General features: G+C 44.7%; 6 protein-coding genes, 2 long non-coding RNA genes and 1 pseudogene across 8 annotated transcripts; 2 read left to right on the top strand and 7 right to left on the bottom strand.

The window, feature by feature from the left end:
- Positions 1-1,149: 1,149 nt before the first annotated feature.
- LOC123095808 (senescence-specific cysteine protease SAG39-like) lies at positions 1,150-2,223 on the bottom strand. The gene is made up of 2 exons (XM_044517376.1): positions 1,887-2,223; positions 1,150-1,601 (listed from the first exon to the last, which is right to left on the bottom strand). The coding sequence occupies exons 1-2, from the start codon at positions 2,221-2,223 to the stop codon at positions 1,150-1,152; spliced, it is 789 nt and encodes a 262-aa protein (XP_044373311.1).
- A 5,458-nt stretch (positions 2,224-7,681) lies between these two features.
- On the bottom strand, positions 7,682-8,780 carry LOC123099446 (senescence-specific cysteine protease SAG39-like; annotated as a pseudogene).
- A 2,651-nt stretch (positions 8,781-11,431) lies between these two features.
- On the bottom strand, positions 11,432-12,537 carry LOC123099445 (senescence-specific cysteine protease SAG39-like). Its single transcript, XM_044521601.1, has 2 exons — positions 12,105-12,537; positions 11,432-12,024 (listed from the first exon to the last, which is right to left on the bottom strand). Exons 1-2 carry the CDS (start codon positions 12,535-12,537, stop codon positions 11,432-11,434), a joined length of 1,026 nt encoding a protein of 341 aa, XP_044377536.1.
- Positions 12,538-15,944: 3,407 nt separating this feature from the next.
- Positions 15,945-17,050, bottom strand: LOC123099444 (senescence-specific cysteine protease SAG39-like). The gene is made up of 2 exons (XM_044521600.1): positions 16,618-17,050; positions 15,945-16,537 (listed from the first exon to the last, which is right to left on the bottom strand). Exons 1-2 carry the CDS (start codon positions 17,048-17,050, stop codon positions 15,945-15,947), a joined length of 1,026 nt encoding a protein of 341 aa, XP_044377535.1.
- Positions 17,051-20,092: 3,042 nt separating this feature from the next.
- On the top strand, positions 20,093-22,345 carry LOC123099443 (uncharacterized). Its single transcript, XR_006448164.1, has 7 exons — positions 20,093-20,168; positions 20,244-20,311; positions 20,556-20,678; positions 20,761-20,825; positions 21,279-21,412; positions 21,629-21,751; positions 22,187-22,345. It is a non-coding gene; the product is annotated as an uncharacterized lncRNA (long non-coding RNA).
- A 7,712-nt stretch (positions 22,346-30,057) lies between these two features.
- LOC123099442 (senescence-specific cysteine protease SAG39-like) lies at positions 30,058-34,117 on the bottom strand. Its single transcript, XM_044521599.1, has 2 exons — positions 33,681-34,117; positions 30,058-30,649 (listed from the first exon to the last, which is right to left on the bottom strand). Exons 1-2 carry the CDS (start codon positions 34,115-34,117, stop codon positions 30,058-30,060), a joined length of 1,029 nt encoding a protein of 342 aa, XP_044377534.1.
- A 2,755-nt stretch (positions 34,118-36,872) lies between these two features.
- LOC123099441 (senescence-specific cysteine protease SAG39-like) lies at positions 36,873-37,978 on the bottom strand. The gene is made up of 2 exons (XM_044521598.1): positions 37,546-37,978; positions 36,873-37,465 (listed from the first exon to the last, which is right to left on the bottom strand). Exons 1-2 carry the CDS (start codon positions 37,976-37,978, stop codon positions 36,873-36,875), a joined length of 1,026 nt encoding a protein of 341 aa, XP_044377533.1.
- A 2,990-nt stretch (positions 37,979-40,968) lies between these two features.
- On the bottom strand, positions 40,969-42,336 carry LOC123099440 (senescence-specific cysteine protease SAG39-like). Its single transcript, XM_044521597.1, has 2 exons — positions 41,904-42,336; positions 40,969-41,823 (listed from the first exon to the last, which is right to left on the bottom strand). Exons 1-2 carry the CDS (start codon positions 42,334-42,336, stop codon positions 41,231-41,233), a joined length of 1,026 nt encoding a protein of 341 aa, XP_044377532.1. The 3' UTR covers positions 40,969-41,230.
- A 4,202-nt stretch (positions 42,337-46,538) lies between these two features.
- Positions 46,539-47,607, top strand: LOC123099438 (uncharacterized). Its single transcript, XR_006448162.1, has 3 exons — positions 46,539-46,674; positions 46,891-47,013; positions 47,449-47,607. It is a non-coding gene; the product is annotated as an uncharacterized lncRNA (long non-coding RNA).
- Positions 47,608-52,863: the final 5,256 nt, after the last annotated feature.

Here is a 52,863-nt window from a genome sequence, read left to right as displayed (position 1 = left end):
AGAGCCGGACTAAACTTGTTGACGGTAGCCGGGAAGTTCACGTGCCCCTGAGGACCAGCGCCCCGGAACCACAGTCGTCACCGTTGAGTCCTTGAATCGATCTGAAGAACCTGACACTAAATATCGTCGTTTCGTATGCACGACGAGAAAACCTAACCTTGCCGCCCCATGGAGCCGGCAGGAATCTACGTCGGAGCTCCGTCTAATCCGTTCCAACAAACGAACTTGAGGAGAATCAAAGCCCAGAAGACTGACTCGAAGAAGCGCCGCCATCCACCCAAACGCCGCCCTTGCGAGGGCTAAAACCCTACCAATCTACTAGCCGGATCCGAGGCAACAGAAATCTCATCCCCGCCACCGGCAGCCGTAGTGGCAAGCAGAGGGGAGGCGAATCCACAAGCTCGCCGGTGGAGATCAAGGGAGGAAGGCTTTCCCTAGTCGCCTTGCCGGGTGGACTCAACTAGTGTAATTGTTTCCTAGAAAGTAAAATGCATTGGAAGCCCCAAAGATATTCTAGGTGTGTCATCTTGGTTCTGTAAGTATGGAAATGCATCAGTGCAACCCAGGTATGACCTACCCACGTGGCGTGTTGACTAATGCCACTTTGGCCATATTTTGAAGAAAAATACGCCCTCAAAATTTATATCTTCTAATTTCTTTTGGTTATCATATGTGCTTTATTGCAGCGTGTGAAAAGCGTAGAATATTGTAGACTTCGGGTGCAACCGCTTGAAGGTGGTAGTTCAAGCTTTATTTAGCCAATATGAGTGACGGCCTAGTAATAGTGTGCTGAATTGTACATTGTTTCTTATTCTTGCGCCTTTTATTCATGTGTAGCGGAACATATGTAATAAATTTCTTCAATACGATGGATGTGTGCATTGATCGATGCAAAGATCAGGGGCGTTCTCTTATTTCTGATTTTTTTTCTTTGTTCCAATCAATGATTTGATTCAAACAAGATGGGTTTCAGCGTAAACATCACCATACAGCATTAAGCTTGAAGTCATCTGCCTTCTTTATATATTGACGGAACACTCGCGATTTTACAAACAAGAAACAATGCAGTGTAATGGAAGGTGCGGACATATCGATAAAAATATGTGTATTTCTACAGTATTTGTAGATATACGTGGCAATGTATTTCCTCTACTCAGTGGGGTAGGAAGGTTGCATGGCCAAGCCACACATACCACTCTTGTCAGAAATATCCTTCTCCATTCTGAGGTACCCACTCTCGCCCCATGTCGTGCCCCATGAGTTCTTCAGCAGCCAATACTTAGTTCCGTCACTCGTCATCCCATATCCAATCGCTGCTATCCCATGGTCCAAATCAGTGCCGCAGGAGCCAGTCATTGCCCCGCCGGAGTAATGTTGAAATATGACATCCCCTCCGTCCACAGCTACTGACACAGGCTGGTTAGCCACGGCTTTCATAAGAGAAGATTCATCGTTGGCGGGCACATCCTCGTAGCCCTTGATTGTTGCAACATTGTTGCTTGCAATGCTGGTCTTGCATTGTCCATCTTGTGCCGTGTAGGGGTAGTTGGCCTCACTAGTGAGGCTGCCAATCTTGATGATGAACTTGAAGGCTTGTCCATCTCACCACCGTCACAACCCTGATCAACACCATGAATGTCATGCAACTAGCTCTTGTTCCGACAGAGAGACAAGCTTCCCGGTGCTCAACTTCACAATGCCTTCGGTTGCGGCTACAGCTGAAAAGGCCCAAGAACAGCCTGCAATGATAGTGTTATCCTTAGTGTGATTTCAGTTATCATGATAGAATGATATATATACTTTGGTCAAACTTTGGAAAGTTTGATTTAATACAAACCTAATATGCGAACCAAAAATAAACGAGGATACTACCAAAAATTTCTTACCACATTGGCCCTGGTCTTTGATAGGTGTGATGGCACCCTTGGTTCTCCAATCAACGGCGGTTGGAAGTGCATCGGTGCTGACATTGTTGTACTTGAACCTAGTTGGAGCCCGGTTACTGGTCCTCTTGAGGCCCTTGTTGGTCTTGGTTGCCTTGAACTCATCATTGGTGAGGTCGGTAAACTGGTTGACACCGAGCCAGAACTTGTGGTTTCTAGCGTTGAACGACTCGATGAAGGCAACGTTGGCCTTGAACACCTCGAACCACCGCACCTTCTCAGCGTTGTCCTTGTAAACACGGTTGAACTTCACCATCCACTGCTCATGCCTCTCCACCATGGCCGCGTCGGCGAGCTCGCAAGCTGGCATAACTGTACTACTGCATAAGCAGATGTAGCCTAGAATGGCAAGAAGAAAAGACTTGGGGATGGCCATGATGTGTTCGATTAGTGCTTAGTTGCTGGCGGTTTGGTCTGTCGAGAATGTGTGGAATGGAATGTGTTTATATAGCTGCAATCCTGCACATGTACTTAGAAGGCACGGTGATGCGGAGCATCCCACGGTCATCCCCATGGACCTACCGACGTCTCCTACAACAACACTTGGACCAATGACAAGAGCTCGAGCAAAGGCTATCGGAGATAAGGTGAACTCGCTCCTCTCTGAACTACCACTTTGTACATATGAGACATGGTTGCTACCTCAAGTGCAAACCCTATGTGTGATCAGGTACTTGGAGGAAGGCCATGGATCAGCTACGCCCAACGGACAAGACGGCGAGGTCACCAAGTACAAGGAACAAGAAGAAGAGCTGCCAGGAAGTCCCCAGCCACCGGACGACCGAGACTTGTCGGAGTCCGACGCCTGGAGCATCACCCAGCCCGATGATCCGCAGCCAGCGAACGCTACAGCGGTCGGACGTCCGACGCAGACCGGACGACCGATGCCCTCGAGCCACCGGACGACCGAGCTCCTCCGGACGTCCGACACCACCAGTCCAGAACCAAAACGTCGGAAGTATGGAGATCACCGGAGAACCGACACACCGGACGCCCGACCCCGACCGAAAGTCCGACGTCACCTAATTAGAGCGGAAACGTCTAAAATCCGACGCTTACGGAACGTCCGAGCGCCCGCGAGACACCGGACAACCGGTAACTGTCGGACGTCTGACGCCTGTGTGTTGACAGCGTGTGGGGCCGAGACCCACTTACCCTTTTGTGACACTAGACTATATATACTCCTCCTCCTCCTCCCACTTATTAGGGTGAGCATTGTGATAGCCCATTTGAGAGATAGAGCTTTGCTCATCCACCCGGATCTACTCCATCGAGAGAGACCGCGGCCTCTACGGAGAAGAACCATCTTGGATTCAAGACCCCTAACGGGAAGACCCTCAAGACCTCCTCATGGAGAATAACTTGCTGTATCGTCCTTTGTTGATCGTGGATCGTGTATATCTTTGTGTTTCGAGGATCTAGCACATGTGTAATCGAATCTTGTTGGTTTGAGTGATTCCTCTCGTGTTTTCCCCTCGTGTTCTTCGCGGGATCCGCTCCAATCGTGAAAGATCGGGCATCTAGGGTTCTACCCTACATCACACGGTGTGCTCTCGAATGATAGTGTGAAGATGAATAACAACGTAGCGGTGAAGTTAATTACCAGATGGAATAAATAATCTTGTGATTGTGGATACGAGTAGTACTTTTAACTTAATTCAGCTCTGGCCCCTGGAGTCAACGGTGGCGTCGAGTATTATAGTACTACCCCTAGTTCATGCCTGGTGAAAAAATAGAAGTGTGAAAAATAAACTTCCGGGCAGGGCAGGGCAGTATTGCAGCTACGAAAGTATATATTTTAGAATAGTCCAGATAGAGTGGAGGAGTTTGGCTGATCCGAAAGTCAATAAATTATTCTCTAGTACTCCCTTCGATCTATATTAATTATGATTTAGTAAAATGTTATACTAAATCAGGGAGTACTTAACTTAGTTTGACCTAAAGTCCATAAAATTATTCTCTAGTACTTAGTTCAAAGAGCGCCAAAGATCCCGAGGCCAACTTGCTCAAATAATTGGTAATAAATCAAAACAAAGATACCATACTCTTTCCTTACAACTTCAAGTGAGTGTTACTGTCTTGTGCATATTCGGGTTCCCTTATTACTTGAGCGAGGTTATAGTAATGTAATTGATGAGTTATGCATGCGTGCGCAGCTTCCACTATATTCTCCTGGAGATTAAGCTTGAGCAGGGAGTAGTAACCGTCTTAGACTCGAGACGGAAAAGATCCCGAGACCTATGCGGACATGACTAAAATTCTCAACAAGTAAGTTCAATCGATCATTATCGCACCATATCGGCAACTTTTTGTTCATTTCCTGATATCTCAAGTAATAATTATTTTCTTTGTCTTGCAGGGTTTGGAAAAAGTTCACCGCAGAAGCTCCGGGACTGCCGAAGGAGCTGCGATATAAATACCCGAAAGTAAGTACTACTAGCTAGCTAGTTCCGCGCATCTCCCGTTGATTCTAGCTACTTTCATCAATTCCATTTATAATGCTTCATTATCAGTTTGTTTGACCTCTATTTCTCGTAAAGTGCTTGTGGCAGGAACAAGGGAATGATTATTGTGGATATTACGTGTGCGAGTTCATCTACAATGCGACTTGCAAAAATAAGCGGGGCTACTCTAAAAGACAATATGAGGTGCGTAAGCAATAATATTCACAATTTCATTTTATTACACCATCATTTCTGTTGAGTTTCATTCATATATGTATTGACCCCCTTCTTCAAATTAGTTGTGGCAGATGCGGAATGCACTCCTAGAACAAGATCGCATGAAAGCAATTCAAGAGAAATTGGCGGGATTCTTTCTTGACCACGTCATCAATAAAGCCGGAGAATACCATGTTGAAGCTGACTTCATATTTAATTAGGGGAGATTATGTTGTAAGAGATCTTAATATTGTATATATGTAGCCAGTAGCGTCAGATAGATATACGAAACTTTGTTGTTCGCGCAATCTCTTGGAGAAGGAGAGGTCGATATCACTTCTCTCGGTATGCATGACGAACTTCTGTACTTAATGGTTTCCTTCATTTGCTTACTATATAGCTAGCGTGTCGAGGGCCACGTATAGTACGTAGCGTCGACCAAGCACGAAGATAAGAAAGGACACTTCTCTCTATTAATTAATTAGCTACCTAACACAATATATGAAACACCTTAATTAACCATACAAAACCCCCAACCCCCCCCCCCCCTTCAGAAAAAAACAAAAACCTAGCCCCTGAACAGCTGACGCGTGGATGCCTATTGGTCCCGGTTGGTGCCACCAACCGGGACCAAAGGCCCTCCTGCTTGGGCTCGCTGCACCGGCCACATGGAGGCCCATCTGTCCCGGTTCGTGTAAGAACCGGGACTAAAGGCCTGGGGCATTAGTAACGACCTTTTAGTCCCGGTTCCAAAACCGGGACAGAAGGCCCTTACGAACCGGGACAAATGGCCCTTTTTCTACTAGTGCAGCTGGAAAGGATTCAGAATGCCCGAAATGCTCGGAGGGGGAACGTGCCTGCTAACATACAGGAAATGGGCAAGGAGCTTGACACGCACATGGCGGAGGACGGCCCAAAGGCTCGGTGGATCCCCGACGGTGGCAACGATGAGGATGATGATGTGGACGTGGACGACATGGCCGCGGAAGATGACCTGATGGATGAAGTGCTCGGTGTTAACGAGGCGATCAACGAGGACCCAGGCAAGCCGTCTGAGGAGGCTACTGATGTTGCACCTGTACCCGAGGAGGCACAATAGGCAAGGTTATTTGTGAGGTAGGCACTTAGGCATTACGATTCTATATCGTTGTAGTTGCCCTCTTCTGTTGTGACTGTATTGTTGTTGGTTTTTTGTCTTTGGGAATGCTGTGAGCTGTGTTTGCTGTTGATGCCATATACGTACTTTTCATTATTGTTATTGTCATTACTACGTACTCGGCGTCAGCTCTTTTAAGATCAAGTGTCAACCCGCGAAAACAATCATCATGCGATCAACCTATTCTTCACCTGCGCCATCAGCGTACAGGGGTTGAGCTACTGTTGATAATGTTGATCACTGTACATTCAAGTTGTATGCCTGGTAAACCTCTTTTATTGTGCCAATGGTTCTATTCCTTCTAGATCTGTATTCCTTACTAATTCATTCGAAAATTCTAATGAGTGGCAATGACCGCTCGCCGATCTCTTCGATGGCATCCATGAGAAGGCATGATCCTTTTACTTTCCACTGCCGTGAGTTTGTGACCAAGTGAGGGCACAAGAATGGTAAAGGAAAACTTGAGAGCACAGAAAGAAGGGAGGCAGATGACCTCAAAGAATAAACTTAGTGTCGGTTTTGACTGAGTGTTGATATTCAGAGTGAACACTAATTGAATACAAACATGTGAACACATTAACAAATACCGAGTGAGCAATTTGGAAATATTTCACCTTTTGAATTTGGGATGATATTGAGAATTTATGTTAATGTTATCGCCCCTCTTAGGTTTCCATGCCATGCTTTCTTTCTGTTAATAACGGCACCCAAACAAGGTTTTAGAAGGTCACGTAATTGGAGGACTCGCCTCTTAGTGAATAATACTCACGTTGTAAACAAATTTAAGACGTTAGTGATCTAAAATGTCTTATATTTGTTTATAGAGGAATTATCATTTTCTTCATCAAATTGGCCAACCACAACACGCAACAATGGCAGATGGTTGTGACCATTGCACCGCTAAGTGTTAGCTTTAGGTGAGCTCTCATAGGACCAAAGTAGATATGGTGGACTCAGTCAGTGTAATGTTCGCCTATATGTACATCTAGACCAAGAACTAGATGTGTTTAGGTGGAGCCTCCACTTGTTTGGGTCTTCCTCCGCCAATTCATGTATGTCGATATGATAAATACAAACAGTCAATTGGCGTGAAACATATCTAAAAACTCAAAGGTGACATTTAAGATTAAGATCTTCATATGGTACCTATGATGGGGATAATCCTTACAAAAGAAAACCTTGCAAAGAGGGACTGGAAAATCAGCTAAAAGTGTTGCCATTACAACGAAGAAGAAATAATAAAGACCTTGTTTTCTTTCATGCCCTTTTGCCCCCTGTGTGGTGAGTAGTTCATGTGTATTTCGATCTTCCACCACCCCGTAGTATTTCTGATATGTTTGGGAAATAGCTTTAGGGGCTATAGACAACTTACGCCAATTTGTGCTTTACGTTGGGTTATATGGATATTGTTTTTAACAATGACTTTCCAATCGTTTTACCGGATACATACTTGGTGCTTACTGCAGCACATGCAAACGAACGTACTTTGGACTCTTGGTGCAGCCGATTGATGTTGGTAGCTAAAGCTTTGTTCAGCCCATATGGGTGACAGTCTAGTAATAGGATCTGTGATGCCTGAGTTGTAACAATCATTGTTTCTTTTCTGATACTATGTAATAAATTACTTTAATAAAGAACGTTTTGTGCATTGATCGATGAAAAGGCTAGAGGGACTCCCTCATTTTCAGGGAGAAATGTGTTCCATTGAAGAAGTGGATTAAAACAAGATCGATTTTGGTGTAGACATCACCATATAATACTAAGCTCAAAGTCATCTATCTATCTTCTGTTATGTATATTCACGGAGCATTCATGACTTTACAAACAAGAAACAAGGTAGTGTAATGGAAGATACATACATGAAAATAAAATACACATATTTATGCAATATTTGTAGATAAATATGTGGCAATGTATATCTCCTACTCGGTGGGGTAGGAAGGTTGCATGGCCAAGCCACACATACCACTCTTGTCAGAAATATCCTTCTTCATTCTGAGGTAACCATTCTCGCCCCATGTGGTGCCCCATGAGTTCTTCAGTAGCCAATACTTAGTTCCATCACTCGTCATGCCATACCCAATCGCCGCTATCCCATGGTCCAAATCAGTTCCGCAGGAGCCGGTCATCACCCCGCCAGAGTAATGTTGAAATATGACATCCCCTCCATCCACAGCTACTGATACAGGTTGGTTAGCGACTACTTTCATAAGAGAAGATTCATCGTTGGCGGGCACATCCTCGTAGCCCTTGATGGTTGCCACACTGTTGCTTGCAATGCTGGTCTTGCACTGCCCATCCTGTGCCATGTATGGGTAGTTGGACTCAGTGGTGAGGCCGCCGTTCTTAATGATGAATTTGAAGGCGTCGTCCATCTCGCCACCCTCACAACCCTGATCCACACCATGGATATCGCAGTCAACCAGCTCTTGCTTCGACAACGAGATGAGCTTCCCGGTGCTCAACTTCACAATGCCTTCAGTTGCCGCCACAGCCGAAAAGGCCTAGCAGCAGCCTGAAATTGTGATGTGCTTAGTGTAATTTTAATTATTACGGAAACATGATATATGCTACCGAAACCCACTTACCACATTGGCCTTGGTCTTTGATAGGAGTGACAACGCCCTTGGTCCTCCAATCAACAACTGTTGGAAGTGCATCGGTGCTGACATTACTGTACTTGAACCCAGTTGGAGCCCTACCGCCGCTCCTTTTCAAGCCCTTGTTGGTCTTGGTTGCCCTGAACTCGTCGTTGGTGAGATCGGTAAACTGGTTGACACCGAGCAAGAACTTGTGGTTTCCAACGTTGAACGACTCAATGAAGGCAACATTGGCCTTGAACACCTCGAACCGCTGCGCCTTCTCGGCGTCGTCCTTGTAAACATGGTTGTACTTCACCATCCACTGCTCGTGCCTCTCCACCATGGACACGTCGCCGAGCTCGCGAGCTGACAGAACAGTGCTGCTGCATAAGCAGATGCAACCTAGGATGGCTAGATGCAAAGCCTTGGGGATGGCCATGATCTGCTCGATCAGTGCTTAATTACTAGTGCTAGTACTGTAAGTAGCTTTGGTGGTGCTTTGATCTGTCAAAATGGGTGTAAGGGATGTGTTTATATAGCTGTAGCCATACACATGTACGTAGCAGATACGGCGTGGAGACCGACTGACAACAGCGTGGCGGTGAAGTTAATTACCAGTTAGAATTAATAATCTTGTGGTTGTAGATAGTACGTTAGCTTAGTCCAACTCTGGTCCTGGAATCAATGGTTGCGTTCAGTAAAAATACGAGCGGAAGTATGTTGCAGCTACGGAAGTGCTAACTCTGTACTAAAATATAAGATGTTACGGAGAGGATATATTTTAAAATAGTGAGAAAAAGGAACTGACCCCTAGTTCGTGCTAGGTGAACACAAAACAATGAGAAAGGGGAACTGCCGGGCGAGCAAGTATTGCGGCCACAGAAGTACATACTATATTAGAACAGTCCAACAAGAGCAACGGAAAAAAAAGTTCAAAGATGCACGACGATAACGGCAATAAAGAAACAAAACCATTCAGACTTTCCTTAGGGTTGTCACCTTACCTGCCGATTGATGTGTAAGAATTCCAACGGGTCATGGTCCATCAAAATTTCAGGAAATAGAAATACTACCCTGTGCGTTGCTAAGGGGATTGGTTCAATTATTTCGAGGATGTTTTGTTTTATGTAACATTAGTATTTGGATTAATAATATAAGAAGTAAAACTAAATTGTACATAAATTCACTGTATTTGATTGTTGTATAGTTGTAGGATATTTGCCAAATATAAGTAGCAGGAACTATGCATGTTGCGGTAGTCTTTTCTTATGCATAGTGGCTTGTTGAGTTGGCATAGCTGAATGCTGAGAGATTTAGACATAGTGATGGTCAACTATTTAGCTATATATGATATGGAGAGAAGTCAATAATGGAATAACATGTGGTTCACATGTTGTCAATGGACAAAGGTTTGGACCAATATATAAGTAGACTTCTCATAGTATATTTACATGAGATGGCAATGGGGAGCTATACTGCATGTGCAACACACTCTTACGTGCACATCTAATCGTGCTTATTCTCCTCTGTGCTCCGCCGATCTTCTTCCTTCTGTTTGGTTATCCCGAAAACTAGGTTCACTCAGTGTCCTCCCACCATAAGTTGAGGATATCCAGTGCTCCCATGTCTAAAAGTCAATTCAAATGTTTGAATATTTTGATTTTTCTAATGTTCCCAAGACACGAGTCCATGAACTTTGAAAAGTTCATATTCAAACTTGGAATGCACACTGAGAACAAAAAGGACAAATTCAGCATGAATAGTGTCTCAAAAAGACAACTCCAAAAATGACAATATTTACATCAATTTTCTCTTTTTGGTTTCTCTGTGTGTATTTCGAGTTTGGGTCTGTTTTTTAGAGGTAGCCACATGTCTTGTGAACATTCACAGAGAAATTCAAATCTTTTGAAACATTTAAAGTTAACTTTTTAGACATGAGAGCTCCGTATATTTTCCCCATACGTTGATGCTTTGGGTGCCAACAACTTGCATTTAGGCCATCCATTACTTACTGTCCTGGCATAAGGGTCAGGGCCAGGGTTCCCAGGCAAGAAGTAAGAGAGGTACCGAGTGAAAGCCTGGCACTTCTCGATGGCACTACCGACGATGCCTGCAGGATTCGCGTTAGTCCGAGGGGTGCTTTCATGGTTCCGCCTCCATCGCCTTGTCCGTGCTCAGGGAAAACCGTGTCCAGTGCTAGACTCGATGACAACTCGTTGAGTCATTACCCTATTGGGGGCGTCAACAGAGAGCTTAGGTCTCACAGTGTGGAGACGTGTTTGGGCAGGATTGGATCCCGAGACCGAGATGTAGCATCCTCGGCTCCAGCGTTTGGCCGTCTCGTTTGTCTCCTCTCATACACTATGTCATCAGCCACCTTGGTCCAAATAGCTGCCAGCAGGGTTGGCGCTCGGAAGAGGGCCCTCTCCAACAACAGTTTTTGTGGAGGCATTGCGACAAAGTCCGATGATTTCATCCTAGAGACAGGGGTTTGCTTGTAGACTTTATGGAGCTTCTAGTTGTGGTCCTGCTACTCTTGCACTTCTGCTCGAGGGCAAGCCAACGATGTCCTGTAGTGCATTCCTTGTGTAGTATTAGCGCTGCCCATTTTGTTTTAGCCTAGATTTCTTTGATCTGCTTTGTAAGGGTTTATCTATAAAGTGGGACAAAAAAATATTTTGTGAACTCTCACATGTCCAAAATGGATGGACATGTACTCAATTAGTGTAATGTTTTCCTAGAGACTAAGTGCATCGGAAAGTCCCAAAAGTATTCTAGGTGTGTCAGCTTGGATGCTCCAACCTAGGTTTGACCTGCCCACATGTCGCGTTGACTAATACCACTTCGCCCATAAGTTGTAGGAATTGTTGCCTATTGTTGTGTCCTTTTATTTTTAGGGGAACACAATATAATAAATACCTTTAATATATGCGGGATGTGTGCATTGATCAATGCAAAGATCAGGGATGCTCTCTCATTTTTGAAATAACAAATCTAGGTCCAATCAGTGAGCGGATTCTAATATATATATAGATAAAAATCGGTGTATTTATGTAATATCTGTATATATATATGTGGCAATGTATTTCCCTACTCGGTGGGGTAGGAAGGTTGCATGGCCAAGCCACACATACCACTCTTGTCGGAAATATCCTTCTCCATTCTAAGGTACCCGCTCTCACCCCATGTCGTGCCCCATGAGTTTTTCAGCAGCCAAAATTTAGTTCCGTCACTTGTCATGCCATAACCAATCGCTACTATCCCATGGTCCAAATCAGTTCCGCAGGAGCCAGTCATCACCCCACCAGAGTAGTGTTGAAATATGGCATCCCCTCCGTCCACAGCTACTGATACAGGCTGGTTAGCCACGGCTTTCATAAGAGAAGATTCATCGTTGGCGGGCACATCCTCGTAGCCCTTGATGGTTGCAACACTGTTGCTTGCAGTGCTAGTCTTGCACTGTCCGTCTTGTGCAGTGTATGGGTAGTTGGCCTCAGTGGTGAGGCCACCGTTCTTGATGATGAACTTGAAAGCATCGTCCATCTCGCCACCCTCGCACCCCTGATCCACACCATGGACATCATAGTCAACTAGCTCTTGCTCAGACAAGGAGACGAGCTTCCCTGTGCTCAACTTCACAATGCCCTCGGTTGCAGCCACGGCCGAAAAAGCCCAACAACAACCTACAAAAATATTGACGTACTTAGTGTAATTTCAGTTATCATGAGAATACGATATATACATACTACCTAAATTTACTTACCACACTGGCCTTGGTCTTTGATAGGAGTGACGGCGCCCTTGGTCCTCCAATCAACTGCCGCTGGAAGTGCATCATTGCTTACATTGTTGTACTTGAACCCGGTTGGAGCCCTAGCATCATTCTTTCTGAGGCCCTTGTTGGTCTTGATTGCTCTGAACTCTTCGTTGGTGAGGTCGGTAAACTGGTTGACACCGAGCCAGAACTTGTGATTTTCGGTGTTGAACGACTCGATGAAGGCAACGTTAGCCTTGAACACCTCGAACCGCTGCGCCTTCTCGGTGCCGTCCTTGTAAACACGGTTGAACTTCGCCATCCACTGCTCATGCTTCTCCACCATGGCCGCGTCACCAAGCTCGCGAGCTGATAGAACGGTGCTACTGCATAAGCAGATGCAGCCTACGATGGCAAGAAGCAATGCCTTTGGGATGGCCATGATCTGCTTGACTAGTGCTTGCTGGTACTACAATTAGCTTGGTGGTGCTTTGGTCTGTCAACTATGGGTGGAAGGGATATGCTTATATAGCTGTAGTCTTGCACATGTACATAGAACGCACGTTGTGCTCTAAGATGATGTGTGAATATCGATGGACAACAGCGTGGCCGTGAAGTTAATTACCAGATAGAATAAATAACCTTGTGGTTGTACATAGTATGTTAGCTTAATCCAACTCTGGTCCCTGGAGTCAATGGTTGTGTTCAGTAAAAAATCGAGCGGAAGTGTGTTCAACTCTTGTTAAAAAAGAAGTATGTTGCAGCTAGGGACCTAGTTTGTTCTAGGTGAGCAGGTGAACACAAAACAATGAGAGAACGAACAGCCGGCCGTGCAAGTATTAGCAGCTCCGGAAGTACTTATATTAAAATGGTCCAACAAAAGCAAATATAAAACCGAGTTCAAAGATGCATGACGATGACAGACAATAAAGAAACAACAAAGCATCAAAACCATTCGGATTCTGCCTAGGATGATCACCCTACCTGCAGTTTTTTTTTGAGCAATCCCTACCCACATATGTATGTGTGAGAATTATAGTGGGCCTTGGTCCATCAAAATTTCAGGAAATAGAAATGATACCCAGCGTGCGTGGTGCGTCACTGCAGGGATTGGTTCCAATTATTTCAATGATATCGGGTTGTATGAAACATTAGTATTTGAATTAATAATATAATAATTGAAACTAAAGTGCGTATAAATTTATTGTACCCGATTATTGTATAGTTGTAGTATATTTAAATATAAGTAGCATGAATGGTGAAAGGTTGGTCTTTTCTCATGCATAGTGGCATGTTGAGTTGACATAGTTGTATGCCAAAAGGTTAGAGATAGCGAGGATAGCTTGTAATGGAGATAAGTCAATGACGGAACAACACGTGGTAGTTTAGTCGCACGTATTGTCAATGGACAAAGATTTGGACCATTGTATAAGGGGAACTCCCATAGTCCGTATACATGAGATGGCAATGGGGAGCTATACTACATGTACACCATACTTGTACGCTGACATATAATCATATCAACGGGGTCAATTTGTTTAGGTTCTCAATTTTGTTTCCTTATAAACTGGATCAGCCAAAGTTAAGAGGTGATTCTTGGCTTGGGCAGCTTTTTGAGCAATATATTCATATGGGGACCTCCCACCCGGTGACCGTTCAAAAAAACATATAATCATGTCTATTCTCCTCCGTGTTCCGCCGATCCTAGTCAAGTTGTTTGATTATCCCGAAAACTAGGTTCACTCAGTGTCCTTCCACTGTAAGTTGATGCTATGAGCGTAAAACCCTTGCATTTAGGCCATCCATTTTCTACTGATGCCATCCAGGCATAAGGGCCATGTGCCAGGGTTCATATGCAAGGAGTGAGGGAGGTACCGAGCGAAAGCCCAATGCCTCTCGGCGATGCCACCGCCGTCGCCTGCGGGTGTTGTGTCCCTCCTAGTGGTGATGTCGTGGTTTTACCTCGACCCCTTGTCCATGCTCGGGGGAAAACCATGTCCATTGCTAGACTTGATGATGGCGCGTTGCGTCTTCACCATTTTGGGGCGTCATCATAGGCTTGATATTGAGATGATGCATCTTCGGCTCTATCGTTTGGCGGTCTCGTTTGTGTCCTCTCCTACACGGGACTATGTCTTCAGCTACCTTGATCCAAACTGCACGCCTACAGGGTTAGCACTCGGTAGAGGGCCCTCTCTAGCGGCATTTTTGGTGGATGTTTTGTGATAAAGTTCGGTGATTTTATCCAAGAGACATGGGTTTGCTTTTTGTAGGCTTATAGGCGCTTCTCGTTGTCCTGCTACTCTCGTGCTTCTGCTCGGCGGCAAGCCGCCAACATCCAGTAGAGCATCCCTTGTGTAGTGTTAGCGCAATCATCTTGTTTTAGCCTAGTTTTCTTTGACCGGCTTTGTAAGAGGGTTACCACAACATCTTGTATCATTCTGTCAATTGAGTTTATCTATAAAGCAAGAGAAAAGGCTATTTTGTGAGCTCTCACATGTCCAAAATGGATGGGTGGACTCAATTTTTTTTGCGAAAAGGGTCATATCTATTATAAATATTCACTGGAAGTACAAAACACTTCAAACATAATAAAAATTATATTTTGGTCCATGGACCACCGAACGACCATTGCCGCTGCCAGAACGAGCCGCTGCCGCGCCGCTGCCGCCGCTCTCATACCAGAGCCGGACTAAACTTGTTGACGGTAGCCGGGAAGTCTTCGTTCACGTGCCCCTGAGGACCAGCGCCCCGGAACCGCAGTCGTCACCGTTGAGTCCTTGAATCGATCTAAAGAACCTGACACCAAATATCGTCGTTTCGTATGCACGACGAGAAACCCTAACCTTGCCGCCCCATGGAGCCGGCAAGAATCTACGTCGGCACTCCGTCTAATCCGTTCCAACAAACGAACTTGAGGAGAATCAAAGCCCAGAAGACTGACTCGAAGAAGCGCCGCCATCCACCCAAACGCCGCCCTTGCGAGGGCTAAAACCCTACCAATCTACTAGCCGGATCTGAGGCAACAGAAATCTCATCCCCGCCACCGGCAGCCATAGTGGCAAGCAGAGGGGAGGCGAATCCACAAGCTCGCCGGTGGAGATCAAGGGAGGAAGGCTTTCCCTAGTCGCCTTGCCGGGTGGACTCAACTAGTGTACTGGTTTCCTAGAAAGTAAAATGCATCGGAAGCCCCAAAGATATTCTAGGTGTGTCATCTTGGTTCTGTAAGTATGGAAATTCATCAGTGCAACCCAGGTATGACCTACCCACGTGGCGTGTTGACTAATGCCACTTTGGCCATATTTTGAAGAAAAATACGCCCTCAAAATTTATATATTCTAATTTCTTTTGGTTATCATATGTGCTTTATTGCAGCGTGTGAAAAGCGTAGAATATTGTAGACTTTGGGTGCAACCGCTTGAAGGTGGTAGTTCAAGCTTTATTTAGCCAATATGAGTGACGGCCTAGTAATAGTGTCCTGAATTGTACATTGTTTCTTATTCTTGCGCCTTTTATTCATGTGTAGCGGAACACTATGTAATAAATTTCTTCAATACGATGGATGTGTGCATTGATCGATGCAAAGATCAGGGGCGTCCTCCCATTTTCGAGAAAAAAATATTGTTCGAATCAATTTGTGGATTTAAACAAAATGGATTTCAGCATAAACATCGCCATAGAGCATTTAGCATTTAAGCTCGAATTCATCTATCTTCTTTATATATATTTACGGAACATTTAGTGACTGTCCAAACACGAAACAATGTAGTGCAATGAAAGGTACATACATACAGATAAAAATACATGTATTTATGTAATATTTGTAGATATACATGCCGATGTATTTCCCTACTCGGTGGGGTAGGAAGGTTGCATGGCCAAGCCACACATACCACTCTTGTCGGAAATATCCTTCTCCATTCTGAGGTACCCACTCTCGCCCCATGTCGTGCCCCATGAGTTTTTTAACAACCAATACTTAGTTCCATCACTCGTCATGCCATATCCAATCGCTGCTATCCCATGGTCCAAATCAGTTCCGCAAGAGCCGGTCATAACCCCGCCGGAGTAGTGTTGAAATATGACATCCCCTCCGTCCACAGCTACTGATACAGGCTGGTTAGCCACGGCTTTCATAAGAGAAGATTCATCGTTGGCGGGCACATCCTCGTAGCCCTTGATGGTTGCAACACTGTTGCTTGTAGTGCTGGTTTTGCACCGTCCGTCTTGTGCGGTGTATGGGTAGTTGGCCTCGGTGGTGAGGCCGCCGTTCTTGATGATGAACTTGAAGGCGTCGTCCATCTCGCCACCCTCACACCCCTGATCCACACCATGGACATCACAGTCAACTAGCTCTTGCTCAGACAAGGAGACGAGCTTCCCTGTGCTTAATTTCACAATGCCCTCGGTTGCAGCCACGGCCGAAAAAGCCCAACAACAGCCTACAAAAATATTGACGTACTTAGTATAATTTCAGTTATCATGAGAATATGATATATACATACTACCTAAATTTACTTACCACATTGCCCTTGGTCTTTGATAGGAGTGACGACGCCCTTTGTCCTCCAATCAACTGCCGCTGGAAGTGCATCAGTGCTGACATTGTTGTACTTGAACCTAGTTGGAGCCCTAGCACCATTTCTTTTGAGGCCCTTGTTGGTCTTGGTTGCTCTGAACTCATCGTTGGTGAGATCGGTGAATTGGTTGACACCGAGCCAGAACTTGTGATTTCCGGTGTTGAACGACTCGATGAAGGCAACATTGGCCTTGAACGCCTTGAACCGCTGCGCCTTCTCGGTGATGTCCTTGTAAACACGGTTAAACTTCGCCATCCACTGCTCATGCTTCTCCACCATGGCCGCGTCACCAAGTTCCCGAGCTGATAGAACGGTGCTACTGCATAAGCAGATGCTGCCTATGATGGCAAGAAGCAGTGCCTTTGGGATGGCCATGATCTGCTCGACTAGTGCTTGCTGATACTACAATTAGCTTGGTAGTGCTTTGGTCTGTCAACTATGGGTGGAAGGGATGTGCTTATATAGCTGTAGTCTTGCACATGTACGTAGAACGCACGTTTTACTCTAGGATGATGTGTGAATATCGATGGACAACAGCGTGACCGTGAAGTTAATTACCAGATAGAATAAATAACCTTGTGGTTGTACATAGTATGTTAGCTTAATCCAACTCTGGTCCGTGGAGTCAATGGTTGTGTTCAGTAAAAATTCGAGCGGAAGTGCGTTCAACTCTTGTTAAAAAAGAAGTATGTTGCAGCTAGGGATCTAGTTCGTTCTAGGTGAGCAGGTGAACACAAAACAATGAGAGAACGAACAGCCGGCCGTGCAAGTATTAGCAGCTCTGGAAGTACTTATATTAAAATGGTCCAACAAAAGCAAATATAAAACCGAGTTCAAAGATGCCTGACTATGACAGACAATAAAGAAACAACAAAGCATCAAAACCATTCGGATTCTTCCTAGGATGATCACCCTACCCGCAGTTTTTTTTTGAGCAATCCCTACCCACATATTTTTGTGTGAGAATTATAGTGGGCCTTGGTCCATCAAAATTTCAGGAAATAGAAATGATACCCAGCGTGCGTGATGCGTCACTGCAGGGATTGGTTTCAATTATTTCAATGATATCGGGTTGTATGAAACATTAGTATTTGAATTAATAATATAATAATTGAAACTAAAGTGCGTATAAATTTATTGTACCCGATTATTGTATAGTTGTAGTATATTTAAATATAAGTAGCATGAATGGTGAAAGGTTGGTCTTTTCTCATGCATAGTGGCATGTTGAGTTGACATAGTTGTATGCCAAGAGGTTTAGAGATAGCGAGGATAGCTTGTAATGGAGATAAGTCAATGACGGAACAACACGTGGTAGTTTAGTCGCACATATTGTCAATGGACAAAGATTTGGACCATTGTATAAGGGGAACTCCCATAGTCCGTATACATGAGATGGCAATGGGGAGCTATACTTCATGTACACCACACTTGTACGCTGACATATAATCATGTCTATTCTCCTTCGTGTTCCACCGATCCTAGTCAAGTTGTTTGATTATCCCGAAAACTAGGTTCACTCAGTGTCCTTCCATTGTTAGTTGATGTTATGAGCGTAAAACCCTTGCATTTATGCCATCCATTTTCTACTGATGCCATCCGGGCATAAGGGCCATGTGCCAGGGTTCATATGCAAGGAGTGAGGGAGGTACCGAGCGAAACCCCAATGCCTCTCGGCGGTGCCACCGCCATCGCCTGCGGGTGTTGCGTCCCTCCTAGTGGCGATGTCGTGGTTTTACCTCCACCCCTTGTCCATGCTCGGGGGAAAACCATGTCCATTGCTAGACTTGATGATGGTGCGTTGCGGCGTCACCATTTTGAGGCGTCATCATAGGCTTGATACTGAGATGATGCATCTTCGGCTCTATCATTTGGCGGTCTCATTTGTGAAGGAAATATGCCCTAGAGGTAATAATAAAGTTGTTATTTATATTTCCTTATATCATAATAAATATTTATCATGATATAAAGAAATATAAATAACAACTTTATTATTGCCTCTAGGGCATATTTCCTTCAGTCTCCCACTTGCACTAGAGTCAATAATATATATTACATTGTAATGATTCTAACATCCATGGAGTCTTGGTGCTGATCATGTTTTGCTCGTGAGAAAGGCTTAGTCAACGGGTCTGCAACATTCAGATCAGTATGTATCTTGCAAATCTCTATGTCCCCTTCCGACACTTGATGACGTATGAAATTGAAGCGTCTCTTGATGTGCTTGGTTCTCTTGTGAAATCTGGATTCCTTCGCCAAGGCAATTGCTCCAGTATTGTCACAAAAGATTTTCATTGGACCCGATGCACTAGGTATGACACCTAGATCGGATATGAACTCCTTCATCTGCTACTTCCGAAGCAGCTATGTATTCTGCTTCACACGTAGATCCCGCCACGACGCTCTGCTTAGAACTGCACCAACTGACAGCTCCACCGCTCAATATAAACATGTATCCGGTTTGCGACTTAGAGTCATCCGGATCAGTGTCAAAGCTTGCATCGACGTAACCATTTACGACGAGCTCTTTGTCACCTCCATAAACGAGAAACATATTCTTAGTCCTTTTCAGGTATTTCAGGATGTTCTTGACCGCTGTCCAGTGATCCACTCCTAGATTACTTTGGTACCTCCCTACTATACTTATAGCAAGGCACACATCAGGTCTGGTACACAGCATTGTATACACTAGTAGGAAAACCCTTATAGATAGACATTTAGTAGTAGTGTGGGTTATTTGTCCCGCGCTATTGCTACTTAGTAGTAGCGCGGGCAAAAAAATGCGATACTGGTATGGCATAGTAGTAGCGCGGGCACAAAAAACCTGCGCTGCTACTAAATGATTTCCACCCTGGCTCCTCAACAGACAATAGTCATAGCGTGGGATAAAAAACATGCGCTACTATTAGATGAATAGTTGTAGCGCAGGTGGTACACACCGCGCTATTGCTATGCCACCAACCGTCCACTCCACTCCCACGCCACCCATCCGGAGCCAGATGGGCGCGGAACCGGCGGCGCACGGGCGGCTGCTGTGGGCGACCGGCGGCGGGCGGAGGTACATCAGCTACGACGCGCTGTGGGGGGACGCCGTGCTGTGCCCCCGGCCAGGGGTGCCCTACTACAACTGACGCATCAGCACCACCGCCAACCCCTACACGCGCGGCTGCGAGTCCATCACCCGCTGCCGCGACGACGACCCTTCCTAGGTAACTATAGTAGTAACTGATTGCCAAAGCTGCTGGATCCAGAAGGCGGCCGCTGCTCGTTTCGTGTGTGTTTTGCTTGCTGGGTCAGTATTTTGCTGGATCATATATCAATAATATAATCATTACCATTCATGAAGTTAAACTTTAGTTTTGGCACTGAACTCACTGCACCACTTTTCACCATCTCTTCGAAATTTACCTGCTTAACTTTGTATCTTTAGGTGGTCCGACAGTTAAGCGTCCTGTGGATGTATCAGAGAAGGAAATTGATGCCGCGGGAGATGGTACGCCATAAATATGTCACTTCATTCTAATATAGTTTTGTTACTATGGATAACATCGATATCTTGTTTTTATAGGCGATGTGTTGGTCATTTTGGATCTCAGAGCCGATCAATCATTGATCGAAGCTGGAGTGGCTCGAGAGGTAATTTTTTTTGTCCTTCGTATAGGATTGGTGCTCTTGGGTTTGTGTTTCACACAATTGTGTCGGTCTTTGGCCTATTGTAATTTACAAAGATGTTTGCTGTCTGCTGACACATAGGTTCATTTTCTTGATGCCTGAAAATTCACTAATTTTGTCTGGCACGCATCATGCTGGAAATTCACTAGTTTCGTTTTGATGAACAGTCAACAGTCTGCTCTCCTAATTCATGAGCAACCATTTTCAGGTTGTAAACAGAATCCAGAAATTACGGAAGACTGCTCAGCTTGAACCTACAGACTTAATTGATGTTTACTACGAGTCTGTAGACAACAGCAGCAATACACTTGAAGAAATTTTGCAGTCACAGGTCTGTCGAATTGTTTCAGATAAAGTTTCCTGTTTCAGAGTCTGGAAGTTTTTTTTACGAAAGCTATTATTATTGTGTGCAGGATCAGTATATTAGGGACGTGCTTGGTAATTCACTAGTTCCAAAGGCAGCGGCAACAAAGATATGGTGAGCTTGGATTTATCCCACGCTAGGAGTAGGTGGCACTACTGAACTTTGCAGCGATGCTGAAGCAACGGATGACACCAGAAACAAACTGTCACTAGTTTCCAGTTCGATGCTGAATTATGAATGAATGCCTAGATAAGTTGGATTTCGTGTTGCTGACCGACTGCTGCTTGGGCCCTTCGCGCGGCGTCGTCTCTTCCTTTCACAAAGTTTGTTGTTTACGTATTCTGACTAGTCGTTTACTATCTCTCTAGATAGTTTCTTAGATGGAAACCTCACAGAGTAGTTAGTGTGCAGCCAGAGTCCAGTATGATATCTCAATCTTGAATAAAGCATTTGAATTTAAGCCAGTAGATATTGAGCTCTGTGATTGAAGTGTCTTTGTTGAGTACATCTAATCTGAACAATTTCACATTTGCTTCTCTGATAAGTAAGGTCTGTTTTCATTTATAGGTAGAAGATAGCGACAGAGTTTGAAGGTATGTGCAAAGATCTTCTCCTCCGTCGCCGTCCGCGACAAAGCTGTTGGGTGCATCCGTCCATCATCTTTAGATCTGAGTGAAGAGGGCATCCGTCCATCTCAAAAGGTTTAATTTTTGTACCAGCTAATTAACTTGTCTTTTCATCAGTTCCTCGAGTAATTGGGAAGGGGATTATATTAGACTGCTAGCTGATTCTTGGTGAAAATTGCTTTGCCTGTATGTATGTAGAGAGTCTTGTAGCAATTATTCTTAGAGTAAACCAGAGCAGTATTCGATGATATATTGTGAGTCACTGAAAATGTATACTGTTTTTTTCTTCAGGATATGGATGACCATCTGAAGGTATGCAGGTTTCTTCCCAAACTTAACGACGAGATACTAGGTGAAAGAAATGCTCTCTACAAGGAAAGGTTGACCAGCCTAGAGAATTTAGTACTGATCATGGTAAGGTTGACAAAGCCTGAAATCTCATTTTGATCCACGTTCAAAGATTACATAGTAGCATATATAATTGAAGTTGGCATGGAATATCAAAATTCAAAATAGACTTCTCCTATTCCCTGTTTTCAAAAGCAGTGGGAATCGATTTTCTGAAGTCCTTGGTTGTCTATTTCCCTATCCATGCAACAATAAATGTTGAACAGAATGTTAACTGTCAAATATTGCAAGCATATATAGCTCAAATACACAAGTATAAATTTCTTGTATGCACCAAAACGACAAGATAGCATGAACACGTATAGCTTAGGGTATGCATTTAGTAGGTGTCTTTCCGTTTTGAAGATTCATAATAGACTAAAAGAGACTGATAAATGAAGAAAATACCCTACTCACAAGAATGCGAACTAACATGTTTTCACTTTCCCGACGTGGGCGCAGAGGTGATCGACGCAGACTACCGCGACCCGGTGGGCGTCGTGCTCTTCAACAACTCGGAGGCGGACTTTGCTGTGAAGCCCGGCGACTGCGTCACACAGATGATTGTCCAGGTGATTGCGATGCCGGAGGTCGCCGAGGTGGAGGACCTTGACGTCACCGTCTGGAGGTTGTCGAGGTGGAGGACCTCGACGCCACTGTCTCGAGGTTGCCAAGGTGGAGGACCTCGACGCCACCGTCTCGAGGTTGCCAAGGTGAAGGACCTCGACGCCTTGATAGATACATCTAGAGAAGTGGTCATGTTAGGTTGGTGGTCCACCTTTCGGTGACGGTTGTGTGCGTCTGATGTATAAATAGTATCTCGTGATCTCTTTGAGTTGAGATGTTTAATGTTGTATCCATGAATGTTGCAAGTGCTAAGATGGTTCTGTGACCTTCTTTTATTTTGCCTTGGATGTGTCTTGTTTTCCATCCATGAATATTGCATATGTAATTTTTTTTTTAAAAATTCTAATTACTTAGCAGTAGCGTGGGGGAAGAATGGCATGCTACTAGTACTTAGAATAGTAGTAGCGTGGGGGAAGAATGGCACGCTACTAGTACTTAGAATAGTAGTAGCGTGGGGGAAGAATGACACGCTACTAGTAGTTAGGAGTAGCTGTAGCGTGGGGTAAAAAACGCGCTACTCACTAGTAGAAAAAGGGCCATTTGTCCCGGTTCTTAAGGGCCTTTTGTCCCGGTTTTTGAACCGGGACTAACGTGTCGTTACTAATGCCCTGGGCCTTTAGTCCCGGTTCTTACATGGACCGGGACAGATGGGCCTCCACGTGGCCCGTGCGGCGAGCCCAGGCAGGAGGCCCTTTGGTCCCGGTTGGTGGCACCAACCGGGACCAAAAGGCATCCACGCGTCAGCAGCTGGCAGGAGCTGAGATTTTTTTTGAAAGGGGGTGGTTTAGGGGTTTTGGGGGTTAATTTAGGTTGTTAGCTACCTAATAGAGAGAAGTGTTCTCTCTTATCTTCGTGCTTGGTTTACCAACGCTACTGCTATGCCTAAACATGGCTTAGATTGAAGTGAAGGCAACATGTGGTGCATGTCAAAAGTAATATTAATCCTAACTTGATCAAGTTTGGATTGTACTACTTTCGACATGCACCATATGCATGTTGCCTTCACTTCAATCCAATCCATCTTCATTTCACCCACTGATATATAATAACTCTTCATGCCCGCATCATGCATCATCGTAATAATAAGCCCTACTAATCATCATCATCATACAACTTCTACTCGATCGTTATTAATAACAAGTCATACGCTCATCATCCTCATAGTCATCGAACCAACCCTACTTAATTGTTCTAGGCACATGATCATCAGTATTAGGTAGGACCTAAATACCCTCTTTAAGGTAAAATAGCATAAAACAATATAGACCCCGACTCTCCATTATGGAGAATGGAGATCATCCTGTCTCCAATTCTTGGGCATCGCTTCCTTTTGCTTCCAAGAACCTCCTTACGACTGTCCATACATTTTTTCCATTCTTTGATTGTCATGTCTCCACTTCTTTTAGAAATCCGGTATGGACAGTTGAGATTCGTAGGATGACCTGGCAGTATGTTCAAAACATCAATGCGACCATCATGCTGATACATCAGATGAGGCACACAATCATTCGGGATTATCTGTTGAAAAACATAGTAATAACTTCGTAGTTAGCAATGATGTACTAGTTTGAGAAGTATGCAAAAGATGCAAGGATGTCGTAATAGTAAAAAATCTTACCAGGGTATCTCCATGGAAGTTACTGTTGTTCAACACGTGCACTAGTGGCACGTATTAACCATAATGTTGAGGAGTTTGATTGTAGATATTGTAATTCTCAATATCAGTACAAAATTCGATTAGATGATTTTTCTCCTGATAAGTTAATTCGCAGTCATCGTAGTGGGTTTTGTCTACCATCTTCCGCACATTCTTGAAAGAATGAAAATAAGCTGTCAACATTTAGAAATAAACAATATAAATTAGTTAATAACTATGTTTGAGAAACTCACATAGCGGTAGAATTGGAGGCGTATCAACAAGGACCCAAATGTCCAGATTGTTTTGCTCGATTTCAGGATCATCAAGATCCATGGTGACAAGCATATCCTCATGAAAACCATACATCTTGTAAAGTGCTTCCCAATATTTGCAACCAAAATGGGTTACGCTCTCAGAATTGTACAGTTTTACTTTGAAATACATACCATGATGGGTCCTTAGGTGAATTTTCTTTGTTTCCATACTTTCATGGTCTTCAAAACCCATCCTCTCCAAGACATAGCGTCTTGCATAGCATGGGATAAGCTAGTCGAATTGTAAAAGATGATAAGTACACGTTGAAATATATAGTTGAAGTCGTGCTTAATTACGAAAAAAACACTTGTCGTCATTGCATACCGTTTCAACATCGAAGGTCTCCTCGAGTTTAATGCTGAAGCGTCGATCTTCATCCAGCTCAATGAACCTGTCGCACTGACCTCGGTCGTCGTGGCACCAGTCGCACTCTCCCGGGAGACTTTCGTCGTCCGAGTACGACATTTCCTATGTTCATAATTCAAATATTAAACGTCTACAATTAAATATATGTACTAAAAAACCTAAGTTAGATCATTATTATTCATCACGGGTTGACTATCGGTCTGTCGAGTCTTTTCTTGAAAACTCTCAACTCACGTGGTGTATACATTCGACCGTTGGTGATGGTCGCTCCTCCTTTCATCCCCGAGTGCATTACACCAAATGTCTAGCACACGGGAATGAAGGAGAAGCGACCCCCACGACAACAGTCGGGATTCTTCGACCTCTCATATATATATGGTGGAACTCTCCCTCACTGATTCCTCTCTGACATTTGCGACCGTCGGTGATGGTAGCTCCTCCTTTCGTTCCCGAGTGCATTACACCAAATTGTCTAGCACACGGGAACGAAGGAGAAGCTACCCCCACGACAACAGTCGGGATTCTTCGTCCTCTCATATATGGTGGAGACTCAACAGACTTAAAGTCAACCCAAAATATCGTTTAATTATCTTTCTAAAACCAGTTCGTGGCTGGTCTCACCTCGAGGTCGGAGGGGGTCGGTGACGGGGACGACGGCGGGGATGATGGAGGGGGGCTCCTAGATTTCTGCGAAAACAAAAACCCTATAAGCTATCAACTAATCATATGCATACGCCTTGCGTAGTGCTCTCCAATTTTAGCATTCAAAGTAGGAGTAGTTTTCCAATTTGAGCATTCAATAAGCAAAATCAAATCACAAAATAAAATAGTATTCAAATTAGGATGCATTCAATTATAAGCAAAACTACATCATCTCCATGCGTCCGTACATCGTCGAATATTATCACCAATACGCCTCGAATACTATCATACATATAGCTCGCTAGTACAGCTAGAACCGTAGCGCCCGACGGGTATCGGCGCGGGCGGTGGACACCCAAAGAGAAGGAACCATCACAGGATCATAGCTCCAGTGAGATCCCTGAAGAACCTGCCAGGTATTGTCGAACCTGCACTCCAACGCAACCATGTAGCGACGGACGTGCTCGTCCTCCTCGCTGACACGGCGACGTACCACCTCCGCGGTGTCCGGAAGCCTCGGCACCGTCACTGGCCCACGCGACCGCCACCAAACAAGGATCGGGTCAACGACGGGCTGGCTCCTCACCAACCTACGCCCCCCGGAAGGTAGCACCTCCCAAAACCAGCACGGCGGAGCCCAGTCCCGAACATGGCCCCTCTGATCAAGCCGGCCTCCTCCGCCGAGTCGACGACGAGGATGCAAGATTGGCATCGTCGACGTCGATGCGGGAATAATTGCTTTAATGAAAAAATAAACTAGTTCTATTAATTTTCTTGCTAAAAATAAACTACTTCTATAGTAAAATAAACTAGTTTTATTAAATCAACTAGTTCAACTACTATGCACACTTACTATAAATAGAATAAAGTAGTGCTTACTAAAAATAAACTAGTTTAACTAGTTCTACTATTTTTCTAATTAATTCTATTAAACACTTTCTCTTCTTATTCTATGAACAAAATTACAACAGAAAAAAACATAAAAATTCTATGAATTTTTTTTCTATGAACAAAATTACAACAGAAAAAAAATCATAAAAAATCTATGAAAAAATTGACATATTCTTTGCATATATATATATATATATATATATATATATATGAACACACAAACATTTGCATATTCAACAATAATATCACAAAAAAAATCTATGAACAGAAAAAAATCTAACTTTTGCATATTACAACAACTCAATTAACTACACATCTAAATTAACTACACATCTAAATTAGGAAAATTCATATATATGAGCTCACGGGGCGGCGATCAACGAGGAAGCAGGGCATGGGGGCGATGGTGAGGGGCGCGGCGAGCGGACGAGGAGGAGGCAGGGGGCGGCGGCGGCGATGGGCGACGAGGAGGCAGGGGGCGGCGACGACGACGGTGAGGGGCGCGGCGACGAGCGACGAGGAGGCGGGGGGCGCGGGGCGGCGACGGCATCTGGGCGGCGCGGGACGGCGTCGGAGGCAGGGCGACGACGGCGACGGCGAGGCGTAGAGGGGCAGCCTGGCGGCGTCGTCGGGGCGGGGAAGATGAACTGAATGAAATTTTTTACAAGTGCTAGTTATATAGACTAAGCATTTGTTCCGGTTTGTGGCAACAACCGGGACCAATGCCACCTTTAGTCCCGGTTGGTGCCACCAACCGGAACCAAAGGTCTCTTTTCAGCAGCCCAAAGGGCGGGAAGCGGCGGCCTTATTTATTTCCTTATATCATGATAAATGTTTATTATTCATGCTAGAATTGTATTAACCGGAAACATAATACATGTGTGAATACATAGACAAACAGAGTGTCACTAGTATGCCTCTACTTGACTAGCTCGTTAATCAAAGATGGTTATGTTTCCTAGCCATAGACATGAGTTGTCATTTGATTAACGGGATCACCTCATTAGGAGAATGACGTGATTGACTTGACCCATTCCGTTAGCTTAGCACTCGATCGTTTAGTATGTTGCTATTGCTTTCTTCATGACTTATACATGTTCCTATGACTATGAGATTATGCAACTCCCGTTTACCGGAGGAACACTTTGTGTGCTACCAAACGTCACAACGTAAATGGGTGATTATAAAGGTGCTTGCTTATGTAATATGTATGGATGGAAGTTGCTTATGTATGAATTGATGGATGGAACTTGCTTATGTAATATGTATGGATGGAACTTGCTTATGTATTAATGGATTGAACTTGCTTATGTATGAATGTATGGAACTTATGTGCTGGATATATGTGATATGAATGCCTGTGAAATATATCTATATATGTCATATATATTTGCTGTGAAAATTGTTGGATTTAATAAAAAACAGAAAAAAGAGCCAATATGCAGGCTCTTTGCCGTCTGCCACCGACGGCAACGGGCTCTTTGCCGTCTGCCGCGGACGGCAAAGAAGCCACGTGGCATCCAGCTGTGCTTCCTGGGAGCTGACCCATTTGGTCAGTTTGCCTACAGTGGCAGACGACAAAGAGTAAACAATTTTGCCGTCAGCGGCGGACGTCAAAGGCCTGCCATGTAGTGACGTGTAGATGACATCATACGGCGGACGGCAAAGACACTAGAAAGTTTGCCGTCTGCCGCGGACGGCAAAGGCCTGCCGTTAGCCACTTAACGGACTGACAGCGCAATTATTGCCGTCCGCGGCAGACGGCAAAGGGCCTTTGCCATCAGCCACCAGGAAGCAGACGGCAAAGTAGCTCTTTACCGTAGCCTACTTTGCCGGAGCCTTTTGCCATCCGCCGTTCATGCCTTTGCCGTCCGCCGTGGCAGACGGCAAAATAGCTGATTCCTGTAGTGACTGTCTGTAAGTACTACTTCTGTCATTAAGTCTCTATATATAGCTCAGCTCTTTCATTGCATGTATTTATAATTATCCTCACTATATTATGCAGATTGAAGATCTTCGAGTGCAGAAAAGCAGAAATGTATGATATTGGGTTCATTAACCCAAATCTCATAGATGAATTTCAGGTTAAAAAGAGCGCCAAAGATCCCGAGGCCAACTTGCTCAAATAATTGGTAATAAATCAAAACAAAGATACCATACTCTTTCCTTACAACTTCAAGTGAGTGTTACTGTCTTGTGCATATTCGGGTTCCCTTATTACTTGAGCGAGGTTATAGTAATGTAATTGATGAGTTATGCATGCGTGCGCAGCTTCCACTATATTCTCCTGGAGATTAAGCTTGAGCAGGGAGTAGTAACCGTCTTAGACTCGAGACGAAAAGATCCCGAGACCTATGCGGACATGACTAAAATTCTCAACAAGTAAGTTCAATCGATCATTATCGCACCATATCGGCAACTTTTTGTTCATTTCCTGATATCTCAAGTAATAATTATTTTCTTTGTCCTGCAGGGTTTGGAAAAATTTCACCGCAGAAGCTCCGGGACTGCCGAAGGAGCTGCGATATAAATACCCGAAAGTAAGTACTACTAGCTAGCTAGTTCCGCGCATCTCCCGTTGATTCTAGCTACTTTCATCAATGCCATTTATAATGCTTCATTATCAGTTTGTTTCTAGCTAGTTTGCTGTTGAGGCCATATACATACTTTTCACTATTGTTATTGTCATTTGCACGTACTCCGCGTCAGCTCTTTTAAGATCAAGTGTCAACCCGCGAAAACAATCATCATGCGATCAACCTGTTCTTCACCTGCGCCATCGGCGTTCAGGGGTTGAGCTACTGTGGCAGATGGTCGTGATCATTGCACCGCTAAGTGTTAGATTTAGGTGAGCTCTCATAGGTCCAAAGTAGATATGGTGGACTGAATTAGTGGAATGTTCGCCTATATATACATCTAGACCAAGAACGAGATGTATTTAGATGGAGCCTCCACTTGTTTGGGTCTTCCTCGGTCAATTCATGTATGCCGATATAATAAATACAAACAGTCAATTGGTGTGAAACATATCTAGAAACTCAAAGGTGACATTTAAGATTAAGATCTTCATATGGTACCTACGATGGGGATAATCCTTACAAAAGAAAACCTTGCAAAGAGGAACTGGAAAATCAGCTAAAAGTGTTGCCATTACAACGAAGAAGAAAGAATAAAGATCTTGTTTTCTTTCATGCCCTTTTGCCCCCTGTGTGGTGAGTTGTTCATGTGTATTTCGATCTTGCACCACCCCATAGTATTTCTGATATGTTTGGGAAATAGCTTTCGGGGCTATAGACAACTTACGCCAATTTGTGCTTTATGTTGGGTTATATGGATATTGTCTTTAACAATGAGTTTCCAATCGTTTTACCCGATACATACTTGGTGCTTACTGCAGCACATGCAAACGAACGTACTCTGGACTCTTGGTGCAGTCGATTGATGCTGGCAGCTCAAGCTTTGTTCAGCCCATATGGGTGACGGACTAGTAATAGGATCTGTGATGCCTGAGTTGTAACAATCATTGTTTCTTTTCTGATATTATGTAATAAATTACTTTAATTAAGAACGTTGTGTGCATTGATAGATGTAAAGGCTAGAGGGACTCCCTCATTTTCGGGGAGAAATGTGTTCCATTGAAGAAGTGGATTAAAACAAGATCGATTTTGGTGTAGACATCACCATATAATACTAAGCTCAAAGTCATCTATCTATCTTCTGTTATGTATATTCACGGAGCATTCATGACTTTACAAACAAGAAACAAGGTAGTGTAATGGAAGATACATACATGAAAATAAAATACACATATTTATGCAATATTTGTAGATAAATATGTGGCAATGTATATCTCCTACTCGGTGGGGTAGGAAGGTTGCATGGCCAAGCCACACATACCACTCTTGTTTGAAATATCCTTCTCCATTCTGAGGTAACCATTCTCACCCCATGTGGTGCCCCATGAGTTCTTCAGTTGCCAATACTTAGTTCCATCACTCGTCATGCCATACCCAATCGCCGCTATCCCATGGTCCAAATCAGTTCCGCAGGAGCCGGCCATCACCCCGCCAGAGTAATGTTGAAATATGACATCCCCTCCGTCCACAGCTACTGATACAGGTTGGTTAGCGATTGCTTTCATAAGAGAAGATTCATCGTTGGCGGGGACATCTTCGTAGCCCTTGATGGTTGCCACACTGGTGCTTGCAATGCTGGTCTTGCACTGCCCATCCTGTGCCGTGTATGGGTAGTTGGACTCGGTTGTGAGGCCGCCGTTCTTAATGATGAATTTGAAGGCGTCGTCCATCTCGCCACCCTCACAACCCTGATCCACACCATGGACATCGCAGTCAACCAGCTCTTGCTCCGACAACGAGATGAGCTTCCCGGTGCTCAACTTCACAATGCCTTCGGTTGCCGCCACAACCGAAAAGGCCCAGCAACAGCTTGAAATTGTGATGTGCTTAGTGTAATTTTAATTATTACGGAAACATGATTTTTCGAGAGTACGCCAACGGCGTACCATATTTTTATAGAAGGCAGCAAACATAATTACAAGAAGCTAGGCATAGATGCGAACATCAAGCTAGCAAGATCCACTCAACACCTAAACAATACTTAGCCTAACTACTCATAAATCGATGTATTCCCCCAACATCGGCTTCATCCCACTCTTTAAGCTCATCGAAGATTTGGTGTACCAACTGCCGCGGGCTCCTTTGTTGCGCCACCCGCCCAAATACTCTAGCATTCCTTTGCTTCCATAAAGACCAAGCTACGAAGATGACGGTGGTGTCAAAACCTCTTCTGTCCGTCTTCGAGATTGCATTCCGCGCCTGAAGCCACCACGGTTCCAGCGAGTCACCTGATTGCGGCTGCCGGACGGTGACCCTAATTTCCGTGAAGCAAAGATGCCAAACCTCCTTGGCATAAGGGCAAAGAAGTAAGATATGGTCAACCATATCTTCCTCTTGTAGGCACGTGTAGCATGCCGCCGTAGTGTCCTGCAGGCCATGTCTAGCGCGCCGATCCGAAGTCCATAGCCTATATTGCACCGCTAGCCATGCAAAGATTTTGCATTTTAGGATCGCCCCACTCCTCCAAATGCACTCGTATCTAGGGGAAGTCGCAAGCCCAAGGTGCAGCGCCCGATACACTGACCGCGCAGTGTACTGCCCCGATGTGTGTACTACCCCGATGTGTCCCACGGCCATGCAAACGTGTCCGGCCCCTGAGAGTCTCGATAAGCATCCATAGTAGCCACTCGGAGATGCATGAGCTGCAAGAGGGCCATGAACGGTGGCTCTTCATTGATGTCCAGCTCCCACCTGCTATCAACCATAGCTTGACCGACCGTCCGATTGTTCTGCACTCTCGTGGGCACCAAGGGTAAGATGGCAGGTGCAATGTCTTCCACCGCCAGGCCATTCATCCAGCGATCCTTCCAAAAGAGCACTCTATCGCCGGCTCCTACTGTGATTTGCACCAGTTGATTGAACACATGCCTCGCTTCTTCGTCAACCAGGAACGGGATACCTTGCCAGGGTCTGTCAAGGTCCGTCCTCCTCAACCACTCCCACCTCACCCTAAGGGCGAGGGCTTGCACCTTCAAGTTCTTGACTCCGAGGCCTCCAAACCTTGTGGGACGGCAGATAGTGTTCCATGCCACAAGGAATTGCCCTCCGTTAACCTTGTCTTTCCCGGCCCAAAAGAATGACCTCATCCATGCGTTAATTTCATCGAACACCCAGTCAGGGGCATTAAGCACCATGAGCTGATGGATAGGTCTCGCTGCCACCACTGATTTGATGAGAACAAGACGTCCTGGCCTTTGAATGAGGCCGCACTGCCATGCCGGGATAAATTTCCTAACTTGATCCACAAGTGGCAACCAATCTGCTCGAGTTAGTTGATGTATCGCCAAGGGAATGCCCAGATACTTGCATGGAAACTGCCCAATGTCACACTGCAAGTGTGCGACAACTCTCTGCTGGTCCTCCACCGAGCCTCGAATCAACCTTGGATTTATTGTAGTTGACTTCCAATCCAGAGGCCTCACCAAAGCTTGCCAGCGCCTGCTTGACAAAGATCAAGTCCATCTCCGTCGGCTTGATGAACAACGCAACATCATCCGCGTAAATGGATAGCCTTTGTGTTGGAGAGATCCCATTTAGTTTGCTAACGACTCCTTCCTCAGCTCCTTTCCTGAACAACGCTGTTAGGGGTTCCATGGCAATGACGAATAGGAGTGGAGAGACCAGGTCCCCTTGGCGAAGACCGCAAGCGTGAACAAAGCTCTGTCCCAGACATCCATTCACTACCACCTTAGTACTAGCAGTCTGAAGCAAGATGGCCACCCACCTGATCCAGGCATCCCCAAAGCCTTTTTTTCTCATAACTTGGAACAGGAACGGCCATGACAGAGAATCAAACACCCTCGTGATGTCAAGTTTCAGGAACACTCCTGGCGTCTTCCTCGCGTGTAATTTCCTAGCGATCTGTCTTACAAGGAGAAAATTATCGTGCAAGCATCTTCCCGCAATGAAGGCCGACTGGTTTGCCTGGACAATCTCCTTCATGCGTCTCCTTGCCCTCATGGCCAGCGCCTTAGCGAACAGCTTTGCGAAGCTGTGGGTCAGGCTAATCGGGCGAAAATCCCCTACCGAATCAGCATTCGCCCGTTTAGGAATCAGGGTGATCAGTGCCTTATTTAGCTTGCCAAACCCGCGGCTATCTCCCACGTATAACTTCAGAATAGCTGCCATAATATCATTCTTGATTATAGGCCAGGCCTGTTAGAGTTGTGTCGAATATTATTGTACAAGTTAGGTTACAGTTGGACTTGGAGTCGTATGGTGTGTAGACAGGATATGGAGTCGTGTCCAAGTAGGACACTTGTATCCTAGGCCTCTCATATATAGCGGGGGTAGACACACGGTGTAACCTATGCCAACATAATAGCACAGGCACGCGGGGGAGCCGGCGGCGTGTGCCGGCGCCCGGGCGGCCGGAGTGCGGTATTGTGACGGTGTCACGGGGAGGAGCACCCGTAGTCAGGCCCCGGAGATGTATCCATATTGGTGAACCTCGTTAACAAATCTCGGTGTCGTGCTTGTGTGATTGCTTGGTCCTCGATAGATCGACGGAGCGCCTCGGATTTATTCTAACAAGGCCTTCTGATAGAAAATGCCTATAAAGCCATCGGGGCTCGGAGCGCGATCGGCTGGCATGTCTTTAATGACATTTCAAATCTCTTCCTTCGTAAATATATCATCCAGATCATGAAGATCCACCGATTTCATCTCGAGATAATCAAGGTCAAGGGTAAACTCCCGGACCTGGTACTTTCCCATTCTGTTCGCTGGTGAAAACTTCCTCCTTTTGGTGTAAACTTCCTCCCGCACCAAGAACTACATCGCGCATGTCAAGAGGGGTGATGAGATTTACGGAAACATGAGATATGCTACCGAAACCCACTTACCACATTGGCCTTGGTCTTTGATAGGAGTGACAACGCCCTTGGTCCTCCAATCAACAACTGTTGGAAGTGCATCGGTGATGACATTACTGTACTTGAACCCAGTTGGAGCCCTACCGCCACTCCTTTTCAAGCCCTTGTTGGTCTTGGTTGCCCTGAACTCATCGTTGGTGAGATCGGTAAACTGGTTGACACCGAGCCAGAACTTATGGTTTCCAGCGTTGAACGACCCAATGAAGGCAACGTTGGCCTTGAACACCTCGAACCGCTGCGCCTTCTCGGCGTCGTCCTTGTAAACACGATTGTACTTCACCATCCACTGCTCGTGCCTCTCCACCGTGGACACGTCGCCGAGCTCGCGAGCTGACAGAACAGTGCTGCTGCATAAGCAGATGCAACCTAGGATGGCAAGAAGCAAAGCCTTGGGGATGGCCATGATCTGCTAGATCAGTGCTTAATTACTAGTGCTAGTACTGTAAGTAGCTTTGGTGGTGCTTTGGTCTGTCAAAATGGGTGTAAGGGATGTGTTTATATAGCTGTAGCCATACACATGTACATAGCAGATACGGTGTGGAGAGCGACGGACAACAGCATGGCGGTGAAGTTAATTACCAGTTGGAATAAATAATCTTGTGGTTGTAGATAGTACGTTAGCTTAGTCCAACTCTGGTCCTGGAAACGTCTTATATTTAGTACGAAGGGGGTATATTTTAAAATAGTGAGAAATAAGAACTGACCCCTAGTTCGTGCCGGGTGAACACAAAACAATGAGAAAGAGGAACTGCCTGGCGGGCAAGTATTGCAGCTACGGAAGTACATATATTAGAACAGTCCAACAAGAGCAAAGATAACAAAAAAGAGTTCAAAGATGCACGACGATAACGGTAATAATAAAGAAACAAAACCATTCAGCCTTTCCTTAGGGTGGTCACCTTACCCACCGATTGATGTGTAAGAATATCAGCGGCTCATGGTCCATCAAATTTCAGGAAATGGAAATCATACCCTGTGCGTTGTTGAGGGGATTGGTTCAATTATTTCAAGGATGTTTTGTTGTATGAAACATTAGTATTTGGATTAATAATATAAGAAGTAAAACTAAATTGTACATAAACTTACTTATTTGATTGTTGTGTAGTTTTAGGATATTTGTCGAATATAAGTAGAAGCAACTATGCATGTTATCGTGGTCTTTTCTCGTGCAGAGTGGCTTGTTGAGTTGGCATAGTTGAATGCTAAGAGATTTAGAGACAGTGATGGTCAACTATTTAGCTATATATGATATGGAGAGAAGTCAATACTGGAATAACATGTGGTAGTTTAGTCACATGTTGTCAATGGGCAAAGATTTGGACAAATATATAAGGAGACGTGCATTTACATGAGATGGCAATGGGGAGCTATACTGCATGTGCAACACATTCTTACGTGCACATCTGATCGTGCTTATTCTCCTCCGTCCTCCGCCGATCCTCTTCCTTCTGTTTGGTTATCCCGAAAAACTAGGTTCACTCGGTGTGCTCCCACCATAAATTGAGGAGGATATCCAGTGCTCCCAACATTAAGGTGCTCCCATGTCTAAAAGTCAATTCAAATGTTTGAAAATTTCCGATTTTTTAATGTTCCCAAGACACGAGTCCATGAACTCTGAAAAGTTCATATTCAAACTCGAAATGCACACTGAGAACAAAAAAGACAAATTCAGCATGAGTAGTGTCACAAAAAGACAATTGCAAAAATGACAATATTTACATCAATTTTCCCTTTTTTGTTTCTCAGTGTGTATTTCGAGTTTGGATCTGTTTTTTTCGAGGCCGTAGCCACATGTCTTGTGAACATTCACAGAAAAATTCAAATCTTTTGAAACATTTAAAATTAACTTTTTACACATGAGAGCTCCGTATATTTTCCCCATAAGTTGATGCTCTGGGCGCCAACAACTTGCATTTAGGCCATCCATTTCTTACTGTCCAGGCATAAGGGTCAGAGCTAGGGTTCCCAGTCAAGAAGTCAGAGAGGTACTGAGTGAAAGCCAGGCGCTTCTCGGTGGCACTACCGACGATGCCTGCGGGATTCACGTTAGTTCGACGGGTGCCAGCATTGGTTGTACCTCCATCCCCTTGTCCGTGCTCGGGGAAAACCGTGTCCATTGCTAGACTCGGTGACAACTTGTTGCGTCGTTACCCTATTGGGGCGTCAACAAAGAGCTTAGGTCTCACAACATGGAGACGTGCTTGGGCAGGATTGGATCCTGAGACCGAGATAAAGCATCCTCGACTCTAGCGTTTGGCCGTCTCGTTTGTCTCCTCTCATACACTATGTCATCAGCCACCTTGGTCCAAATGGCTCGCCTGCAGGGTTGGCGCTCGGAAGAGGGCCCTCTCCAGTGACAATTTTTGTGGAGGCATTGCGACAAAGTCCGGTGATTTCATCCTAGAGACTGGGGTTTGCTTGTAGACTTTCTAGAGCCTCTAGTTGTGGTCATGTTACTCTTGCACTTCTGCTCAACGGCAAGCCGACGACGTCCTGTAGTGCATTCCTTATGCAGTGTTAGCGCTGCCCGTCTTGTTTTAGTCTAGATTTTTTGATCTGCTTTGTAAGGGTTTATCTATAAAGTGGGATGAAATATTATTTCGTGAACTCTCACATGTCCAAATGGATGGACATGTACTCAATTAGTGTAATGTTTTCCTAGAGATTAAGTGCATCGGAAGTCACAAAAGTATTCTAGGTGTGTCAGCTTGGTCCTGTAAGTATCAAAATGCTCAGGTCCAAACTAGGTTTGACCTACCCACATGTCGCGTTGACTCATACCACTTCGCCCATAAGTTGTAGGAATTGTTGCCTATTATTGTGCCTTTTTATGTTTAGGGGAATACAATATAATGAATATCTTTAATATGCGGGATGTGTGCATTGATAGATGCAAAGATCAGGGATGCTCTCTCATTTTTGAAATAACAAATCTGGGTCCAATCAGTGATCAGTGGATTCTAACAAGAGGGATTTCCGTGTAAACAACACCATAGAGAATTTAAGCTCAAAGTCATATATATTTTTTCAATATATATTTACCAAACATTTACGACTTTACAAATGAGAAATAATGTAGTGCAATGGAAGTTACATACATATAGAAAAAAACGGTGTATTTATGTAATATTTGTAGATATACGTGGCAATGTATTTCCCTACTCGGTGGGGTAGGAAGGTTGCATGGCCAAGCCACACATACCACTCTTGTCGGAAATATCCTTCTCCATTCTGAGGTACCCGCTCTCGCCCCATGTCGTGCCCCATGAGTTCTTCAGCAGCCAAAATTTAGTTCCATCACTCGTCATGCCATATCCAATCGCTACTATCCCATGGTCCAAATCAGTTCCGCAGGAGCCGGTCATAACCCCGCCGGAGTAGTGTTGAAATATGACATCCCCTCCGTCCACAGCTACTGATACAGGCTGGTTAGCCACGGCTTTCATAAGAGAAGATTCATCGTTGGCGGGCACATCCTCGTAGCCCTTGATGGTTGCAACACTGTTGCTTGTAGTGCTAGTTTTGCACTGTCCGTCTTGTGCGGTGTATGGGTAGTTGGCCTCAGTGGTGAGGCCGCCGTTCTTGATGATGAACTTGAAGGCGTCGTCCATCTCGCCACCCTCACACCCCTGATCCACACCATGGACATCACAGTCAACTAGCTCTTGCTCAGACAAGGAGACGAGCTTCCCTGTGCTTAATTTCACAATGCCCTCGGTTGCAGCCACGGCCGAAAAAGCCCAACAACAGCCTACAAAAATATTGGCGTACTTAGTATAATTTCAGTTATCATGAGAATATGATATATACATACTACCTAAATTTACTTACCACATTGCCCTTGGTCTTTGATAGGAGTGACGACGCCCTTGGTCCTCCAATCAACTGCCGCTGGAAGTGCATCAGTGCTGACATTGTTGTACTTGAACCTAGTTGGAGCCCTAGCACCATTTCTTTTGAGGCCCTTGTTGGTCTTGGTTGCTCTGAACTCATCGTTGGTGAGATCGGTGAATTGGTTGACACCGAGCCAGAACTTGTGATTTCCGGTGTTGAACGACTCGATGAAGGCAACATTGGCCTTGAACGCCTTGAACCGATGCGCCTTCTCGGTGCTGTCCTTGTAAACACGGTTAAACTTCGCCATCCACTGCTCATGCTTCTCCACCATGGCCGCGTCACCAAGTTCCCGAGCTGATAGAACGGTGCTACTGCATAAGCAGATGCTGCCTATGATGGCAAGAAGCAGTGCCTTTGGGATGGCCATGATCTGCTCGACTAGTGCTTGCTGATACTACAATTAGCTTGGTGGTGCTTTGGTCTGTCAACTATGGGTGGAAGGGATGTGCTTATATAGCTGTAGTCTTGCACATGTACGTAGAACGCACGATTTGCTCTAGGATGATGTGTGAATATCGATGGACAACAGCGTGACCGTGAAGTTAATTACCAGATAGAATAAATAACCTTGTGGTTGTACATAGTATGTTAGCTTAATCCAACTCTGGTCCCTGGAGTCAATGGTTGTGTTCAGTAAAAATTCGAGCGAAAGTGCGTTCAACTCTTGTTAAAAAAGAAGTATGTTGCAGCTAGGGATCTAGTTCGTTCTAGGTGAGCAGGTGAACACAAAACAATGAGAGAACGAACAGCCGGCCGTGCAAGTATTAGCAGCTCCGGAAGTACTTATATTAAAATGGTCCAACAAAAGCAAATATAAAACCGAGTTCAAAGATGCATGACGATGACAGACAATAAAGAAACAACAAAGCATCAAAACCATTCGGATTCTTCCTAGGATGATCACCCTACCTGCAGTTTTTTTTTGAGCAATCCCTACCCACATATGTATGTGTGAGAATTATAGTGGGCCTTGGTCCATCAAAATTTCAGGAAATAGAAATGATACCCAGCGTGCGTGGTGCGTCACTGCAGGGATTGGTTCCAATTATTTCAATGATATCGGGTTGTATGAAACATTAGTATTTGAATTAATAATATAATAATTGAAACTAAAGTGCGTATAAATTTATTGTACCCGATTATTGTATAGTTGTAGTATATTTAAATATAAGTAGCATGAATGGTGAAAGGTTGGTCTTTTCTCATGCATAGTGGCATGTTGAGTTGACATAGTTGTATGCCAAAAGGTTAGAGATAGCGAGGATAGCTTGTAATGGAGATAAGTCAATGACTGGAACAACACGTGGTAGTTTAGTCGCACATATTGTCAATGGACAAAGATTTGGACCATTGTATAAGGGGAACTCCCATAGTCCGTATACATGAGATGGCAATGGGGAGCTATACTTCATGTACACCACACTTGTACGCTGACATATAATCATGTCTATTCTCCTCCGTGTTCCGCCGATCCTAGTCAAGTTGTTTGATTATCCCGAAAACTAGGTTCACTCAGTGTCCTCCCACTGTAAGTTGATGTTATGAACGTAAAACCCTTGCATTTAGGCCATCCATTTTCTACTGATGCCATCCGGGCATAAGGGCCATGTGCCAGGGTTCATATGCAAGGAGTGAGGGAGGTACCGAGCGAAAGCCCAATGCCTCTCGGCGATGCCACCGCCGTCGCCTGCGGGTGTTGCGTCCCTCCTAGTGGTGATGTCGTGGTTTTACCTCGACCCCTTGTCCATGCTCGGGGGAAAACCATGTCCATTGCTAGACTTGATGATGGCGCGTTGCGTCTTCACCATTTTGGGGCGTCATCATAGGCTTGATATTGAGATGATGCATCTTCGGCTCTATCGTTTGGCGGTCTCGTTTGTGTCCTCTCCTACACGGGACTATGTCTTCAGCTACCTTGATCCAAACTGCACGCCTACAGGGTTAGCACTCGGTAGAGGGCCCTCTCTAGCGGCATTTTTGGTGGATGTTTTGTGATAAAGTTCGGTGATTTTATCCAAGAGACATGGGTTTGCTTTTTGTAGGCTTATAGGCGCTTCTGGTTGTCCTGCTACTCTCGTGCTTCTGCTCGGCGGCAAGCCGCCAACATCCAGTAGAGCATCCCTTGTGTAGTGTTAGCGCAATCATCTTGTTTTAGCCTAGTTTTCTTTGACCGGCTTTGTAAGAGGGTTACCACAACATCTTGTATCATTCTGTCAATTGAGTTTATCTATAAAGCAAGAGGAAAGGCTATTTCGTGAGCTCTCACATGTCCAAAATGGATGGGGTGGACTCAATTTTTTTTGCGAAAAGGGTCATATCTATTATAAATATTCACTGGAAGTACAAAACACTTCAAACATAATAAAAATTATATTTTGATCCATGGACCACCGAACGACCATTGCCGCTGCCAGAACGAGCCGCTGCCGCGCCGCTGCCGCCGCTCTCATACCAGAGCCGGACTAAACTTGTTGACGGTAGCCGGGAAGTCTTCGTTCACGTGCCCCTGAGGACCAGCGCCCCGGAACCGCAGTCGTCACCGTTGAGTCCTTGAATCGATCTGAAGAACCTGACACCAAATATCGTCGTTTCGTATGCACGACGAGAAACCCTAACCTTGCCGCCCCATGGAGCCGGCAGGAATCTACGTCGGCACTCCGTCTAATCCGTTCCAACAAACGAACTTGAGGAGAATCAAAGCCCAGAAGACTTACTCGAAGAAGCGCCGCCATCCACCCAAACGCCGCCCTTGCGAGGGCTAAAACCCTACCAATCTACTAGCCGGATCTGAGGCAACAGAAATCTCATCCCCGCCACCGGCAGCCGTAGTGGCAAGCAGAGGGGAGGCGAATCCACAAGCTCGCCGGTGGAGATCAAGGGAGGAAGGCTTTCCCTAGTCGCCTTGCCGGGTGGACTCAACTAGTGTAATGGTTTCCTAGAAAGTAAAATGCATCGGAAGCCCGAAAGATATTCTAGGTGTGTCATCTTGGTTCTGTAAGTATGGAAATGCACCAGTGCAACCCAGGTATGACCTACCCACGTCGCGTGTTGACTAATGCCACTTTGGCCATATTTTGAAGAAAAATACGCCCTCAAAATTTATATATTCTAATTTCTTTTGGTTATCATATGTGCTTTATTGCAGCGTGTGAAAAGCGTAGAATATTGTAGACTTTGGGTGCAACCGCTTGAAGGTGGTAGTTCAAGCTTTATTTAGCCAATATGAGTGGCGGCCTAGTAATAGTGTCCTGAATTGTACATTGTTTCTTATTCTTGCGCCTTTTATTCATGTGTAGCGGAACACTATGTAATAAATTTCTTCAATACGATGGATGTGTGCATTGATCGATGCAAAGATCAGGGGCGTCCTCCCATTTTCGAGAAAAAAATATTGTTCGAATCAATTTGTGGATTTAAACAAAATGGATTTCAGCATAAACATCGCCATAGAGCATTTAGCATTTAAGCTCGAATTCATCTATCTTCTTTATATATATTTACGGAACATTTAGTGACTGTCCAAACACGAAACAATGTAGTGCAATGAAAGGTACATACATACAGATAAAAATACATGTATTTATGTAATATTTGTAGATATACATGCCGATGTATTTCCCTACTCGGTGGGGTAGGAAGGTTGCATGGCCAAGCCACACATACCACTCTTGTCGGAAATATCCTTCTCCATTCTGAGGTACCCACTCTCGCCCCATGTCGTGCCCCATGAGTTTTTTAACAACCAATACTTAGTTCCATCACTCGTCATGCCATATCCAATCGCTGCTATCCCATGGTCCAAATCAGTTCCGCAAGAGCCGGTCATAACCCCGCCGGAGTAGTGTTGAAATATGACATCCCCTCCGTCCACAGCTACTGATACAGGCTGGTTAGCCACGGCTTTCATAAGAGAAGATTCATCGTTGGCGGGCACATCCTCGTAGCCCTTGATGGTTGCAACACTGTTGCTTGTAGTGCTGGTTTTGCACCGTCCGTCTTGTGCGGTGTATGGGTAGTTGGCCTCGGTGGTGAGGCCGCCGTTCTTGATGATGAACTTGAAGGCGTCGTCCATCTCGCCACCCTCACACCCCTGATCCACACCATGGACATCACAGTCAACTAGCTCTTGCTCAGACAAGGAGACGAGCTTCCCTGTGCTTAATTTTACAATGCCCTCGGTTGCAGCCACGGCCGAAAAAGCCCAACAACAGCCTACAAAAATATTGACGTACTTAGTATAATTTCAGTTATCATGAGAATATGATATATACATACTACCTAAATTTACTTACCACATTGCCCTTGGTCCTTGATAGGAGTGACGACGCCCTTGGTCCTCCAATCAACTGCCGCTGGAAGTGCATCAGTGCTGACATTGTTGTACTTGAACCTAGTTGGAGCCCTAGCACCACTTCTTTTGAGGCCCTTGTTGGTCTTGGTTGCTCTGAACTCATCGTTGGTGAGATCGGTGAATTGGTTGACACCGAGCCAGAACTTGTGATTTCCGGTGTTGAACGACTCGATGAAGGCAACACTGGCCTTGAACGCCTTGAACCGCTGCGCCTTCTCGGTGATGTCCTTGTAAACACGGTTAAACTTCGCCATCCACTGGTCATGCTTCTCCACCATGGCCGCGTCACCAAGTTCCCGAGCTGATAGAACGGTGCTACTGCATAAGCAGATGCTGCCTATGATGGCAAGAAGCAGTGCCTTTGGGATGGCCATGATCTGCTCGACTAGTGCTTGCTGATACTACAATTAGCTTGGTGGTGCTTTGGTCTGTCAACTATGGGTGGAAGGGATGTGCTTATATAGCTGTAGTCTTGCACATGGACGTAGAACGCACGTTTTACTCTAGGATGATGTGTGAATATCGATGGACAACAGCGTGACCGTGAAGTTAATTACCAGATAGAATAAATAACCTTGTGGTTGTATATAGTATGTTAGCTTAATCCAACTCTGGTCCGTGGAGTCAATGGTTGTGTTCAGTAAAAATTCGAGCGGAAGTGCGTTCAACTCTTGTTAAAAAAGAAGTATGTTGCAGCTAGGGATCTAGTTCGTTCTAGGTGAGCAGGTGAACACAAAACAATGAGAGAACGAACAGCCGGCCGTGCAAGTATTAGCAGCTCCGGAATTACTTATATTAAAATGGTCCAACAAAAGCAAATATAAAACCGAGTTCAAAGATGCATGACTATGACAGACAATAAAGAAACAACAAAGCATCAAAACCATTCGGATTCTTCCTAGGATGATCACCCTACCCGCAGTTTTTTTTTGAGCAATCCCTACCCACATATTTTTGTGTGAGAATTATAGTGGGCCTTGGTCCATCAAAATTTCAGGAAATAGAAATGATACCCAGCGTGCGTGATGCGTCACTGCAGGGATTGGTTCCAATTATTTCAATGATATCGGGTTGTATGAAACATTAGTATTTGAATTAATAATATAATAATTGAAACTAAAGTGCGTATAAATTTATTGTACCCGATTATTGTATAGTTGTAGTATATTTAAATATAAGTAGCATGAATGGTTAAAGGTTGGTCTTTTCTCATGCATAGTGGCATGTTGAGTTGACATAGTTGTATGCCAAGAGGTTTAGAGATAGCGAGGATAGCTTGTAATGGAGATAAGTCAATGACGGAACAACACGTGGTAGGTTAGTCGCACATATTGTCAATGGACAAAGATTTGGACCATTGTATAAGGGGAACTCCCATAGTCCGTATACATGAGATGGCAATGGGGAGCTATACTTCATGTACACCACACTTGTACGCTGACATATAATCATGTCTATTCTCCTCCGTGTTCCGCCGATCCTAGTCAAGTTGTTTGATTATCCCGAAAACTAGGTTCACTCAGTGTCCTTCCATTGTTAGTTGATGTTATGAGCGTAAAACCCTTGCATTTATGCCATCCATTTTCTACTGATGCCATCCGGGCATAAGGGCCATGTGCCAGGGTTCATATGCAAGGAGTGAGGGAGGTACCGAGCGAAACCCCAATGCCTCTCGGCGGTGCCACCGCCATCGCCTGCGGGTGTTGCGTTCCTCCTAGTGGCGATGTCGTGGTTTTACCTCCACCCCTTGTCCATGCTCGGGGGGAAACCATGTCCATTGCTAGACTTGATGATGGTGCGTTGCGGCGTCACCATTTTGAGGCGTCATCATAGGCTTGATACTGAGATGATGCATCTTCGGCTCTATCATTTGGCGGTCTCGTTTGTGAAGGAAATATGCCCTAGAGGTAATAATAAAGTTGTTATTTATATTTCCTTATATCAGGAAATATAAATAACAACTTTATTATTGCCTCTAGGGCATATTTCCTTCAGTCTCCCACTTGCACTAGAGTCAATAATCTACATTACATTGTAATGATTCTAACACCCATGGAGTCTTGGTGCTGATCATGTTTTGCTCGTGAGAAAGGCTTAGTCAACGGGTCTGCAACATTCTGATCAGTATGTATCTTGCAAATCTCTATGTCCCCTTCCGACACTTGATGACGTATGAAATTGAAGCGTCTCTTGATGTGCTTGGTTCTTTTGTGAAATCTGGATTCCTTCGCCAAGGCAATTGCTCCAGTATTGTCACAAAAGATTTTCATTGGACCCGATGCACTAGGTATGACACCTAGATCGGATATGAACTCCTTCATCTGCTACTTCCGAAGCAGCTATGTATTCTGCTTCACACGTAGATCCCGCCACGACACTCTGCTTAGAACTGCACCAACTGACAGCTCCACCGCTCAATATAAACATGTATCCGGTTTGCGACTTAGAGTCATCCGGATCAGTGTCAAAGCTTGCATCGACGTAACCATTTACGACGAGCTCTTTGTCACCTCCATAAACGAGAAACATATCCTTAGTCCTTTTCAGGTATTTCAGGATGTTCTTGACCGCTGTCCAGTGATCCACTCCTAGATTACTTTGGTACCTCCCTACTATACTTATAGCAAGGCACACATCAGGTCTGGTACACAGCATTGTATACACTAGTAGGAAAACCCTTATAGATAGACATTTAGTAGTAGCGTGGGTTATTTGTCCCGCGCTATTGCTACTTAGTAGTAGCGCGGGCAAAAAAATGCGATACTGGTATGGCATAGTAGTAGCGCGGGCACAAAAAACCTGCGCTGCTACTAAATGATTTCCACCCTGGCTCCTCAACAGACAATAGTCATAGCGTGGGATAAAAAACATGCGCTACTATTAGATGAATAGTTGTAGCGCAGGTGGTACACACCGCGCTATTGCTATGCCACCAACCGTCCACTCCACTCCCACGCCACCCACCCGGAGCCAGATGGGCGCGGAACCGGCGGCGCACGGGCGGCTGCTGTGGGCGACCGGCGGCGGGCGGAGGTACATCAGCTACGACGCGCTGTGGGGGGACGCCGTGCTGTGCCCCCGGCCAGGGGTGCCCTACTACAACTGCCGCATCAGCACCACCGCCAACCCCTACACGCGCGGCTGCGAGTCCATCACCCGCTGCCGCGACGACGACCCTTCCTAGGTAACTATAGTAGTAACTGATTGCCAAAGCTGCTGGATCCAGAAGGCGGCCGCTGCTCGTTTCGTGTGTGTTTTGCTTGCTGGGTCAGTATTTTGCTGGATCATATATCAATAATATAATCATTACCATTCATGAAGTTAAACTTTAGTTTTGGCACTGAACTCACTGCACCACTTTTCACCATCTCTTCGAAATTTACCTGCTTAACTTTGTATCTTTAGGTGGTCCGACAGTTAAGCGTCCTGTGGATGTATCAGAGAAGGAAATTGATGCCGCGGGAGATGGTACGCCATAAATATGTCACTTCATTCTAATATAGTTTTGTTACTATGGATAACATCGATATCTTGTTTTTATAGGCGATGTGTTGGTCATTTTGGATCTCAGAGCCGATCAATCATTGATCGAAGCTGGAGTGGCTCGAGAGGTAATTTTTTTTGTCCTTCGTATAGGATTGGTGCTCTTGGGTTTGTGTTTCACACAATTGTGTCGGTCTTTGGCCTATTGTAATTTACAAAGATGTTTGCTGTCTGCTGACACATAGGTTCATTTTCTTGATGCCTGAAAATTCACTAATTTTGTCTGGCACGCATCATGCTGGAAATTCACTAGTTTCGTTTTGATGAACAGTCAACAGTCTGCTCTCCTAATTCATGAGCAACCATTTTCAGGTTGTAAACAGAATCCAGAAATTACGGAAGACTGCTCAGCTTGAACCTACAGACTTAATTGATGTTTACTATGAGTCTGTAGACAACAGCAGCAATACACTTGAAGAAATTTTGCAGTCACAGGTCTGTCGAATTGTTTCAGATAAAGTTTCCTGTTTCAGAGTCTGGAAGTTTTTTTTACGAAAGCTATTATTATTGTGTGCAGGATCAGTATATTAGGGACGTGCTTGGTAATTCACTAGTTCCAAAGGCAGCGGCAACAAAGATATGGTGAGCTTGGATTTATCCCACGCTAGGAGTAGGTGGCACTACTGAACTTTGCAGCGATGCTGAAGCAACGGATGACACCAGAAACAAACTGTCACTAGTTTCCAGTTCGATGCTGAATTATGAATGAATGCCTAGATAAGTTGGATTTCGTGTTGCTGACCGACTGCTGCTTGGGCCCTTCGCGCGGCGTCGTCTCTTCCTTTCACAAAGTTTGTTGTTTACGTATTCTGACTAGTCGTTTACTATCTCTCTAGATAGTTTCTTAGATGGAAACCTCACAGAGTAGTTAGTGTGCAGCCAGAGTCCAGTATGATATCTCAATCTTGAATAAAGCATTTGAATTTAAGCCAGTAGATATTGAGCTCTGTGATTGAAGTGTCTTTGTTGAGTACATCTAATCTGAACAATTTCACATTTGCTTCTCTGATAAGTAAGGTCTGTTTTCATTTATAGGTAGAAGATAGCGACAGAGTTTGAAGGTATGTGCAAAGATCTTCTCCTCCGTCGCCGTCCGCGACAAAGCTGTTGGGTGCATCCGTCCATCATCTTTAGATCTGAGTGAAGAGGGCATCCGTCCATCTCAAAAGGTTTAATTTTTGTACCAGCTAATTAACTTGTCTTTTCATCAGTTCCTCGAGTAATTGGGAAGGGGATTATATTAGACTGCTAGCTGATTCTTGGTGAAAATTGCTTTGCCTGTATGTATGTAGAGAGTCTTGTAGCAATTATTCTTAGAGTAAACCAGAGCAGTATTCGATGATATATTGTGAGTCACTGAAAATGTATACTGTTTTTTTCTTCAGGATATGGATGACCATCTGAAGGTATGCAGGTTTCTTCCCAAACTTAACGACGAGATACTAGGTGAAAGAAATGCTCTCTACAAGGAAAGGTTGACCAGCCTAGAGAATTTAGTACTGATCATGGTAAGGTTGACAAAGCCTGAAATCTCATTTTGATCCACGTTCAAAGATTACATAGTAGCATATATAATTGAAGTTGGCATGGAATATCAAAATTCAAAATAGACTTCTCCTATTCCCTGTTTTCAAAAGCAGTGGGAATCGATTTTCTGAAGTCCTTGGTTGTCTATTTCCCTATCCATGCAACAATAAATGTTGAACAGAATGTTAACTGTCAAATATTGCAAGCATATATAGCTCAAATACACAAGTATAAATTTCTTGTATGCACCAAAACGACAAGATAGCATGAACACGTATAGCTTAGGGTATGCATTTAGTAGGTGTCTTTCCGTTTTGAAGATTCATAATAGACTAAAAGAGACTGATAAATGAAGAAAATACCCTACTCACAAGAATGCGAACTAACATGTTTTCACTTTCCCGACGTGGGCGCAGAGGTGATCGACGCAGACTACCGCGACCCGGTGGGCGTCGTGCTCTTCAACAACTCGGAGGCGGACTTTGCTGTGAAGCCCGGCGACTGCGTCACACAGATGATTGTCCAGGTGATTGCGATGCCGGAGGTCGCCGAGGTGGAGGACCTTGACGTCACCGTCTGGAGGTTGTCGAGGTGGAGGACCTCGACGCCACTGTCTCGAGGTTGCCAAGGTGGAGGACCTCGACGCCACCGTCTCGAGGTTGCCAAGGTGAAGGACCTCGATGCCTTGATAGATACATCTAGAGAAGTGGTCATGTTAGGTTGGTGGTCCACCTTTCGGTGACGGTTGTGTGCGTCTGATGTATAAATAGTATCTCGTGATCTCTTTGAGTTGAGATGTTTAATGTTGTATCCATGAATGTTGCAAGTGCTAAGATGGTTCTGTGACCTTCTTTTATTTTGCCTTGGATGTGTCTTGTTTTCCATCCATGAATATTGCATATGTAATTTTTTTAAAAAAAATTCTAATTACTTAGCAGTAGCATGGGGGAAGAATGGCATGCTACTAGTACTTAGAATAGTAGTAGCGTGGGGGAAGAATGGCACGCTACTAGTACTTAGAATAGTAGTAGCGTGGGGGAAGAATGGCACGCTACTAGTACTTAGAATAGTAGTAGCGTGGGGGAAGAATGACACGCTACTAGTAGTTAGGAGTAGCTGTAGCGTGGGGTAAAAAACGCGCTACTCACTAGTAGAAAAAGGGCCATTTGTCCCGGTTCTTAAGGGCCTTTTGTCCCGGTTTTTGAACCGGGACTAACGTGTCGTTACTAATGCCCTGGGCCTTTAGTCCCGGTTCTTACATGGACCGGGACAGATGGGCCTCCACGTGGCCCGTGCGGCGAGCCCAGGCAGGAGGCCCTTTGGTCCCGGTTGGTGGCACCAACCGGGACCAAAAGGCATCCACGCGTCAGCAGCTGGCAGGAGCTGAGATTTTTTTGAAAGGGGGTGGTTTAGGGGTTTTGGGGGTTAATTTAGGTTGTTAGCTACCTAATAGAGAGAAGTGTTCTCTCTTATCTTCGTGCTTGGTTTACCAACGCTACTGCTATGCCTAAACATGGCTTAGATTGAAGTGAAGGCAACATGTGGTGCATGTCAAAAGTAATATTAATCCTAACTTGATCAAGTTTGGATTGTACTACTTTCGACATGCACCATATGCATGTTGCCTTCACTTCAATCCAATCCATCTTCATTTCACCCACTGATATATAATAACTCTTCATGCCCGCATCATGCATCATCGTAATAATAAGCCCTACTAATCATCATCATCATACAACTTCTACTCGATCGTTATTAATAACAAGTCATACGCTCATCATCCTCATAGTCATCGAACCAACCCTACTTAATTGTTCTAGGCACATGATCATCAGTATTAGGTAGGACCTAAATACCCTCTTTAAGGTAAAATAGCATAAAACAATATAGACCCCGACTCTCCATTATGGAGAATGGAGATCATCCTGTCTCCAATTCTTGGGCATCGCTTCCTTTTGCTTCCAAGAACCTCCTTACGACTGTCCATACATTTTTTCCATTCTTTGATTGTCATGTCTCCACTTCTTTTAGAAATCCGGTATGGACAGTTGAGATTCGTAGGATGACCTGGCAGTATGTTCAAAACATCAATGCGACCATCATGCTGATACATCAGATGAGGCACACAATCATTCGGGATTATCTGTTGAAAAACATAGTAATAACTTCGTAGTTAGCAATGATGTACTAGTTTGAGAAGTATGCAAAAGATGCAAGGATGTCGTAATAGTAAAAAATCTTACCAGGGTATCTCCATGGAAGTTACTGTTGTTCAACACGTGCACTAGTGGCACGTATTAACCATAATGTTGAGGAGTTTGATTGTAGATATTGTAATTCTCAATATCAGTACAAAATTCGATTAGATGATTTTTCTCCTGATAAGTTAATTCGCAGTCATCGTAGTGGGTTTTGTCTACCATCTTCCGCACATTCTTGAAAGAATGAAAATAAGCTGTCAACATTTAGAAATAAACAATATAAATTAGTTAATAACTATGTTTGAGAAACTCACATAGCGGTAGAATTGGAGGCGTATCAACAAGGACCCAAATGTCCAGATTGTTTTGCTCGATTTCAGGATCATCAAGATCCATGGTGACAAGCATATCCTCATGAAAACCATACATCTTGTAAAGTGCTTCCCAATATTTGCAACCAAAATGGGTTACGCTCTCAGAATTGTACAGTTTTACTTTGAAATACATACCATGATGGGTCCTTAGGTGAATTTTCTTTGTTTCCATACTTTCATGGTCTTCAAAACCCATCCTCTCCAAGACATAGCGTCTTGCATAGCATGGGATAAGCTAGTCGAATTGTAAAAGATGATAAGTACACGTTGAAATATATAGTTGAAGTCGTGCTTAATTACGAAAAAAACACTTGTCGTCATTGCATACCGTTTCAACATCGAAGGTCTCCTCGAGTTTAATGCTGAAGCGTCGATCTTCATCCAGCTCAATGAACCTGTCGCACTGACCTCGGTCGTCGTGGCACCAGTCGCACTCTCCCGGGAGACTTTCGTCGTCCGAGTACGACATTTCCTATGTTCATAATTCAAATATTAAACGTCTACAATTAAATATATGTACTAAAAAACCTAAGTTAGATCATTATTATTCATCACGGGTTGACTATCGGTCTGTCGAGTCTTTTCTTGAAAACTCTCAACTCACGTGGTGTATACATTCGACCGTTGGTGATGGTCGCTCCTCCTTTCATCCCCGAGTGCATTACACCAAATGTCTAGCACACGGGAATGAAGGAGAAGCGACCCCCACGACAACAGTCGGGATTCTTCGACCTCTCATATATATATGGTGGAACTCTCCCTCACTGATTCCTCTCTGACATTTGCGACCGTCGGTGATGGTAGCTCCTCCTTTCGTTCCCGAGTGCATTACACCAAATTGTCTAGCACACGGGAACGAAGGAGAAGCTACCCCCACGACAACAGTCGGGATTCTTCGTCCTCTCATATATGGTGGAGACTCAACAGACTTAAAGTCAACCCAAAATATCATTTAATTATCTTTCTAAAACCAGTTCGTGGCTGGTCTCACCTCGAGGTCGGAGGGGGTCGGTGACGGGGACGACGGCGGGGATGATGGAGGGGGGCTCCTAGATTTCTGCGAAAATAAAAACCCTATAAGCTATCAACTAATCATATGCATACGCCTTGCGTAGTGCTCTCCAATTTTAGCATTCAAAGTAGGAGTAGTTTTCCAATTTGAGCATTCAATAAGCAAAATCAAATCACAAAATAAAATAGTATTCAAATTAGGATGCATTCAATTATAAGCAAAACTACATCATCTCCATGCGTCCGTACATCGTCGAATATTATCACCAATACGCCTCGAATACTATCATACATATAGCGTCGCTAGTACAGCTAGAACCGTAGCGCCCGACGGGTATCGGCGCGGGCGGTGGACACCCAAAGAGAAGGAACCATCACAGGATCATAGTTCCAGTGAGATCCCTGAAGAACCTGCCAGGTATTGTTGAACCTGCACTCCAACGCAACCATGTAGCAACGGACGTGCTCGTCCTCCTCGCTGACACGGTGACGTACCACCTCCGCGGTGTCCGGAAGCCTCGGCACCGTCACTGGCCCACGCGACCGCCACCAAACAAGGATCGGGTCAACGACGGGCTGGCTCCTCACCAACCTACGCCCCCCGGAAGGTAGCACCTCCCAAAACCAGCACGGCGGAGCCCAGTCCCGAACATGGCCCCTCTGATCAAGCCGGCCTCCTCCGCCGAGTCGACGACGAGGATGCAAGATTGGCATCGTCGACGTCGATGCGGGAATAATTGCTTTAATGAAAAAATAAACTAGTTCTATTAATTTTCTTGCTAAAAATAAACTACTTCTATAGTAAAATAAACTAGTTTTATTAAATCAACTAGTTCAACTACTAAGCACACTTACTATAAATAGAATAAAGTAGTGCTTACTAAAAATAAACTAGTTTAACTAGTTCTACTATTTTTCTAATTAATTCTATTAAACACTTTCTCTTCTTATTCTATGAACAAAATTACAACAGAAAAAAATCATAAAAATTCTATGAAAAAAAATTTCTATGAACAAAATTACAACAGAAAAAAAATCATAAAAAATCTATGAAAAAATTAACATATTCTTTGCATATATATATATATATATATATATATATATATATATGAACACACAAACATTTGCATATTCAACAATAATATCACAAAAAAAATCTATGAACAGAAAAAATCTAACTTTTGCATATTACAACAACTCAATTAACTACACATCTAAATTAGGAAAATTCATATATATGAGCTCACGGGGCGGCGATCAACGAGGAAGCAGGGCACGGGGGCGACGGTGAGGGGCGCGGCGAGCGGACGAGGAGGAGGCAGGGGGCGGCGGCGGCGATGGGCGACGAGGAGGCAGGGGGCGGCGACGACAACGGTGAGGGGCGCGGCGACGGGCGACGAGGAGGCAGGGGGCGCGGGGCGGCGACGGCATCTGGGCGGCGCGGGACGGCGTCGGAGGCAGGGCGACGACGGCGACGGCGAGGCCCAGAGGGGCAGCCTGGCGGCGTCGTCGGGGCGGGGAAGATGAACTGAATGAAATTTTTTACAAGTGCTAGTTATATAGACTAAGCATTTGTTTCGGTTTGTGGCAACAACCGGGACCAATGCCACCTTTAGTCCCGGTTGGTGCCACCAACCGGAACCAAAGGTCTCTTTTCAGCAGCCCAAAGGGCGGGAAGCGGCGGCCTTTGGTCCCGGTTGGTGCCACCAACCGGGACCAAAGGCCTTGTGCAGCTGCGCCCGCGTCGAAAGTGAAGGAAATATGCCCTAGAGGCAATAATAAAGTTATTATTTATTTCCTTATATCATGATAAATGTTTATTATTCATGCTAGAATTGTATTAACCGGAAACATAATACATGTGTGAATACATAGACAAACAGAGTGTCACTAGTATGCCTCTACTTGACTAGCTCGTTAATCAAAGATGGTTATGTTTCCTAGCCATAGACATGAGTTGTCATTTGATTAACAGGATCACCTCATTAGAAGAATGACGTGATTGAATTGACCCATTCCGTTAGCTTAGCACTCGATCGTTTAGTATGTTGCTATTGCTTTCTTCATGACTTATACATGTTCCTATGACTATGAGATTATGCAACTCCCGTTTACCGGAGGAACACTTTGTGTGCTACCAAACGTCACAACGTAAATGGGTGATTATAAAGGTGCTCTACAGGTGTCTCTAAAGGTACTTGTTGGGTTGGCGTATTTCGAGATTAGGATTTGTCACTCCGATTGT

Source organism: Triticum aestivum, chromosome 4D (genome assembly GCF_018294505.1).
Source record: "Triticum aestivum cultivar Chinese Spring chromosome 4D, IWGSC CS RefSeq v2.1, whole genome shotgun sequence".
In the NCBI taxonomy this organism is placed as follows: Eukaryota; Viridiplantae; Streptophyta; class Magnoliopsida; order Poales; family Poaceae; genus Triticum; species Triticum aestivum.
The sequence above is the reverse complement of the archived record's forward strand: the minus strand, read 5'-3'. Positions and strand labels throughout refer to the sequence as shown.

Coding starts and splice junctions, on each gene's coding strand:
- LOC123095808 (XM_044517376.1), bottom strand. CDS start 2,223: ATGGTGGAGAGGCATGAGCAGTGGATGGTGAAGTTCAACCGTGTTTAC. Junction 1,602..1,886: donor CAAAGACCAGGGCCAATGTG/GTAAGAAATTTT, acceptor GACGGTGGTGAG/ATGGACAAGCCTTCAAGTTC.
- LOC123099445 (XM_044521601.1), bottom strand. CDS start 12,537: ATGGCCATCCCAAAGGCATTGCTTCTTGCCATCGTAGGCTGCATCTGC. Junction 12,025..12,104: donor CAAAGACCAAGGCCAGTGTG/GTAAGTAAATTT, acceptor ATATTTTTGTAG/GTTGTTGTTGGGCTTTTTCG.
- LOC123099444 (XM_044521600.1), bottom strand. CDS start 17,050: ATGGCCATCCCAAAGGCACTGCTTCTTGCCATCATAGGCAGCATCTGC. Junction 16,538..16,617: donor CAAAGACCAAGGGCAATGTG/GTAAGTAAATTT, acceptor ATATTTTTGTAG/GCTGTTGTTGGGCTTTTTCG.
- LOC123099442 (XM_044521599.1), bottom strand. CDS start 34,117: ATGGCCATCCCCAAGGCTTTGCTTCTTGCCATCCTAGGTTGCATCTGC. Junction 30,650..33,680: donor GACCAAGGCCAATGTGGTAA/GTGGGTTTCGGT, acceptor CACAATTTCAAG/CTGTTGCTGGGCCTTTTCGG.
- LOC123099441 (XM_044521598.1), bottom strand. CDS start 37,978: ATGGCCATCCCAAAGGCACTGCTTCTTGCCATCATAGGCAGCATCTGC. Junction 37,466..37,545: donor CAAAGACCAAGGGCAATGTG/GTAAGTAAATTT, acceptor ATATTTTTGTAG/GCTGTTGTTGGGCTTTTTCG.
- LOC123099440 (XM_044521597.1), bottom strand. CDS start 42,336: ATGGCCATCCCAAAGGCACTGCTTCTTGCCATCATAGGCAGCATCTGC. Junction 41,824..41,903: donor CAAGGACCAAGGGCAATGTG/GTAAGTAAATTT, acceptor ATATTTTTGTAG/GCTGTTGTTGGGCTTTTTCG.